Below are 72,089 nucleotides of genomic sequence, written 5' to 3'. Positions count from 1 at the left end.
CGTGTGCACCATTACTGTGGCTCTTGAAGTTGGTAGAAGCGACGATGCTTGCGATGTCATTCCCACGAAGGCGCCAAATGCGTTGCGGGTGAAAACCCCCGATGCCTGCTTCGCCCACGAATGAGCCTGCAAAAATCAAGCGATGAGCACAAGAGAGTCGGTGTGGCTCCGGCCTAGGACTCTCCGATGCTCAAGTCAGGTATCCAATGCAACAGCGTAACTGCGTAGTAAAAGCAAGATCCGGAATGGTGCTCCATACCTGGGTATTTATAGAGTGAGGATGAGATGAGGCGGTTGGGAGAGTCCTAGTATGGTAGGAGTCCTTCTTTTGGAAGGTTCTCTCGCATAGAGCGGAGTGGAGAGCTATTTTCGGGGTCGGACTGTTATTAAGGTAAGAGTCCATGTAGAGTACGATTCCGTGTTGCGCTGGATCGTGGCTTGATCCTTATCCCGTGATTCTCGGGATCTGCGATGTGGCCGGGAGATCCCGGTGGGGGGCGTTATGGCGGCCGGAGGAGGAGGGCTTGGCCTCGGAGGTCGGCCTAGGAGGTCGGGCAAGGGAGGTCGGCAAGTGAGGTTGGTCTCGGCCGTAAGCTCGGCCAGGAGTCTATGGCCGACCTGTATGAGCTCGGCCTCAGCCACCGGATAGCTTGCGTGAGTCTGGTTTTGTCAGGGGACTTATCGTAGATGGGGTCGACCCGGTTTCCTACTCGGCCCAATTCGATTCTCGGACTGAGGTCGAGTCGGCCATGTGGCAGCCTCTGATAGGTGGGGTGTTTTATGCCTCATCAGTAGTCACATAAAAGTGTATGGGTGTTTTATGCCTCATCAGTAGTCACATAAAAGTGTATGGGTGTTTCCATTTATAACACTGTGTCTGCCTCTTGAGATGAGCAGAGTTGGATATTAAAGGGAGAATTGTCTAGATCTACTAGATAACAAAAGGATTTACAAAACTAGTGGGTATAAATTATGTTTTACAATCACAAGGTATGATGTTAAAAAGATTTACCAAATTCCCATAAGTGAAAAAAATTCAAAGAACAACCTAAAATACCCCTAACAACCTTCGTCGTCTCCTCCTTCTCCTTCTTTTTCTTCCTCTAACAAAGCAACACCTTGGCAACCATTCCCTCCCCCTCCCCTGAAACTCCTCCGGGCAACACCACCACCACCGTCAATCACCCCCTCTCTCTACCTTCAAATGAGAGAAGCAAAGGAAAGAGAAGAAATGCAAAGAGCGAGGAAGAGGCATGGAAAAACAGACGCGTGGGTGGAAGAAGGAGAAGTTGAAGCAAAGCGTCTCCTGTTCAAAGAGGCATTCAGATGTTAAACTTTATGACCCAGGAAACTTGGTGGATGAATCCAAATTTCTCTTATTTGGTTCCAGCTTGCCTAACATAGAAAGAGTGAGAGAGAATAAGTACGGAAAATAATACATTAAATTAGAACGGAATAGCATTTTGTTGGTATAAGACGTTCAAGTCACTGATTTTTTCCAATCTAGAATTCTTCTCTATACGAAGATTTTGTAAGGGTATTTATGTAATATCCCTTCATATGTTCTAATATAATCCTACTTGTATTAATGCCCAAGCTGTGAGGGGCAATCTAGTAATTAGTCCATTTGACCTAAACCCTAGTTTCCCTATATATACTAGCTGGAGGCAGTAGTCTGGGTATTCCAAACTAGATACTCAGGGTGTAATGCTTTAAGCAACCTTGTGCTTAAACCCTAAACCCTAACAATCTTAAAGCATTAGAATTTTTGTTTCTCTGCGATCGGCTTTGGATTTTGGATTCACGTTCGGCTTTGTCACAATTCTGGTTTTCTGATCAGCTTTGGAGTTTTACTTGATCGGTTTTTTGGTTATTAGATTCAAGGAACTGATTCACGGTTACGGTTTTCCTTTTCCTCAACGGCACCGATCAAAGCTCCTACGTTATACGGAATCACGGTTCTGTCCACTCCTTGTTTGATCGATTTTGGATTTCACTATTCTGTGAAAGAGACAAAATCATGGTTTTCCTTTTGATTTGATTGTTTGTTAAATAAAAAAATCAAAAGGACAAGTGTTTTAATATTGGCAGAATCATTATTCAAAGCACTTATTTGATTAGAGAAAGTCAAAAGCAACTTTGTGAAGGTTTTTGATTCGTTGGATTTTAAAAAAGAAAAAAAAAGAAAAAAGAAAGGAAGATCCTGTATGAACTCTCTTTTCATTGTTTTGGCTTCAATTCACCTGTCCGTGAGCAGTACAAATTCTCTTTTCATTCTCTTGGCTTCAGTCACCTGTCCGTGACCAGCAGCCATCATCAGCTTCCAACGACCGCATCGGCAGCCATCATCGAATAGTAGCCAACGACCCGTACCAGTAACCAGCACTAGCATGTACGTCACGAGTGTCAACGCCGCTGCATCGTTGCAATTTTTTCCTTCACTACTTGAATTCGAGGTTCTCCATCTCAGGTGTGATTGTTCCTTGGAATATTTATTTTATTTGAATTTTTCCCTTGGACATATAAATAAATCACTTAACAATGGAGAAACATGCTGTTTCAATTGAGATGATCAAATTGAAAAGCTTTAGTGGCTCTGAGTTCAGTTCTTGGAAAAGGAGGACTCAGTTTGGACTAAAGTACCTCAATATTTTCTACACTGTAGTAAATAAATTTTCTGATTGCATGGACCTAACTGAAGCCCAATGGATAAGTGATGAGGACTTTTGCAAAGACTACCTATTGAACTGCCTATTAGATAGGCTGGCAGAGACCGATACTAAATATGAGACAGCAAAAGAGATTTGGAAAAACCTAGAAGCCCAATTCAAAAAGAAGGAGGACTTATCAAAGACTCACTTGGTTGACAAGTTTATGGATTTCAAGTTTCAAGAAGATAAAAAAATACTTCCACAAGTAATAGACTTTGAGAACTTGAGAACAAAACTGAACCAAGAAAATATCCCTATTGTTGATACATTCTTAGTGGGTGTAATTATTTTTAAGTTACCCTCTACCTGGCATTCCTTTAAAACTGAGATGCATAGGAAGAAAACACAAGTGGGGCTAGATGATCTCAAACGGTTCATTAGAATTGAAGATGAGAACAGAGTCAGGAGTAACTTGGAGATGGTGAAACAACAACAGGCATCTGCTAATTTCGTTTCACAACTCAAGAAAAATCCTAGGCAGTCTAAGCCAACTAAGAAAGAACCCCAATAGTTGGAGGCCAAAATGACTAACTTTAAAAAGAAGGGTAAGTGCCGCAACTATGGAAAGTGGGGTCACTATGCATCTGAGTGTAGGAGTCTTAAGAAAGGAAACACTGACACACCACAGAAGAAAGTTCACATGTTGGTGGACAAGACTGAGCCTACTAACTTTGTTGCCATGGTTGGCAAGGATAAGGGGTTGGCCAGTACATCTTCAGATTGGTGGTTAGACTCTGGAGCGACTTGTTATGTTTGCAATAGCAAGAACCTGCTCACTGATGTTGTTCAAGTAGTAGAGACTGTTACTGTTGCAAATGGAGACGTCGTGAAAGTGATACAACAAGGGATAGCAAACCTGGTTCTTTCATCAGGTAAAATACTTATTTTGAAAAATGTTAAAAATTTTTCTGGTTTTGAAAAGAATTTAATTTCAATTGGAATTTTGCTTGATGTTGACATGTCTATTACTTTTAGTAGTGGTAGAGTAACATTGTCTATTAACTCTTTTTATTTTGGATGTGCTTATAATTTGAATGGTATGTTTAGGTTGAGTTTAGCTAATGAGACAATAAATCAGGTTAACCATAATTCACTTGATCCCATAATACTATATTGTAGGTTAGGATATGTAAACTATAGGAAAATGCTCAAACTAGTTAAAACTCATAATTTACCATTAGAAACTTCAATTAGATTTAACAGATGTGAAGTATGTGCTCAAACCAAAATAACTAAAAAATCTTTCAAACCGGTTTCTAGGAGCACTTAACTTCTTGAACTTATACATTCTGACATTTGTGACTTTAAAAGCTTCACAACTAGAGGAGGTCGGAAGTATTTGATAACATTTATAGACGATTTTTCTAGATATTGTCATTTATACCTGTTAAAATCGAAAGATGAAGCATTTGAAAATTTAAAAATTTTCAAGAATAAGATAGAAAATCAGTTGAACTTGAAAATTAAAAGATTTAGAAGTGATAGGGGAGGAGAATACAAATTGACAGATTTCAAGAAATTCTGTGCCTCTGCGGGCATAATTCTTAAGACTACTGCTCCTTACTCACCTCAATCAAATGGCATAGCTAAAAGAAAGAACATGACGTTAAAGAGATGTTAAACTTTATGTTATTGACAGCTGACATGCCCTCTTGCTATTGGGGAGAAGCAGTGTTGACTGCAAATCACATTCTAAATAGACTACCACATTCAAAACTGACTTCAACACCTTATGAACTATGACATAACCATCCCTGTAGATATGATACTCTTAAAGTTTGGGGCTGTATAACTTATGTTAGGATACAAGACCCTAGGAGACCTAAGGTGGGACCTAGAACAAACACTTGTGTGTATCTAGGTTGTGCAGAAGACAGTGCTGCAGATCGATTTTTGGATCTATCAACCAATGTGGTGATAGAATCTAGGGATGCCATATTCTTTAAAGATAAATTCCTCAGAGATAAAGGTCTGAGCTTGCCTGGTTTGACTGAAATGAAAATGAAAATGTATAAGTTTGGATCGTGAGATCCTAAAACTTGTAGTTTTAGTTTCTTTGTCATTAGGATTAATCATTCGAGAAAGAGAAACTCATTAAGAATCTTTTTATCTTCCTTCTTCTTTCCTGCGGGTCAGAAATCAAAGGAGAAAAGGTAAAATGAGAGTTAGGATCTCCCCCCTTACTACTTTCACGCACAGAGAAAGCACAAGAGAGAAGGTCCAATGACTCCCAAGGGCTTAGCGTATTGAGAGGCAATCTAAAGTTCTATTCATCAAACGCGTATAACTTACAATAGGCGATGGTGGGGCACAGGTTTGTAGGGAGGAGGGTGAGGTAGGGGGTTGCAGAGGAGGGGGAGAGGGAGACAGTGGTTGCCTAGGTATTTCTTCGTACGCGGAAGAAGAAGAAGAAGAAGAATGAGAGCGAAAAAGATGTTAGGGGTATTTTAGGTTCTTCCATTAGCTTTTTTTACTAAAATGGGAATTTGGTAAATCTTTTTAAACATGTTACTTTGTAAATCTTTTTGTTATTTAGTAGATCTAAGCAATTTTCCTTCTGCTTATATTGGAGAACCTCCAAAATGTGACTTGTATCTTTGATGTCTTCTCCCGCTCAGCCGCTTATTCTGATTTATTTGGTACAATGTTCTGAAATGTAGAAAATAAAATCAAACTATTTATTAAATGATTTTAATTGGATTTAGGTCCTCTATAGATTTGTAGCGCACCTTCCAATGCCCTGCAGCCCAACACACAGGCGGGATGTTAGGCTACGTGCCCAAACACTGTGGGCAATTGGATGTGCGCTACACTCCCCTGCCGCGCTACAGAGGAGCCCAACGCATTTTAATTTCTCAAATTAATTAATGATTTTGATTAAACATTTATTAAATAGTTCTAATTAAATAGCTTTATTGATTTTAGTTTCAATTTAGCTAGTTGTCGGAGGGAACAATTTTGGGTCCAATTGGGAATGAACCAGTTTTTGTTAGGCTTGAACCACGTCCACGACATCTAGGCTTAAATTCTAACATAAAAAGTAAAATTATATTAAATTAATTCACATAGTGTATTCTACTACAAAACTCTAGAAAATGTATATAGAATGCTATGACTAGCCAGTGACAATCACTACATCTCACATTTTAAGGCATTTGAAATTCAGTGACGATGGAAGGATGGAAGGATCCTCACAGATCTAGATCCTCTACTGCCGAGTTGCCCAGCAGGACCATGTTGCCCAGATATGGGGCTGCACGTAATTACCGTCTTACCCCCACTCGGGTAAGGCGTTTGGGTAGGGGTAAGGCGGACATTGCACTCAACACCGTGTCAAGATAGCACGGTCCTGCCGGGCAGCTCGGCAGTAGAGGATCCAAATTGCGATCTCCTAGCCCAACCTATTGAGAAGAAAATACTTGGCTCCATGCTCCTAGAGTTCTATATAATTAAGGTGATGTGGGACTTTGTGACATTTAGTCCCACATCGATTTGGTCAACGGAGAATGAAAAGGTGAGAGAGCTCTATATAATCAGGTGGTCTATGCCTAATTAAATCACGCAGCCATGTGGTAAGCACAGAGCGAACTATTCTTTCGCCTTTTACTAAAGAATACCATGTGCTTGCCACCTTCAAATGGCATACACCAATTTTTGAAGGGTCTTTTTCTTTTAAGACCCTAAAATTCTATAGTTAAAAGAGTTGTGTTTTTGGTTCTCGAGGTGTTTGATGAAATGGTAATAAGAGTAGAGTTATTTTTAGTTCTCGAGTTTGTGTGATGAAATGGTAATAAGAGTTTGAATCCCAAGTGGTAGACAAGAGGGAAGTTAGCTTATGTCAAAGCTAAAGCTACGAGGTGTTTGATGAAAATGGTAATATAAGAGTTTGGATTCCCCAGTTAGACAAGAGGGAAGTTAGCTCACCGAAGCTAGAGCTGCTAGATTGTAAAGGGTTGTGTTTGTTCTTGGTGTGTTCGATCGGTGTAAGTTCAACATGGACCTTAGATATTAGGGCATCGATCGTCTTTTAAGATGCCCTCATGAGGGCTTGTGTGTGACATGTGGAGATTGAAATGCAGGAGGAAACTACATATAGAAAGCCTTCCTACCTTGTTTCAAAATACATACTGTAGAATATACTTAAATACAAACATAATATCCAAAAATAGAAAATAAAAAGTTGTTATACAAGGCAGAATTTGTAAGACTAATTTGTGATACGGTAATAGATAAGTACCTGTAGTAGCATAACAACCGCAGAAGGACACAAACCAGAAAAAATAATTCCGAGCAACACGCACAACGACAAGCACGAACAGGTTGAGTTGAGTCGTATCAAACAGATACTCTCCTTCAGGTTTTAGATACCCCACCTCTGCAAATAGGGTTGACCTTGCACCTAGCCCTACAAGATGAAATAACTCACTAAATGTATAAGTTTGTAGTACCTAAAACGAGTACAGTAGAATTCCAATGGTTATACTATCACTCTGCTTTATAAGAAAATATAGTAAAGAAAACAGTCACTGGAATGGACAATTGTAGAGATAGAAATCATTTTTTGTTGATGTGTAAAATGTCAGGCAAGTCATGGTATATATAGGGTTCAAATACCCTTTCATGAAGGGGTATATCTATACGTATACATGTAGCCTATATGTACAGCAAGTACTCTTCCACAGGGAAGTGTGTCTATACATATTCCTCCATATACAGGGAGGTATCCATTCATGGGGTTGTGTCTATTCGTATACGTGTACATTATTTACGAATATGGTACACATGGGTGAACCGAGTTTTAGGAAAAACTCAAATGCAAAACTTTCACTATCTAAAAAGAAGGTTTTGCCCACACCATCGGCTCTGCTCGGCTCGGCTCGGCCACCCCTCCAAGGGGCTCACACCCTTAAGAATCCAATCCTATATACATGTCACTCAAGTTACTCTCTCAAAACCAATGTGGGACTATTCTTGAGCTTCAAATTGCCTCTTGCACAAAGTACACAACAAATTCAAACCAAAAAATAGAGAGAAGGTAAAAATACCCTTTCATGAAGGGGTATATCTATATGTATACATGTAGCCTATATGTATAGGAAGTACTCTTCCACGGGGAAGTGTGTCTATACATATTCCTCCATATACAGGGAGGTATCCATTCATGGGGTTGTGTCTATTCGTATACGTGTACATTATATACGAATATGGTACACATGAGTGAACCGAGTTTTAGGAAAAACTCAAATGCAAAACTTTTACTATCTAAAAAGAAGGTTTTGCCACACCATCGGCTCGGCTCGGCTACCCCTCCAAGGGGCTCACACCCTTAAGAATCCAATCCTATATACGTGTCACTCAAGTTACTCTCCCAAAATCAATGTGGGACTATTCTTGAGCTTCAAATTGCCTCTTGCACAAAGTACACAACAAATTCAAACCAAAAAATGGAGAGAAGGTAAAAAGTAGGGAATCTTCAAAAAGCACTTTTTGAAACTTGACCAAAAACCATTATAATAAAATAATATAACAACAAAAGCTCTCACAATAATCTTCATTTTCCTTCTCCAGCCACTCAACCAGATTGGAACGATCAATCCAAACTTCTACGATTATAGAGCCTAGTTCCCTTGCTCTTTGTAGTCCATGGTATACAGCTCATGCCTCGAATTCTTGTGCACTCCCTTCAAAACCTAAGTCCATCACAACACTAACAAATGACTTGCTACAAGAAATGATATATAGATGCTCATCCAGCTTCATTAGTCTCTTTAATATAATTTCCATCACTAATGATAGTGAATCAATCTGAACTGAAAATCTCAAGATAGTTGGATATATTAAATAGGGAGAGGCTAGGATTAATTCTATCCTGGTAAGGCTGAAAAAAGATTTAAATCTGATATCCACTTATCAATGCTTGGTGTGCATAATCATCGATGGATTAGGTTTCGACTTAATTGCAATACTCATGTTCGTAGCTATCCACAAGAAGTAACATATGATAGAGACTACACATTCAAAGAACAAGACTATCTAATAAGATAAAGATTGGACCATGGGAAGTCTGTATGGATAGGGTTTCAAAACGCAAAATCGGGATCCAGATTGAGATTTTCCCCATCCATGATAAAAAGTTAATATGTTTACTCATGGGTTCTGGCACTCAGATGGAACATCCGAAACCATTGTTTGAGGAATTAAAATCAGATTAGAATTGGTTGGATTCGATTCCTGATTCAAAAAAATATGATCATTTTTAAGGTCCAAGTCGAATCAACTTGGCCAATTGTGCTTACTTTTTTTTTTTTGATGAAAGAGGGCATCTATTAAAGAAACTAGGAAGGATACAAGAATTTGAATATATAAGTGGAGGTATCACACCACTTAAACGTCATATTACTAAAATTCCCAGTAAGTTCAGCAAGTTCCAAAAAACTATTTATAACGTTCCAGGGGACTAGGGTTAGGGACTTAGTGCTAAACAGGTCAAAAAGTTTTTTGTTGCAGCACCATAGCTCTTTTAAGATGATATGTTCCGCGGTTGCTATCTTCCACACTTCGATTATACCACATAACTCTGCTTCCATTTCATCCAGGGATGTCAGCCGACCTGCATCTGTTATAATTCTTTGTCCATTAAACAAAAGGGAAAATGTCCATCTGGCTATTCTAAGTTCGAGATCAAAAACTTCTGCGACCAGTAAACTAGGTAATTCCATGTTGATGTCAATTAAAATAGAAGTAAGAGGTGGGAAAGGTGTGTGTTGTGTAGATGTAATAAGCAAATTAGATGATGGTGGACTTAATTGCATATCAGAAATCCAACGGAGCACATTATGGATGACTAATAATGCGCTAGCCTTAGAATCACACATGATTACTTTGTTTCTTACAAACCAGATATAATAACATGTTATTATAAAAACTAAGAAAAACCAACGCAGATTGTTCATGGCTTTTGAGCCAATGAGGGATGCACACAGACAGGTGAGAGTTGGAGCAGTAATATGCTCAGTTCTTAATCCAAGCGGGCCAGAAGCCCAAATTTGCTTAGTCCAATCACAAGATAGAAAAAGATGCCAAAGTGATTTGTTGTTAGAGCCACAGAAAACACATGAAGGCTCGACAGGTATCCATTTTGAAAGAGACTCTCTGACAGGAAGTCCCGCATTTAAGACATGCCAAAAGAAGATTTTAAATCGAGGATGTAAGTTGAGTTTCCAAGAAAATCTCCACCACTGGCTAATCATGGGATTAGGCATGATAGATGTTGTTATCTGTTGTGTAGCCAGTTTGGTGGAGAATTTTCCATTTTTTGAAACAGAACATGCCCACATATCATCAAGATTGGAAATATTAATGTGGAGAATATTTGTAACAGAAGAAAAAGCAAAACTAGATTGTAAGAGAGGCCTATTCCAATTTGTGTCAATCATAAAATCATTAACAAAATTTAAAGTGGAATGCCGTGAAAGGATTTGAGGTAAGTGGTAACCTGTGTCCCCTGGTATCTAAGGATCATACCAGCAAGAAATTGTCTTACCTTTCCCTATGCGTCTTGAGACCATATGCTTAAGGACTGGGAGAGTTTTGGCAATGCTGTTCCAAGTCCACGATCCCTTCTTGGATCCAGTTTTAGGATGGAAAATGAAACGATGGGAAAAATATTTTGCCTTGAGCACTTGTGCCCAGATAGATGACGGTTCAGACAGTAGCCTCCATCCCAATTTAAGAATTAAGGCTTCATTATGGGGTCTCGGATTTTCTAAGGCCAAGGCCTCCATGAGACTTGGGTTGACAAATTTTATTCCAGCCAAATAGATGGAGTTTTTTCCTATCACTGGGGTCATTGTGCCAAAACCGGTTGTAAATGGAATCCAATTCTAAGCATGTTTTTTTAGGAAACAAAAAATATGACATGAGGTAGGATGGTGTGGAGGCCAACACAAACTGGATTGGAATTTTTCGTCCAGCAAAAGAGAGGTAGTTGGCCTTCCAGGTTGATAGTTTGGACTTCACTCTGTCAACCATAGATCGTAGATCTTTATGTTTGGATCTGGAGGGACAAAGTTTTGTACCCAGGTAGGTGGAGGTGGGGGGACATTTCCCCAATTTGCAAGACATTACAGAGTTGGTTTTTCAGAGGGAATGGAACATTTTTGCTAAAAATGACTTCACTCTTGGTGAAATTCATCTCTTGTCCTGTACTGTCCGATAATAAATCAAGAATTGCTTTGATGGTTAAGAAGTCTTCCTCACAAGCCCTGCAGAAGATGAAGGTGTCATCAACAAAGAGGAGGTGTGAAATTTCAGGGGTATTCCGGGCTACCTTAACTCCCCTGAAAAGGTTTAACTCTCTGTAGGCAGTCTGGAGTCTAGAGAAAACTTTCATAGTAAGTAGGAACATGTACGGGCTTAAGGGACAGCCTTGTCTTAGACCACAGGAGGGCTTTAAGAAGTCAAAAGTGCTGCCCTCGATTTTAACGGAGAAGGAAGCAGTGGCAATAAGAAAGTTAACAAGGTTTATCCAGTCGTCATTGAAACCCAAAAAAGAAAGGAGTTTGCAAAGAAGTATCCATTCTACCCTATCATAAGCCTTGGACATGTCTAGTTTAATTGCAGCAAAACCATTCTTCCCTTTCAAGTGGTTCAGGTAACAGAAGACCTCTTGTGCTATTGTAATGTTATCAGAAATCTGCCTACCAGGAATAAATGCTGCTTGGAAGGGAGAAATGAAGGATGGGAGCAAGGGTCTTAACCGATTTGCAAGGATTTTGGCCACAATTTTGTAGGAAACATTGCAGAGGCTGATGGGTCGAAGGTCAGAGGCAGTGGAGGCATTTTCCTTTTTGGGAATCATGCAGAGAAATGTGTGATTGCAGCTTGGAGGTAGGCAGGTAGTGGAAAAGAAAGAGAGTACAAAATGGGTGATGTCATCATGAATCACATCCCAGAACTTTTGGTAGAAGCACGCTTGAAAGCCCTCAGGTCCAGGAGTTTATAGGGGCCAATAGAGAAGACAACCTTTTTAACTTCCAAAACGAAGGGGGTGGTGCAAACAGCAGCAGAGTCAGAGGCAGAAATAACTCTGGGGAAGAAGCATTCAATGAAGGAAGTATCTAGGGGATCAGAAGTACGAAGAATGCTTCCTAGGTGTGAGGAGAAAATGCTAACAATAACCCTAGGGTCACTAATTTTTTGGCCCTCATCATTAAGGATGAAAGGAATGGTCCTCTTTCAAATGCTGGATTTAGAGCTGGAATGGTAAAATTTGGTGTTCCTATCTCCATCATAGATGAAAGAGTGTCTGGATTTTTGGAACCAGAACATCTCTTCAGCAGTGGAAACCCATTTGATTCTGGAAGCAATACATTGGAGATCATCGAAAGAGTGAAGCTTGGAGTCCACATAGAGGAGGACCACAAGGGCGTGTTATTATGGCTAAGGGTGTTAATCGGTCCGGTTCAAGGAATGAAATGTAGAAAATACAACCGAACTATTTATTAAGCGATTTTAATTTCCCAAATTAATCAATGATTCTGATTACACGGTTATTGAGTAGTTCTAATTAAACGGCTTTATCGATTTCAGTTTCAATTTAGTTGCTGATTCGAGTTAACAATTTTGGGCTCAATTGGGAATGAACCTATTTTTGTTAAGCTTGAATCACGACATCTAGGCTTAAATTCAGATGCACCCTTGAAGTTGAAACATTTTTTAATTCTTTGGTACAATAGAGGCAATACTGGGTTCAGAAATTGATGAATTTGTATTCAAATTGATCTAGAGGTGATATGGGACTTTATGACATTTAGTCCCACATCGATTTGGATCGGAGAATGAAAGGGTACGAGAGGTTTATATAATCAGGTGGTCTATGCATAAAAAATTCACGCAGCCGTGTGGTAAGCACAGAGCGAACTATTCTTTCGCCTTTTACTAAAGAATACCGTGTGCTTGCCACTTATAAACGGCATACGCCAATTTTTGGAGGGTCTCTTTCTATTGAGACCCTATAATTCAATAGTTAAAAAATTGTCATTTTTGTCCTTGAGGTGTTTGATGAAATGGCAATTAGTGGTAATGGGGACTTGAGAGATAAAATATCCAAAGTTACAAGAGAATTATCTGGTTTTGTACCCAACTGACTGAGGTTATCGTGTTCATTTTAGTGTTGATGGTGTTCAATAAATAGTTATCCTCCTCAAGTTTCTTGTGGACTTATCAAGTTGTAAGCAAATGGGGAGTTGTGAGACAACTATTTGATCTAAGGGTGTCAATCGGGGTTTGGTTTGTTTTTTCAGTTTTGGTATGAGTGTTAGGAAACCGAAACCAAACCAATAAGTATTTTTTGGCTTTGGTTCGGTTTATGTTATCGGTTCAATTTGATTTGGTTCGATTTGAAAAAGGATATAGACTGGCTTTGGCCTTTGGGTAGGGATTATGTAGGGTTTTTTGGGTTTGAGTCGGTTTTAGTGTTCAATTCGAGTTCGTTCCCAATGGTCGGGGTCTCGGGCAAATCGGTTTATAGCCCAACAAGTCCAAACCGAATGGTGTTCTAACCTGCAAACCGATAAAGCCTCGGTTCAATTTGGATTAGGCCCAATCGGTCTGAATCGAGCCGATTTGAACGATTCAAGTTAGGTTTTGACATCCTTATTTTGATCCATCAAGAGTCACCTTCATAAAATATCCTTATGAATCATTATACCCTTTATTTCAGTTCTTCTATTTCATACCCAATAAAAATCAAAACTGTACCACATCGAACCAATATGGTATCGACATTGAAAATACAATATGATTTTAATATCTACTTTCTATCTACTGTACCGAATCGAATTCATACCAATTGACACCCTTAAATAATCATGATCACCTCATGATGGCTTCTCAGCAAAGGTTTATTCAAAACAAGAAAGAGGCATATTGGTTCTATAGGATCGTCTCTACATTCTATGACATCATAGGAAACCCTCCACACTATACCGAAGAAATAAGGGAAGAAGCCCTAGAGACCTTGGACCTCCATGACCGGAACCTGATAGTGGTAAACATTGGAGGTGGAACAAGGTTCACTACTTGTGGTGTTGTTAAGCATGTAGATGCCAAGAATGTTACCATTCTCGACCAATCTCCTCACCAATTTGCCAAGGCAAAGCAGAAAGAAGCCTTGAAGCATTGCACCATCATTGAAGGTGATGTTGAAGATCTTCCCTGTTGAATACACAGTGCAAATGGCAGTGACTATGTGTTGGTTGTCATTGTTATCAACATAGTGCATGTGTGTTGTTGGTGTCAACACAATGCATCTTGGTATAGTTACATGCAGATGGCAGTGCAGGCAGTGACTGGATTGTGTCATCACCATCCCCAGTAGTTCTTACAGTGTTCACTACCGCAGTGATATCATTACGGGGGTATGGTAGTGTATACAGAGGTCCCAAAGTGTTTGGGAGTCATCCATGGGCATTTTGGTCATTTGACAGTGTTGTGGTATGTTGGCAATGATGTTGGAGCATTCGGGGATTATATGGCAGCATGAGATTGTTCATTGCAGTATTTGGAAGCTTTAAATAGCCTTGGGTGAAGACTAGGTGTATTAAGAATGTTGATTTCATAAGTTTCCGCACTGGCAGCGTGTTCATCGGCATTTTTGGAGGGTATAATGACAGAACTGGGTGAAGCATTCTGCATGAGTATTTTAGTTCGTCGAGTTCTCTTCGAAACACAACTAGAATCGCGCAATTCCGAGTTCAGACGATGAAGTTATAGCGATTCCCATTTGGTCACCTAAAATGAAGGGCATTTTAGTCAATCCGAATTGTTTTGGGGTTTCCTGAGAAAATAGTAAGGATTTTGCTGATGTGGCTAATTTTGATTGGTAGTGCTCATCGTCACGGACACGTGGCAGCAAACGGCACTCAAATCGGAGCTAAAACGAAGAAGTTATGGCTTAGATTCCACTTCGGGCTCCTTGGTTGGATGAAGATGCAGAAGATTCCGATCGAGAAGATAACATTCAACTGAGATTTTAAAATTTGAATGTGCGGTCCAGGTTAATTCAGATCTGTAGACCCTATGCTCCCTGATTGAGTGCAGCGCATGTGTAGAGAAGTGGCTAGAAAGATTCTCTTTGGGAGGATCTCATGAGCCTTGTTAATTCAAGATATAAATGATGAAGACCCAACGGTCTAAGATCTTTCCCGCCTTCACCAACAGATCTAACGGCTTGTAGCGAGCCGTACGAAACAGCCAATAGGAGCGCGAAACGTCACCTGCCACTGTCAGCCTTTGACATTGACTTTACCTCGTGATACTGATCTGACGGATGGGATCTTGATCTGACGTATGAAAAACATATATATTTCAAAATTAAGATCTGACGGACGGTGATAGTTGTGCTAATACACTGGCGCTACATGGAATCAACCGGCGATATCATACTTGCGCGCCCACTTGTACACGGTCCTCAAGATTCCATTTTAAACTCTACGAATGGGCTAACTTCTAAACCCGATATCTCACTCATCCAATGGCCAAATGAGGTGAACTTTTTTTTGATTTTGGGTAATTTTTCGAGATCTATCCATTGGTGTGCTGAGAGAACAGAGAAGAGAAGCAGAGGTCTCCGGAAAAAGGTTGCAGCCCTAAATAAGTGATGTGTGTAGTCATGGCTTGAATCACCTTCTCCATCTCATGTGTTCAGCTTCCCTAGAAACCATTGATAGTCTGAAATCATAGTTTCAGCACCTCCCTTTGTGGTTGTAGCCAAGGAAGAAAGGGGAAAAGAGAAAAAAAAAAAAGAAGGAAGGAAAAAAGGAAGGAAGGAAGAAAGAAAAAAGGGAAAAGAAGAAGAAGGAAAGGGGAATGAGATAAAGCAAAAAGGTTGAAGCTCATCTCACATTCCGTGAAGGTTTAGTGCAAAAAGAAAGAAAGAAAAAGAAAAGGAATGGAAAAGAAGAAAAAAGAAAAGAAAGGAAAGAAAAGGAAAAGAAGAGAAAAAGAAAAGAAAGGGAAGGAAATAGCAGGAAAAAAAGAAAAAGAAGAAGACAGGTGGTTTCCCACACCAGAAACCACTCTAGGACTTGGTGTGAGCACACTTGAAGATTCCGGGTTCTCCATCAAATTGGGAGAAATTGAAAATTTGATGAGCCACGAGTTGCCGGACTCTATCACGGACATCGTGATCGAGAGACGATTGCATGGTTGTGAGATTTTCTACACTTTATTGCACTGTTGTATGTTGATATACTTGTATTTCCATTGCATATGCTAGCTAGGTTATCTTGACATAGACCTATGCTATGTGGATTTCATTGTAGGGCATTTGTATAAGCCCAATTGTTTTTATTGAGTTGTTCGGTTGTATGCGGACACGCGAGTCTTTGGTTACCAGTGGAGTGGTAGAAAAAATCATTGGGGTAACACCCTTGTCTCTATACTTAGGGATAGAAGCGGGTTAGATGTCTGAGTCATAGTTTTGTGACTAAAACATCATCTGCGGTGGGTGCGGCCTCTCGGTTTATCTTTGGGAAAATTAGTGATGAGTAGATCTTGAGGTCAGTGACCATTACTCCGTGCACGTAGGGAAATTGCCGAAGCACGTATTTCTTTGTGTTGTGGATGCTTGTTTGCTTTGGTTAGAAGTGCATTTGCAGGATGGGTGTACACACACAGTAGAGCCTTTAGTGCATTTGGGGTGTGTATACGACTTTGTGGTTTGTATTCGAGATCATCCGGTTGTGATTGAGTCGGTGTGCTTGAGTGAGGATCTCCAACGATTGACATAGCACTCTTGGCGGCACTTTGTTTAGTAGCTCTTGGCAATAGTATTAGTGATTGTGGTTGTATGTGGCGTGTCGGGATTGCTAGTTAGAGTGTGGTTGTGTGCTGTTTGCCTTTTGAGAAGATTATGTGGATGGTTGTGGTGAGTGTTAAAGATCTCAACTGGGTGAATTGGGAGTGAACTGTTGGAGGGAAAGATTTTATACTCCAGCGATTCACCCCCCTCTCGGTGGCCATCATGTTCAACATTCCCTTCCCAACTGATTATGCTGATAGATATGTGTCAGCAAGAAGCATCGAATACTGGCCTGACCCATAGCTTGGTATCACTGAAGCATTTAGGGTTTTGAAACCAGGTGGGAAGGCATGTATGGTTGGACCTGTGTCTCCAACCTATTGGTTCACTCGTTTCAGAGAGAGAGTAAGAGAAAAAGAGTATGTTGTAGTTGCTAATAAAGAGACAGAGAGAGAGAGAGAGAGAGAGAGAGTATGTTGTACTTGACAATAAAGAGAGAGAGTGTGTTATTTATGTAATGGGGTAGGCTATTATTGGTTTTGGAGGGAATAATTAATTAGTATTATTGTGTTTAAATGTTGAAAAATGGAACACTAAGTGGTGTTATGCTTGGGCGTTTACCTGCGCCTAGACACAATCTAGCGCGAAAAGACCGGCATTATTCCTAGTCTTTTCTGCCTTTGCAAGAGGCAGTGTCGAATCTTTTCTCGCTGGGCTATGTCTGGGTACAAGTACACACCCAGACACATCACCGGTTAGCGTTCCTTCTGAAAAATGTATATAGAATGGTAGGACTAACCAGTTTTTTCAATCAGATTAGTAGGTATGATTGGTTTAATAGTATACCAATTTTAATAGGTTCAAAACTGATCTGAATCATTTAATAAACGGTTTCACTTTTCAAAATCAAAACTGAATCGATTAATAAATAATTTAATTAATAGTTCCAATTAATGATTTGATTTTGAAAAATAGTTTCAATTTGCAATATACACCCTTAATTAGAATCGTTATCCCCTTCAATTCGCTGTTCCCTCCAATTCCTCACATGGGGGTGGAAATGACCACCCTACCCCTATCCAAAAACACTGCCCAAGGTGGAGTCCATTCCCCCCCTATTAGAGGAATTGGAGGTACCCGCGAATTCGAGTGATAATTATTCCCCTTAATTATGGCATCCCAGTGGTGGATTCCCTTCACCTAGTTTTTTGTTTTTTGGGGGTGAAGATTCCCTTCACCTATGTTGAAGTAAAACTTTGATTTCACAAAAATGTATCCTAGAAATTGAAAATCAGTTTTTACCAAAAAAAATATATATATTTTTGAAAATTAGTAAGGATGGAAGGATCATCGGTCGGCAGTTTCCCAGTCAGACTTGTTAATAGAAAATACTGCTGGGCCCATGGTACCGATAAGGAAACATAGCTTTATGGCATTTAGTCCCACATCGGTTTGAAACGAAGAATGAAAAGGTGACGGAGCTCTATATAATGAGGCACTTGAAACAATAATAAATCACGCAGCCGTGTGGTAAGCACAGAGCGAACTATTCTTTCGCCTTTTACTAAAGAATACCGTGTGCTTGTCACTTACAAACAGCATACGCCAATTTTTGATGGGTCTCTTTCTCTTGTTTGTGTTTTTGGTTCTCAAGGTGTTAGATGAAATGGTATTAAGAGTTTGAATTCCCTGGTTAGACAAGAGGGAAGTTAGCTCACGAAAGCTAGAGCTGCGAGATTGTAAAAGGTTGGGTAGAGCTGATAGATTGTGATAGATTGTAAGGGGTTGTGTTCATTCTTGGTGCCTTCGGTGTAGGTTCAACATGCATCTTTGATATTAGAATGCCCTCATGAGGGCTTGTGTGTGACTTGAAGAATAAGATAACGAATTTTTTTTTTATGGGGAAAGTTTTTATTCACGGCTGGATATGTGAGAGGGTGGGAGTTTCAGGGCATTAATTAATGGGTGGGGGTTTATGATTGTTTCAACTCTTTGTGAGACGGGACACAACCATGCATGCTTACACAGCTGTGTATGAAAACTTTCACCTATTTTTATTTAAGAAAATCTTTAAATTATGCGCTAATTAGATTCTATTCCTACCCTATTTCAAAAATCAAAATTCATACTTTAAAGAAATACTTAACTACAATCATAATATCCAACCACTCAACCAGATTAGAACAATCAATCCGAAGTTCCAAACTTCTATCATGGTTAGGCTGAAAAAGATTTAAATCTAATATCCACTTCTCAATGCTTTGCATAATCATTGACGGATTAGATTTGGACTTGTTTGCAATACACATATTCGTAGCTACTACCCACATGAAGTAACATGTGACAGAGAAAACAGATAAGAAGTAATACACATCATGTTTAATCCACGGATCAAGTCATACGAACTTTCAATGAGCTAGCTTAAGAATAGACGGAGCATGTATAAATTCCGATCGTAATCCTAATAAGCCTGTTGCCCATATCCTTTTTGACAAAGAATGCGAGATAAGAAGATGTCAAGAAATTTCTCTTTCCAAAGAAAAGAAAACATACTGCCATCAATGTTTAAAATTCAACATAGCTTATCTCTTATAGAAAAACCTTCGTTCAACAACTTCCATAAGAAAATTCAAAATTTAGGATATAAATTAAGTCTCCATAAAATAGTCCACACATTCAATGAACGAGACTATCTAATAAGATAAAGATAGGACCAAGGGAAGTCTGTATGGATAGGGTTTGAAAACACAAAATGGGGATCTAGATTGAGATTTTCCTCACCCACAATAAAAAGTTAATCTGTTTACTCATGGTTTCTGGCACTCAAATGGGACTTCCAGAACCATTGTTTGAGGAATTAAAATCGGATTAGAATTGGTTGGATTTGATTTCTGATTCAAAAAAATATGATCATTTTTAAGGTCCAAGTCGATTCCGGTCAAATTTGTTACGAAAACAACGTCCAGAATGGCGATTTGCAGAAGAAAAACGAAAATAGAAAAGAACACACAACGCACAACACAGAGATTTTACGTGGTTCACTTCCAATCTGGAAGCTACATCCACGGCTGAGCAGTAGAACAAATTTCACTATATCTCTGAAGTATTACAAAACCCTCATCTTACTCTCTCAAAGAGATAAGAACAATAAATAAGAAAACCCTAACCCAGAAAGTACACAAATACCCCCAGTCCAAAAATGCCCAAAAAACCTGGGCCAAACCAAAACATAACACATGGCTCAAAAGGTACTCGTTTCGAAGATCTCGACGAGCCCAATACTTTGGCGTGGAGCCCCACTAGTTATCGGCATTTCGAGATCGTTTCGAGGCCGAGACGGCCCTTCGAAGGTCTCAACCGCACTTTCTGGATCAAATCAGGCTTCACCAACAACAAAATTTGGCCAACATTTGGTAGATTACGCTTACTTGAACCTTACCTCGGATAATGAGAGGAGTTAGTTTGAACATTCACATACAGAGCCACACAGTCACTCCCGATACAACCAGAATGAGTCAGGGCTACGGTAGGCTAGGCTGAGCACAACAGGGTTTGGCCTTGGATTTAATTAATGTGTTTATTTTGTTGCAACTTAAAGAATTAATTCTTTCAATCATGTGACAGTCACTGTGTCTCACATTTTAAGGCATTTGAAATTCAGTAAAGATGTAAGGATCCTCAATTGGCAATATCCTAGCCCAACCTGTTGAGAAGAAAATACTGGGCTCCACTTCTACATAATTAGGGTGATGTGAGACTTTATAACATTTAGTCCCACATCGATTTGGATCGGAGCATGAAAAGGTAAGAGAGCTGTATATAATCAGGTTGTCTATACAATAAAAAGGCAGGCAGCCGTGTGGTAAGCACAAAGCGAACTATTCTTTCGCCTTTTACTAAAGAATACCGTGTGCTTGCCACCTACAAACGGCATACGCCAATTTTTGGAGGGTCTCTTTCTATTGAGACCCTATAATTCTATAATGAAAAGAGTTGTGATTTTTGTTCTTGAAGTGTTTGAAGAAATGGTAATTAGAGTTGGTTTGATGAAATGGTATTTAGAGTAGTTGGTAATGGGACTTAGAAGATTAAATCTCCAACGCTCTACAGGTGTATTGGTTTCTAAGGTGGTACAGGTATGTACCAGAACATAGAACTGACAGTGTTCAATTAATAGTTATCTTTTTTACCAAAAAAAAAATTAATAGTTATCTTTCTCAAGTTTCTTGTGGACTTATCCAGTTCTAGGCAAATGGGGAGTTGTGACAACTACTATTTGATCTAAAGATGTCAATCGGACGGTTTGGTTCGGTTTTTTCAGTTTTGTTGTGAGTTTTAGGAAATCAAAACCAAACCAATAAGTATTTTTCGGTTTCGTTTTGGACTCAGGTTTGGTTTATGTTATCGGTTCAATTCGATTTGGTTTGGTTTGGTTTGAAAAAGGCTATAGACTGGCTTTGGGTAGGGATTATGTAGGGTTTGGATTGGAATCGTTCCCAGCGGTCGGGCCAATCGGTTTAGCCCGAACAAGCCAAAACAAATGGTGTTCTAACCTGCAAACAGATAAAGCCTCAGTTCGGTATGGATTAGGCTCAATCGGTCCGGGCCATGCTAGTTTGAATGATTTGGGTTAGGTTTTGACACCTTTATTTTGATCCATCAAGAGTCAGTTTCATAAAATATCCTTATGAATCACTATACCCTTTATTTCGGTTCTTTTATTTCATACCGAATAAAAATCAAAACCACACTCTATTGAATCAATATGGTATCGACATTGACAATACAATATGTATTTAGTACAATATGATTTTAATATCTACTTTCTATCTACTGTACCGAATCGAAATCATACCAATTGACACCCTTAAATAATGGATGGCTTTTAAGGGATGGAGCCACTGTCAATCACATGTTAAGTCCATTTGAAAGGTGACTGTGACTCACTATTCATCTTTTGATTTGATTTATGGTTTCACTATTCAAGTCATCATTTTTGACAAAATCAATACAAGAAATTCTCCTGAACAACTTGGTCCAAACGCAGAGGATGTGAGTCATTACGAAAATTATCACCTCAAGTGCACCAAAAAGGTACATCTGATAGTGCACATGCACCTTAAAGTGTTTTCGTTTTAAAACACTCCCCAAGTGCATGTGCACCATCAGATGTACCTTTTTGGTGCACTTGAGGGTGTATTGTAATTGAGGGGATAAAGGTCCCTTTCATTATGAGAGAGAGAGAGAGAGAGAGAGAGAGAGAGAGAGAGAGAGAGAGAGAGAGAGAGAGAGAGAGAATGTGTTTTTGTGTGTTTCCTATTTTCTTCTTAGCCTCGTTGTTGCAATAAGATTGCCAAGAAGCTAAACCTGGATGGTAGTACCAGCCGAACATGGAGTAATGGTCATCTAGTACTCTATCAAAATCTCACAAACTATCAATACTTTATCAAAATCTCTACCCAAGCTCCCGTTCCCTCCCTCTCTGGCTCCGGGATCCCCTCCTCGTCCTCACCTTCTCCCTATATAGTATAGCATATAGCCATGGATTCTTGTAACAATGGTGTTCTTTCACTATTCTTTAGTGGGCTGCTGCAACTGCAGTGAAATTTGTTAAGAATGACCCCTCAATTCCAGCGTAGTCCAGATCGTTCATGTTACAGGGAATGGCTGGAGCGACTTGTGATGTTCAAGATGTAGCCAATTTGGAGCTCCATCTAGCCTCAGATGACCTTGGGATAATCGGCACAAGCCCATTAAAACATAAACAAGTCAGCTGAATTAACAACCTTCCATCTTTCTAACCAATTCGGAGTTTGGATAATCAGATTCTCAAGATTCATGTTCATATGAATAAGTTGGGTCGAAAGATTTTATGGGTTGCATTTTTTAAGTTTCAAAATCCAACAGGCTTGGATCCTGTAATCTAAGCATCTATCCTATTCTGATGGAGAACGGCATACCCTGCTCTCACCACCACCGCTATTACCACCTACTATTGGGATCCAACCACCAATGTGGTTACCTGAATGCGCAACGGAATTTGGATCGGGTACTTTAACTTTACATTCAAGTTTGAGATCTCTTCCCATAACAATAATTAACACGGGAAACATAGGTTACTTGAGAACCGCAAGGGTAATTCCTCCTCCAAATAATAGTTCTTCCATACTCGAGCAATGATGGGATTTGACGATGTTCGACTTTTGAATCTCCAAATCAAAGCAAAGCTAACACAGACTTTCACCAACGAACAAGGGTTTCTAAAACCCTAGCCACATATCACCACTCACAAGGAAACAAGAGAGAGGAGAGAGAGAGCACCATGCTGACCAACCGAATACTGCCTCCACAACCATATGCTGATGACCACCACTGCCAAATCCCTGCTACCAACAAATGACAACACTTCTAATAGCATTAACACAAACTATTTGATATGAGAATTTCTGTGGGATTGGGTAATGGGAGAAACTATTTTTCCCATTCCAATTTCCTTTCTGTTTTTCTTCTCTTTCCATATTAAACAACACAACTAAAAACTCTTTTTTTTAAATCAATAAGGAGAGACAGAGAGAGAGAGAGAAACCTGTAGAACTAGTTGGTGCTGCCATAACACTGGTCCTGTTTTGGCCTTCCCCGTGCTACCAACTTGGCAGCGCGGTCAGACAGGCTTCCTTGGTTATGCTGCCAAGTTGGTACTTGGCAGTACAGTCAGCCGCCGGTACTACCAAGCCCGACCAAGTTGAGTCCCAAAATTTTTTTTATTTGAATGGGTTGGAGAAAAACTCGAAAAGAAAACTCCAACCTTCAAACAAATTCCTAACTAGTACCATCTCATAACACTTATGGGAAATAAAAAAAAACATGAAGCATTACATGGTTTCACACCATCTAAAATTTGAACTGAAAAGTCATGGCTCTGATACCAATTGTTGGGATTCAATTGCCAATCTGGTTACCCGAATGCGCAGCGGAATTTAGATCGGGTATTTTATCTTTACATTCAAGTTTGAGATCTCTTCCAATAAAGCTTTCAATCTTCTGATTTCAGTCTACACATAGCCAACATCGCCTGGTTCCACTTACGAAAGATAGATCTGGTATGCCCCAATTTCTGGTGGAGTAATTCATAAGCAGAATCAGTTACAGGGGTAGACCAAGCAGTACAAGCTATTGGACAGTAATCAGGATGGCGGAACCACATTTCTTCAAAGCTAAGAAGAATTCAAAAATACATATTTGACATTTGAGAGAGAGAGAGAGAGAGAGAGAGAGAGAGAGTGAATGGTACTGACTCTTTACATTGTGATTAATAGAGCATGAACTTAACAGGAAAAAGATTACAGATCAGCACACCAACAAGGCGATGAGCAGCCTAGCCTATGGTGCCCAGAAAACAAGACAAAGAGTTTGAGATGGGGTTAAATCACATTCATTGCCAAGGACGCTTTTCCTCTCGGTAATTTGCCAACCAAAGGAAAGCCTAGCTACGGAGTCTTGTGAAGGGTACTAATACCATGAAAAGGTTAAAACCTTAAGCCCGAGGACATATTTATCCGATAAAAAGATCTACCTTTCATATAAGTATTATATTGAAAGATATATCCTTAGATGAGAAATATCACAATAATAAGTATACAGATAGGCTCCCTTCTGCCTTTGCACTCGAGAGCCAATCTACATCTCTACGGTTTGCCCTGTAGTTATGGCTCCAAAAGCACTGCTAGCTAGTCAGGGGGCGTGGCAAGGCGCTTCCTGAGTTTTCTTGACACATGGAATCTGCTGGCCCATATCGATAGATGGAAGAGGTAGATCAAGAGAAGGAGGACGACGAGGAGGGAGATGTAAAAGAATTTCAACTATGAGAAGAAGAGGTAAAGTTTTCAATAATTTTTCACTTAGTTATCATGTTTCCCATACAATGCTAATTTGGAATGCAGCCCCCTTTTTATTCTATTGCCCAAGATTGTTTTCATTTAATATGTTGAGGGTTGCAAGGGTCAGCCAAAGTTATCGTATTTTCATTTCAACGAACAATAAAAAATCCTAGGAAAGTACCTTTGCCCTTAGATCATTTTAGGCCAAGGGAAAAGCATGTCTATATCCCACAATGGAGGTTCTCAAAAATCCTCACCAACATTTTTGTTTCAATATTTTTTTTGGGTGATTAAAATATATTCAACGAAGCCCAGAAACTCTCCCTCCTCCTTCCCCCCCCCCCCCCCAAAAAAAAAAGAAGAGAAAAAATCAGAAAAAAAATGGAGACAACTCCATAAAAAAAAAAAAAAAATCAATGGCCTATCCCTATAGCCGAATCAAGCTGGAAGAGAAATCCGAAGAAAATTTAAGGATAGAGCCAACCCAAAAAATCCATACACTTGAGCTTACCCAAGAGATCCGAGCCGACTCGGAGGATTGGTCAAAGGACCACACCCTATTAACCCTAACCATCACTACTTCTTTTGATACAATTTGAAAAGTTTCCTTTTGGTTTTAACTCCAGTTGAAAGTTAGATTTTCTATTATGAGCGTGTATCTATATATAAGATTTAGTAAGGAAACCCAACTAAGATGGAATGGGGAATGAGAGGGTGTCCTATCATCACTCTAACAAGGAATGGGAACATGTGTGTGTGTGTGTGTGTATGGTTGGAGTGCACATGTGTGTGCCTATGCGTGTTCGAGAGAGAGAGAGAGAGGTATTGACTCTCTACACTCTGATTAATGGAGCATGAACTTAATAGGAAAAAGATTAAATATGGAAACAAACACTAAAGCTTTGGTAGAATGATACAATACAGTTGTATATTTAATATAAAAAAAATTCTTTCAAGTAACAAAAAATAAAGAAGATGGAGGAAGAGGAAGAGGAGGGCGACTAGGAGGGAGAAGGAATAGAATTTTAACTGGGAGACGAAAAGGTAAAGCTTTCAATAATTTTTCACTTAGATATCATGTTTCTCATACAGTGCTAAGCTAGAATTCAGCTCCGTTTTTATTATATTGCCCAAGATATGTCAATATAATATGTTGAGGGTTGCAATTGTCAACCAAAGCTCCTATATTTTCTTTTCTACTACCAATAAAATTTCCTAAGATAGTGCCCTGGCCCTTAGATCATTGTAGGCTAAGGGAAAAAAGTATGTATGTATTGAACAGTGAAAGTTCGCAAAAATCATCATCAAGATTTATCTTCCAATTTTTTTTTTCGGTGATTAAAATATATTCAACAAAGCCCAAAACTATTTGCTCCCAAAGTAGAGGAAAGAATAGGAAAAACAAAAAAAAATACATGGAGAGAGATCCAAAACAAAGTCAATGGCCTATCTTGATGCAGTTAGATGTTGGATTCATTAGGGATTATTTGGGATTAACATACAATATTTAGTTTATTTTATTTTAGGAAGTTGAGTAGATACGTAGCGGATTTTGCTTGGGGTTATTTAGTTTCTATTTCATTTTGTTTATTCTTTTTGCTGGTTTCCAATTTACAATATGTTTCCTCTTCTTGTTGGATTTCTTTTTATTTAAGTACTTGTAACCTTGCCATGAGAACTCAGATTTTAGATTTGGAATTGAATGATAGTTACCTCATTGCTGCCAAGAGCTGTGCGCGCAGATCTCTCTCTCTCTTTCTTTAATTTGTTTTCTCTCATATTCTCTCTTTCCCAGATTTGATTCATTCCATCAAACTTCTGTTCCCTCTATTGCTACCTTCTTTCTTCTATTATACTGTTTATCTTTTCTATTCAGATTTGTGTTCTCATTCTCTGTTGATAACAGTGATCTGAACTTGCTGTTTCGCTTCCCGAACACATGTCGGGTGAGGGTTTGGTGCGCAGATTATCCTAGTTGAGGCAACCTTTATTGTGGGGCCTGATTGCTAAAATCCTTCAATAGGTACATCTTACAGAAGCCCCTTCAAGACTTGCAAGTGTCCAGATTCCAATTTCAGAAGTCTGTATTCCAAATACCACTTGATTCCCAGAATTGCGGATCGATCCAACAGGCCTAAGTGGCAATGAATCTAGAGATGTTGAACTGTTTTAGATGATTTCTAAACGCTGCAACTCGAGTTCTCCTCTCATGTGATACTGTGTCTCCCTTAGTTCCAAAGGTTGAAGATGAATCTTTAATCGTCAGTATATTCTAAACCCGCTTTTGTTTTATTTCCCTTAGTACCCCTGTGTTTCCTATTAATTCAAAGACAGTCCACCCCTTACAATTGCTTCCAAGTTTACCCTTAGTTATTAAACCAAAATCATTTTATGCCCTCTTCTTCTTTTATTCCTTTTGATCCTTTTAGATTTTGCTTGATTACAAGATTGTCATCCTTAAAAATTTAGATTATTTACTATTTTTCCTTTCAACTTTGAATTTGAGTGCCTCTTTACTTCGGTGGGCCTTTAAGAGATCCAAATCGGGTTTTGGAACATCGGATCTACATCAAATTGGTATTAGAGCCGAATTTCTGGCAGTTACTACCCATGATAGGTGGTGACCTCACCAATACTGAGTTGCACCAGTTATAATGAGAATTGGCTAAGAATCAACAAAATAGTGAAGCAAAGTATGACAAGTTCATGGAAGAGACTCAGATCACCGTCGCCGAAATTCTTGCTTTTATGAAGATAACCGAAAAACAAGTTGAAGCAGGCACATCTACATTAGCTCCTCAGTTTCATACTTTACAGATCAAAGATACACCTCAACGACATCAACCAAATATAGTTATACCCCAAGGCATCATTAAACAATTTTCTGATAGGGACTATGGCATCAAAGTTGAGGTTCCATAGTTCAGTGGTGAAAAGGGTCAGAGGAATTTCTTGATTGGCTTACCAAGGTTGAAAAGATCTATGCTTATAAATCCTTTCCGGACAAGAAAAAATGTGAACTCATCCTCACTAAGTTCATTGGATATGCATGTTCATGGTGGGATGATGTACTACACTCGAGGCTTATGAGGAGACTTGTACCTGTTACTATTTGGGAGGTCATGAAGCAGATTCTGAACGAGAAATTCATTGCTCCTAATTATGAGAAGGTATTGTATCACAAATTGCTCAATTTTCAACAAGGTAACAAGGATGTGGATACACACTAAATTTCCACAAAGTATCTTTAAGGTGCCGACTTCAAGAAACAGACGAATAGTGGGTTATGAGATATATCAACAGGCTAAATACTGAGATTCGATTAGAGTTGGCTAACACTGATTTCAGGTCCATTGATGTGGCAGTAGCTTATGGTAAGATAGCTGAAGTATTGTTATCTAAAAAATATGCTCAAGACTCCTTCAACTTATAGATCTCCACTATGGATTGAAGAAAAGAAGCTTGAAACCCATAGAATGGAAGAAAAGAAGGCGGAATTTAATAGAGGCAATGATTGTTTGAAGAACATTGTATGCCGTAATTGTGACAAAAAGGGTCATTATGGCATTAAATGTCCCAATAAGTCTCACCCCATAAATGTAGCAGAGAAACACTCAATAGAGAAGGATGATGATGATGAAAATTTATGCCCTTATCCTTTAGAGGATATTGATCCTAATGACGTTGATGATGAAGTTGAAGCTCACTCCGCTAGTCTTACATCATTCTCAAATGGACTAGTTGATAAAACTCCCCTCTTTAGATAAAAGGGATTATTCTGTATGGTTCCGGTTCCACTGATATTCATACAATTGTTGATACCGGGGTAGAAGCCAATTTTATCTCTGCCGATTTTGTTCGAGCACACAACCATCCACAAAAACTACTTTTCAAGAAAATTTATGTGTGAGGTTTTGGACCTATAGTTCGAGAAGAGGCCATTGCAATAGTTCAAGTACACTTGCAATTTGGGTCATTAAAATCTCAAGTGTCTTGGCTAGTCACCTAGTTAGGATACTGCTACATTCTTCTAGGATGACCTTGGCAACAACATGCTGGTATTCTCTACGATGGTGAACGGAACACCATCAAACTAAAGCACGGACTTATGCTTTTAATGTTGCAACATGCATTGAAGGATATGCCGTAGTGGCAACAATTTTCCCCTCATCCAATTATGGATCACTCTCTCCTCCCTACTCATGGAGTTGCAGTTCGATCATCTAACTTGAGAAATATGCCAGCTTAGCGTCAAAAAAATTACAGAGGCATCTTGGGTTCGCGACCTAACTCGATGGAGTTGAGTTCTTCTAAGACCGGGAGAGTTGATGCAGTTAGGTGTTGGATTCATTAGGGATTAATATGCATGTAATGTTTAGTTTAGTTTATTTTAGGAAGTTGAGTAGATACGTAGGGATTTTTCTTGGGGTTATTTAGTTTCTATTTCAGTTTGTTTCTTCTTTTAGATGGTTTCCAATCTAGACTAGGTTTCCTTTTCATGTTGGGTTTCTTTTTATTTAAGTACATGTAACCATGCCATGAGAACTCAGATTTGAAGTTTGTAATTGAATGATAGTTACCTCATTGCTGCCAAGAGCTGTGTGCGTAGATCTCTCTCTTTAATTTGCTTTTTCTCACATCCTCTCTTTCACAGATCTGATTCATTCTACAAAACTTCTGTTCCCTCTATTGCTACCTTCTTTCTTTTATTATATTGTTTATCTTCTCTATTCCGATTTGTGTTCCCATTCTCTATTGATAATGGTGATCTGAACTTTCTGTTTCGCTTCCTAAACACGTGTCGGGTGAGGGTTTGGTGCGCAGGTTTTCCTATTTGAGACAACCTTGACTGTGGGGGCTGATTTCTAAAACCCTTCAATAGGTACATCTTATAGGAGTAGTCATGGGATCATCTTAGGTTCCCAAGAATTAAAAAGTCTGGGTCAACCCATGGTCTCCCATGATAACCCTAGGGCAATCCTATAGTTGCCCATGGGAACCCTAAATAAAATTCAAGTCTCCCATGGTTGCTCATGGGAACCCTAGTGAATCCCTATTAGAGTTTTGTGTAAAAATTTTACACCAAACCCTGTCTTTTCTTGTTTCATAAAATTATGGTATCCACAAGAATAGAGCTGGTCATCTCCTTTCCATCCCATGGAAAAAGGGATCCATCCCATACCCAAATGCGCAGCGAAAAATAGATCAATTCGGGTTTCTTTCACATCCCATGATTATCAAATAATTAATAAAACTTAATGCATAAAATACACATTAATATTTGCTAACCTGTTGAGCCTCAAGCGTTGCTCCTCCTCCAAATAATGGTTCTTCCTCTAACGAGCCGATCAAGAAAGCCCTAATCTGGATCTCCTTGATGCAGTAAAAGATCCCTAAGCCAAACCAGAATTTCTTCTGCAAAACTTAGATCCAATCTAAAAACTCCGGGTTTCCAAAATCCTAACCTGATCTCACAACTCTAGAGAGCAAGAGAACAAAGGAGAAGAGAGAGTGCCAGGGGACGGATTTTCCAGAGGGGGAGGCAGAAAATTTCGTCCAAGGCTGGAATGCTCTGGCATCCCCCCTTGATGTGTTTAAATAGGTGAGGCTCTAAAATGCCTCTTCATTCCCAGTGACAGTCTGACACTCTCTCTTTTGTTTGACTTAAAACTCTGATGGACTTAAGTGATGGGTTTCTAATTAGTGAAGAAGCAGAATCTAAAAGGGAATAATTATAATTAATTAATTTAAACATTAATGGGCCTTTAATTAATTAGCATCAAGCCCATACTAGTTTAAATAAATTAATTACTAATTAGCAAATCCCAGAAATACCCCTGCATACCAATTTTTGTACTAACCCTCCACTAAACAACATCATCGTCATGGTATCTAGGGCATGTACACGCGTACTACCAAACCCCATTCCTTTGTACATGTCCGTATCAGAGCGTCTGTGTACGTGATCGGAATTCGCAAAACACGATTAAACTCTTTAATCAAATACATGATTATAAATTATAATTTTATGTGAAAATATGGTTTGTAAAAACCATTTATCAGAACGGTACATGATCTTGATTCAATTCCGATCATCCACAGGCTAACTTCCTTGATGTTCCTTAATCAAGCAGTGGAGACCATGTGGAGTGACTCTTTCACCCACATAATATTTACGCATTCCCAGAACATCGGTTTTAGTTTTCTTGAACCGCAGTCATTGGTGAACCAAAGAATACGCTTACATCATGTAGTGACAAGGCCCTCTCAGGTACTGGGTTTCAGTAACACATGTCTATCCAAACCTACATTTGGTAGTAATACATGAGGGAATCGACAAAATAAGATTCTTTGCCAATACACACATCAACATATGTGTACTCGCATTTGTACCCCACCCCAACATCAAACATGCCTTGGCATACCCAATACGACAACCATATGATAAGGGCTGCCCAACCCAAACCCTAGTCATGACTACCAATTTAAATTAATACTTATAAACATACATTGCTCAAAATTTTATATCGCATGTGATCATATTAAACAAAAATGTATGAAATATTTAATACATAATAAATCGAATCGAATCGGATTGAACCTGGTTTGATGGACACACATATATCCAACACATCTTACATAAGACCCTTCAATACCTGCAAGTGCCGCTGATTCTAATTTCAGAAGTCTGTATTCCAAATACCACTCGATACCCAAAAATGTGGTGGTTTCGATTGATCCATCAGGCCTAGGAAAAAATAAATCTAGAGATTTTGTTCTTTGGCTTGCTTGCACCCATTATTTTAGCTATTTCCCACTTGTGTGTATCCACCATACCGCTTATAATTTGCCCTAAGGTATTTGTTGAATTAGTTTATTATTATTTTATTGTGAGACTAACAATGGTGATCTCTTCCTTATAAGAAACCTATAATGGTGCACGGACGTCGTGGCCATGGTCCTAGGGCGCCCACACCTGATCGGGGCTATGATCGAGACATGGCTGGGACTTTCGATGATTTCTACTTTGCTTCTCGGGATTTCGCTTGCTTTGATGCTCTGTGGTTCCGTTACTTTCGTGATTGGATTTATCTTAATTTCTTGGGTTCTCGGACTGGTCATGCTTTTCTAATTTGTTGGGAACGTTTCCAATATCTCGGTGTTGGATCGCTCGATTCTTTGTTCCATTGCCACATCTGCCCCGTCCCGGAGGGAGATGCCTAGTGAGGGTTTTTATTTCTGCTTTTCTCTTTTTTCGGTTTATTCCTTTAACTCTCTGAAATTCCATTTTCGTTCTTGAAAAACTTTAATTTTGTCTCTGCTCTTTGCTTGACCATATGTATCTCTGATTGAATTTTTTTTCTTCATTTGCTCGATTCTTGTTTGTATTATATGAATCTACCTTGTGTGTGAACTGATCTAGTACAAGACTTCATGTACAGAAGCAAGCAGGGAAAGGGGTTGAAGATGCAGGAGGAATCAAGAGAGATGGGTTTCTTTCTTTCTGTATAAATGTCAAAAGCTCTGTTTTTTTTTTTTGCAAATTTCTTCTACGTATCTGCACCGTTTTGCTTGGTTAATGAATGATATTGCTGATTCTCTGGTATTTGTGTTGTTTTGTAGGATTGCTATACAGCTTCAACTAATGTCTCAGAACCAAGGTGTGCTCTACCGTTTTAGGTAGAATGGAGCGTCGTTGTGATAGTATCTGCTGCCAATGTTTATCCCAATCGTTTCTCTCCCCCCTTCTTTTCCTCCTCAGCTTCTTTCCCCTAACACTGTGTTTGCTAAAGATATTGTTGTACAGACTAAGCTTTTACTAAATTTGCACAGCTGGTGTTTGTATTGTTTGAATATTTTTTCTTCATCTGCTTCCATGGTGTTCCCTGCAAGGTACCTACAACTCATCTTCCAAATCGATTTGGGGAAGATGAGTTGCAGGTTTTTTTTCTTCTTTGCAAGGACAATTTTGTCATTTTACCCCATGTTTTTAACACTATTAGTCATGAACTGACGGAATGGGTTTATTTGTTACCATTTGCAAACCTCAGGAGGTACGCAGAATTTTTTAAACTGGGGGATAAAATCATACTTTCGTCAAACTCAAGGGTGGTATGTGTAAATTACTTTTTTTTTTTCTTTGGTACAATAGAGGCAATACTGGGTTCAGAAATTGATGAATTTGTATTCAAATTGATCTAGAGCCTGGTCAAACTCGATCCAATTTGGCTCAAAAAATGAGCATGAACTCAGCTAGAACGGCAACCTTAGATTTAATTTATGGGTTTATTTTGTTTGATATGTGCAACTTAAAGAATTTATTCTTTTAATCATGGACAGTCACTGCGTCTCACATTTTAAGGCATCTGAAATTCAGTAAAGACTAAAGATGGAAGAATCCTCAATTGGCAATCTGCTAGCCCAACCTGTTGAGAAGAAAATACTGGGCTCCAGTTCTATATATATAATTGAGGTGATATGGGACTTTATGACATTTAGTCCCACATCGATTTGGATCGGACAATGAAAAGGTGACAGAGCTTTATATAATCAGGTGCTCTATTCATTAAGACTTCACGCAGCCGTGTGGTAAGCACAGAGCGAATTATTCTTTCGCCTTTTACTAAAGAATACCGTGTGCTTGCCACTTATAAACGGCATACGCCAATTTTTGGAGGGTCTCTTTCCATTGAGACCCTATAATTCTATAGTTAAAAAATTGTGATTTTTTTTCTTGAGGTGTTTGATGAAATGGTAATAAGTGGTAGTGGGACTTGAGAGATAAAATATCCAAGGCTACAAGAGAATTATCCAGTTTTGTACCCAACTGACTGAGGTTATCATGATCAGTTTAGTGTTGATGGTGTTCAATTAATAGTTATCCTACCTTAGTTTCTTGTGGACTTATCAAGTTTTAGGCAAATGTGGAGTTGTGAGAACTATTTGATCTAAGGGTGTCAATCGGACGGTTTGGTTTGTTTTTTTAGTTTCGGTGTGAGTGTTAGGAAACCGAAACCAAACCAATAATTATTTTTTGGTTTTGGTTTGGTTTATGTTATCGGTTCAATTCGATTTGGTTCGATTTGGAAAAGGATATAGACTGGCTTTGGCCTTTGGGTAGGGATTATGTAGGGTTTTTAGGGTTTGGGTAGTTTTTAGTGTTCGATTCGTATTCGTTCCCAATGGTCGGGCCAATCGATTTAACCTGAACAAGCCGAAATCGAATGGCACATGTCCTAACCCGCAAACCGATGAAGCCTCGGTTCAATTTGGATTAGGCCCAATCGGTTTGAGTCGAACCAGTTTGAACGATTCAAGTTAGGTTTTAACATCCTTATTTTGATCCATCAAGAATCAGCTTCATAAAATATTCTTATGAATCATTATATCCTTTATTTCAGTTCTTTAATTTCGTACCGAATAAAAATCAAAACCGTACCTGATAAACCCAAATTCACACCAACCAATCGGAGGCTGCCATGTGTCCCCGCCCAAGGAGGTGGACCATGACAGGACCAGTGAAGGACCAACCACGGGTGCGGACCGCATGATTACCCTCGGTCGCTGATCCGCATGACCACCCTCGGGCGCCGATCCGCATGACCACCCTTGGGCGCCGATCCACATGACCACCCTCGGGTGCCGATCCGCATGACCACCCTAGGGCGCCAATCCACATGACCACCCCCGGGCGCCGATCCGCATGACCACCCTTGGGCTCGGACTACCTACAGGCGTGACCTCGGACAAGCACGGGTGAAGACCGACCTGAGGTACAGATCAGACCCCGGGCGTAGACCCTGATCTAAGATCAAGGTACCACCGCCACCATCAACAAGACATGCACCATCTCAAGGACTCTAGACCACTGCCTATCAGCTGTACAGTCCCAGAAGGACATAAACACCAGGCACCTTATTTGACAACGTATCAGCGTCTATCCGCTAGGTACGTCAGTCCTATAAGGACACTACCTCCTATAGGAGACAACCAATCAAGGAAGAACCCTGCTACCCAGGGACTCTATCAACTACGGGAACTACTCGCCATTGATTGGGACTCTCAACACCGCCACATTCCACTATAAAAGCAGAGGTATTCCACCCCATCAACCCATCTTGAATTCTAACTATTCATCTGTTTGCTTAGAGAGATCTGACTTTAGCATCGGAGAGTCCTAGGCCGGAACTACACCGGTTCTCCTTTGTCACTAAGTTTTGGAGCTCAAGAATTTGATTATTTTAATCTTTACGAGTTAAAGACTATGGGAACTTTTGCTAATCGTAAGTTCAAAGGTTACAGCATTACCCGACCTCCCTTCTTTGAAGGTGAAGGATTCTCCTATTGGAAGAATCGCTTCAAGAACTTTGTGTGTGCCAATAATATTGACGCATGGGAAGTTATAGAGAATGGACCTAATACCATAGACAAGCCCAAAGAAGAATGGACCCCAACTGAGAAAGCTAAGATGCAACTCAACTACGTTGCTATAAGTGATCTCCAATGTGCATTAGGAGAAAAAGAGTATAGTTGGACATACATGTGTGATTCCGCTAAGGAGATGTTTGACAAATTAGTAGTAACCTATGAAGGTACCTCTGAAGTGAAATAATCTAAGATTGATATGTTAGTAAATGAATATGAATAATTTAAAATGAAAAATGATGAAGATATATATGCCATGTTTACTCGATTTACTAACATTGTGAACAAATTGAAAGGATTAGGTAAGGTTTACTCTAATGGTGAGAACGCTCGAAAGATTTTAAGATCCCTCTCAAAGGAATGGAGACCCAAGACTACAGCCATAAGAAAATCAAAAGACATTGATAAGCTAAGCCTAGATGAGCTGTTGGGATCACTCCAAACACATGAGATGGAGCTAAAACAAGACACCAAGGAGGATGAGCCTAAGGAGCCTAAGAAGAAGGTTGTCGTATTCAAAACATATGGCATAAGCGATGATGATGAAGAACTCTCAGATGATGAAATTGCCTATCTATCAAAGAAATTTTCAAAATTCTTGAAGAACAAAGGCAAAACGTAATTAAACAGGAGAAGGCTCTTCAAAGACCAAAAAGGTAAAAATCTTTCTAAGGATAATTCTGATTCTTCTTCAAAAGAAATTGTGTGTTATGAGTGTAGAAAACCTGGACACTTTAGAGGAGACTGCCCTAAGATAAAAAAAATATAAGAAGGCTTACAAAGCTGAACATACATTCGACTCAAGTGATGAAGACGAAGATGATGAAGAATCACAAGAAGAAGAGGAACAAACCAACCTAGCTTTAATGGCTACCGAAGAAGAAAAAGAAACTCAAAATGAGGTAACCCCTACTTCTCTTTCTAAAGATAAAGATTATTTAGAATTGGAAGCGGCTTTTGAAGACTTATACTAAAGTAGTATAGAATTGACCATTACTAAGAAAAATCTCCTAAAGGAGATAAACACCCTCTAAGTCCAAAACACATCTCTAACTTCTCAAGTAGAGAGTTTGGAAGAAGAAAAAGAAAAATTGTGTAAAGCATTAGAGTCTTTCACAAATGGTAAAAAGACCCTTGATATTCTATTCAAAAATACCTCAAAAGCACCCTTCAACAAGGAAGGAGTAGGTTATGATGTGAACAAAATTTCAAATCAAACCAATGAGGCAAGTTCAAGTAAAGTAACAAGTAAGAAAGTAAAAAAGAAGTTTTGTAATTATTGTAAAAAGAAAGGACATTTGATTGAAGAATGTTATGTTAGAAAAAAAACTCCTCAGTTAAACAAATCAAATCCCAAAGGGAAGACTCCAAACCCAAATGGTCCTCAAACTGTTGTATGCAACAATTGCAACAAAAAGGGATACACTATTTGAAAATGCTATCATATGAAGCAACCTTTTCGACCTTCTAGAAGACCATTTAATGGTCAAAATAGACCCTTCAATGGTCAAAAGAGACCCTTCAATGGTCAAAACAGGAGAAATCCACTAAAGGTACAAAGATCACCCAACAACCAAGAGTCATATAGAATGTCTCAAAACCAAAGACCTTGGAATCCTCAACCATATACAAATTGGTATCAGAGCAGGTGATCGCGAGTTCGAGTCTCCTCGGTGCCATGGGTGCTCTATTATTGGGTGTGCATTAGTACCATGGGTGCTCTGTTATTGGGCGTACATTTGGGGGGGGATTGTTGGGAGTGACCCAAAATGCCCTGCCCAGATCCCGGTTCGGGCGAGGAAGCGATGCGCGCTGGCTGGTGTGCAATAAGGAATTAAAGTTGCACCTTCCCTCACAAGGCGTCTTTTGGGGGATTGACAAGCGCTTGGTTCTACAGTACTATACAAGAGGGGGGTCACAGCACCACTGCTCCGGTGCCTAGGATCCAAGGGAGCCAAGTACGCCCTGGCAGAGGTCCATGAGGGGATATGCAGAAGCCACATGGGAGAACGAGCTCTAGCCTACAAAATCCTCCGCCAGGGGCTCTACTGGCCACGGATGCAAGAAGAAGCAATACAGTATGCCAAGACTTGCGAGCAATGTCAATTGTTCACCCCAGTACCCCATCTACCTGCCACCAAATTGACATCAATCCTCAACCCCATCCCCTTTGCCATGTGGGGGGTGGACATCCTAGGCGATTTCACAGCAGCATCCGGGAACCGCAAGTACTTGGTGGTTGCCATAGACTACTTCACCAAATGGGTCGAGGCTAAGCCATTGGCCAAAATAACAGAAAATGAAATGGAGAAGTTCGTCCGTGACGACGTCATCTACAGGTTCGGGGTACCAAGGATACTAGTCTCAGACAATGGGAAGCAGTTTAACTAAGGGTGTTAATGGGTCGGGTTGGGCCGGGTCTGCCTTAAACCCTAACCCAACCCTAGAGGCCTTAACCTAAACCCTGACCTGACCCGACCCTGCCAGGGCCAAGAAACCCTCAACTCGGTCCCAACCTTGCCAAGGTTTTTCCTGACCCGACCTAGCCCTGATTGACCCTGATAAGGTCGGGCAGGGTCGGGTTGGCCCTAATTGACCCTGTCTTGACCCTGACCCTAACCCTGATTTTATCTGTAATCCCATGTGCCTTTAGGGCTTTTTTTGTCTTTTGCTTTTTAATTTTTTTATTAGGCTATATATATATATAAATAAATATTAGACCCAAAAAAAAAAAAATATATATATATATATATATAATATTATATACTTATAATAATACAGGGTCGGGTTAGGCCGGGCCGGGCTAAGCCCTGACCCAACCTAACCCGACCCTGCTAGTGCCAGACTATAACTAAACCCAAACCCGCCCTCAGGGTTGAAAAATCAGGGTCGGGTTTGGACCAGGCTTAGGGCGTGTTCGATCGGGTTCGGGCGAGCCGGGCTTTATTGACACCCCTAAGTTTAACAACCCCAAGTTCAGAGCATTCTGCCAAAACTACAATATTGATTATCGACTTGTCTCGGTAGCCTACCCACAGGCCAATGGTCAGGTGGAGGTGACAAACAGAACATTACTAGAAGGGGTCAAGAAAAGGCTAGAAGGAGCCAAAGGGAAGTGGGTCGAGGAACTACCAAGCGTTCTGTGGGCGTACCGAACCACAGTAAGGACACCCACAGGAGAAAGCCCATTCCACCTAGCGTATGGCACAAAGGCACTGGCATCAGTACATGTCCTCACAATGTCCCGCAGAGTACTGCACTTCAACGAGCGCACCTACGACGATGGACCACGAGTGAACCTGGACTTCTTAGATGAGGTCCGTGAGAAGGCACTCCTAAGGAACGTGACATATCAGCAATGAACAGCTAAGTACTATAACGCCAGAGTAAGAGAAAGGATCTTCCACAAGGGAGACCTAGTCCTAAGGAGGGCCAGTGCATCGTAGCCACGAAAGGAAGGGAAACTGTCAGCTAACGGGGAAGGACCTTACATAGTTTCCAAGCAGATATGTCCAAGGACCTACTGCTTGAAAACTCTAGGGGGCAAGAAGATAGATCGCACCTAGAACACAAAACACCTAAAGAAGTACTACTAGTAAGAGGAGCAGCAGTAGTAGTAGCATAGTCGGCTGTAAGCCATGGTACACAGTAAGTCACATTACAATTACAATTTTCAAGGATAATTTGAAATTTTATATTGGGATACATTTGCCTACTCTACCCGTCGGTTGAACACCTCCAAAGCACTATGGTCTACAGACCACTTCCAAAACTCCATGGTCTACGGACCACCTCCAAAGCATCATGGTCTACGGACCACCAAGGTGCAAGGCCACCCAGGTCCATGGACCACCAAGGCATAACGCTACCAATGTCTCCGGACCACCAAGGCGCAAGGCCACCCAGGTCCACGAACCATCGAGGCGTAATGCCACCAAGGTCTCCGGACCACCGAGGCATAATGCCACCAAGGCGCAAGGCCACCTAAGGCCATGGGCCATCAAGGCGTAATGCCACCAAGGTCTTCGGACCACCGAGGCGTAATGCCACCAAGGGGCAAGGCTACCCAGGTCTCCGGACCACCAAGGTGCAATGCCACCAAGGTCCGTTGACCACCAAGAGGCAATGCCACCAAGATCCGCTGACCACCAAGGCGCAATGCCACCAAGGTCCATTGACCACCAAGGTGCAATGCCACCAAGGTCCATTGACCACCAAGGCACGATGCCACCAAGGTCCGTTGACCACCAAGGCGTAATGCCACCAAAGTCTCCGGACCACCAAGGTGCAAGGCCACTAGGGTCCACGGACCAACAAAGATCGAGAACTATCAAGGCGCAAGGCCATCAGGGTTGAACGACTACCAAAGCCAGTCGGCCATATACGAGTGACGAAGAGCAATACACAAAGGAGCGCGGATCCAACCACAGAAATCCAGAAAGAAGACTATAGGAGAAGGAAACCTCATCTGCTCGGTGGGAGAAGGCACGATCGACTCCCCAGGGGCGCGAAGGACAATCTCAGAAGGTATGTGGTACAATTGACAAAATGACACCAAGTCCGATGCGGTCAAGATGCTCGAGAACCGTCCCATCCTACTATTGGGATCCTTGACCGGCGGTACCACCCCAGCATCATCTCTAGGAGGACTACCATCTGGGCCAGGACTATTAACGGCATCCTCCCCATCACTAGAAGTAGGTCTGGGAGGAGGCAATGGAGGGAGAGTGTCTACAGAAGACGTCATGGACAATGGCAAGGAAGGCTACTTACTTGAGTAGTAGTCCCCCAACGTCAAGCCACCGACCCAAGAGAGTGGAAAGCAAGCTGCAACGACTAACAAGCAAACCTAGGAGGAAAGGTACCAAAAAAAAAAATATATTTTTTCCATGGCCAAGGGCTGTAGATGACAGGCCATGGACATGGGCAAGGCTTGAGGTTCGAGGTCAAGGTCTAAGGATGAGGTTCGAGGTTTGAAGTCGAGGTCCGAGGTCGAAGTTCGCGAGGGGTCGAAGTCAAGGTTTGAATAAAGACGTGTCTATGGCCAAAGAAGACCAAATTGACTCAATACGGAAAAAAAAAAAAAGGGCCAAGAGGCCACGACCAAGAGACCACGGCCAAAAGACCACGGTCAAGAGGCCATGGCCAAAGGGCCATGGGGGCCATCAATGGGCATCGACTCTTAAGAGAGACAACAAAGAGAGTGAAAAAAAAAAATAAGGGGCTAAGGGTCCATGCCCAAAAGGCATGGGCGTCGACTCTTAGAGAGAGAAGGGAGAGAAGAAAGAGAGTGATGAAAAAAAAAAAAAAAAAGCGCCAAGGGTCCACGCCTAAAAGGCATGGGCGTCAACTCTTGGAGAGGGAAGGGAGAGAAGACAGAGAGTGAAGAAAAAAAAATTAAAATCTATCAATGGGCGGCGCCCAAGAGAAAAAGAAGAAAAGAGAGAGAAGAGAGAAAAAGTAGGAGAGAGAAAAGAAGAAAAAGAAGAAGAAGAAGAGAGAGAGATGAGAGAAAAAGTAGGACAAAGAAAAGAAGAAAAAGTAAGAGAGAAGAAAGCAAAAAAAAAAAAGGGAGTCTTTGGCCATGGCCAAGGATCGCAGTCGATAGGAGCCAATGGGGGCGGACAGTTGAGCGGTGCTAATGGGCGCAGACAATTGAGCAGTGCCAACGGGCGGGGACGAGCACGGTGCCAACGGGCGCGGACAGTCGAGCGGCACCAACGGGCGTAGATGAGCACAAATAGGCTGAGGTACGAGCAAAGAATGTGAGACCGAGGCACGGGCGACACGGATGCAAGGGGCCGACAAGCTCGTGATCAAGACCACGGATGTGATCAAGACCAAGAGTAAGAAACACTAAGTAGGCCAAGGCTGGGCAAGCCACTAGGAAGGCCAAGGGCTAATAGTCAAGAAAGAAAGAAACTAGAAGAGAGCAAGGGAGACAAAGCTTCAAAACAAAAATGGAGAAGTTACTCTCTTGAACACTCCGTTCCAAGAGAGTGGGGGGCAAATTTTAAGCCCAAATTCATAACAACCAATCGGAGGCTGCCACATGTCCCAGCCCAAGGAGGTGGACCATGACAGGACCAGTGAAGGACCAACCACAGGCGCGGACCGCATGGCCCTTCACGGGCGCGGATAACATGACTACCCTCGGGTGCCAATCCGCATGACCACCCTCGGGCGCCGATCCACAAGACCATCATCGGGCACGGATGGCCTACAGGCATGACCTCGGACAAGCACGGGCGAAGACCGACCTAAGGTACAGATCAGACCCCAGGCGTAGACCCTGATCTAAGATCAAGGTACTACCACCACCATCAATAAGACATACACCATCTCAAGGACTCTAGACCACCGCCTATCAGCTGTACAGTCCTAGACGGACATAAAACCAGGCACCTTATCTGATAACGTATCAGCATCTATCTGCTAGGTACGTCAGTCCTACAAGGACACTACCTCCTGTAGGAGACAACCAATCAAGGAAGAACCCTGCTACCCAGGGACTATCAACTATGAGAACTACTCACCATCGACTGGGACTCCACACTGCCACACTCCACTATAAAAGCAGAGGTATTCCACCCCATCAACCCATCTTGAATTCTAACTTTTCATCTGTTTACTCCGAGAGATCTAACTTTGGCATCGAAGAGTCCTAGGCTGGAACCACATTGGTTCTCCTTTGTCACCTTGGTCTTTTTGCAGGTTACGGCACTCGAGGGACCACCGAATGATTTCCTGACGCAACAGTACCATATCAAATCAATATAGTATCGACATTGAAAATACAATATGATTTTAATATCTGCTTTCTATCTACTGTACCGAATCAAATTCATACCAATTGACACCCTTAAATAATGCATGATCCGCATGAGAAGTGACTGTCTGACTTATCATTTTAATTTCCTTGGTTTTTTCACCCACGCACTGAAGCCAGAGCCACAAAGAGATCTAATATAAAGGGGATCTTCATGTATCTCATAGATAGAGACGTGAAAGTAACCCTCTTAACCTTTCATGGGGTCCCCCTCCTAAATTGATGTGGAGGACAACACAACATGGTTGTATGACTTTTATGACTAGAAATGGAAAATTCCAAGGATCACATCAACTTTCCTTCCTCGTTAATTCATGTTTCAATGAAATATCATACCTGCTCGAAACATATAGTTCACATCACATACTTAGATTTGAAAGCTGATCTCCCTGACGTGAAGACCAATGCATATGTGCATCTCTCTAGTCTCTACTACCATATAATATAAATGGTTGTGGGTTTCAACTATTCTCATCATATCCTTTTGTTATTAGGTTTCTTTCTTGATCACCTCATCAGATGATGGCTTCTTAGTGGAGGTTTATTCAAAACAAGAAAGAGGCATATTGGTTCTATAGGATCGTCTCTATATTTTATGACATCATAGGAAACCCTCCACACTATACCGAAGAAATGAGGGAAGAAGCCCTAGAGACCTTGGACCTCCATGACCGGAACCTGATAGTGGTAGACGTTGGAGGTGGAACAGGGTTCACTACTTGTGGTGTTGTTAAGCATGTAGATGCCAAGAATGTTACCATTCTCGACCAATCTCCTCACCAACTTGCAAAGGCAAAGCAGAAAGAAGCCTTGAAGCATTGCACCATCATTGAAGGTGTTGCTGAAGATCTTCCCTTCCCAACTGATTATGCTGATAGATATGTGTCAGCAGGAAGCATCGAATACTGGCCTGACCCATAGCTTGGTATCACTGAAGCATTTAGGGTTTTGAAACCAGGTGGGAAGGCATGTATGATTGGACCTGTGTATCCAACCTATTGGTTGACTTGTTTCATTGCGGATCTGTGGATGCTCTTCCCTAATGAGGAAGAGTATATGGAATGGTGATAAACCCAAAATCATATTGACCAATCGGGAGCCACCACGTGTCCCAATCCAGGGGGTGGGCTGTCCCAGGCCTGGAGGACGACCAGCTCAGACATGAATCGTAAACATGGTCACCAGGCGCGACTTCACAAGCGTGACCTCAGGGGTGCGACCTCACAGGCGCAGCCTCGGGGGCGCGGCCTCACCAAGCATGACCTCACAGGTGCGGCCTCACCAGGCATGGCCTCACCAGGCGTGGCCTCACCAGGAGTGGCCTTGTGGGCATGGACCTCAGGTACGGAGCGGACTCAGATGTAGACCTAATCTAAAACTAGACTACTACCGCGGCCATCTACAAGATATACACCGCCTCAAGGACTCTAGGCCATCACCTACGAGTCACGTCATCCTGACGGACTCAAACACTAAAGATCATATCACCACCCGCAAGTGTCTATCTACTAAGGACATCAGCGTTACAACACTACCTCCCTTAGGGAGACCACCAACCAAGGAAGAGCCCATCTACCCAGGGACTCTATCAACTGTGAGGACTATTTACCATCAACTGGGACTCTACACACCGCCATGCTCCACTATAAAAGGGAAGGTATGCTAACCCCCTCGAGGGATTTTGAATTCTATTCATTCATCTGCTTGCTCAGAGAGATCTAACTTAGGCATCGGAGAGTCCTAGGCCGGAACCTCATCGGTTCTCCTTTGTCACCCAGGGACCCTTGAACAATTTTCTGATGCAACAGATTGGTATCGTCTGTGGGAATGAAGCTAGCCATCGTACCTACTAGCTAGTTTCCCTAATTAAGGAATGGCACCACGAGGCAAGTAGACCGCTCCCTCCACCAATAATGCTACGAGGGAGGGGAACGGATCACCTCCTCTAGAGAGCTCGCGTCACAGAGTCACTAACCATGTCTCTCAGGAGAGGGAGGTCCCACATAACCAACAGGTTGAGGTAGTCAACCTCAACCCCGAAGCAGCCATGGAAGCCACCATGGAGCCAGTATCTGATCCTAATGCACCAGCGACTGTGGGTCAGATCAATGACTTGTAGTGGCAGATTCTCCATGACCAGTGACTCTTTCGAGACTACCTGAGGTAGCGCACGACATCCCACCATCATAGGGCATTGCCACGACCAAGGACGGAACCTATCCCTCGATAAGAGCAAAACCCTAGGAGGTCACTGTTAGGGACATACAAATGGCCCTATACACTCCAAGTCATCTCCATGATGACATAGATGTTTTGATGATAACAAATAAGATCACCCTCAGACTAATGCTTGTGTTTAAGTTATTTAGATTTGAAGCATAGTACCAAGTGAGGGGGAGCGTATACAAATGCATATACACAGGAAGAACATACATAGGATGAATATCTCAAAGACATGGAAGTCAAACTTTGATGACTAAAGGCTTTAAGCATTCTTGAAGATTGAAGATTTGAAGACTTTGTAATTAAACTTATGTAATAGTTAAAGTCACAATTAATGTAATGCACACACACACGCATACATCCATTTAGAATGTCCTTAGGTGGTAATTTGACCCCTTAGACATTTGACTTTTTGGTGTTGGAACCCTCCCAAACCAACCCCTTTTTAATACTGGACTATTTACACTGAAAATGCCCAATCCAGCATACCGAATTTCCATCCAGCATACCGAATTAATGGGAATCTCAGGAAAATGGTCACAGTGACTCACCTAAGCAAGCTGGATAAGGATCCAGCATACCGGATCCTGCCCTGCCTGCACTTTGCCCTGATCCGGCATACCGGATGGCTATCCAACATACCGGATCATTATATTACTGAATCTTATTTTACCGTTATTCCTCTATTTAAAAAAGAAATTAGATGATCCGGCATACCGGATTAGAATCCAGCATGCCGGATTATATATGGCTTGTGGAATCCGATCCTTACTTAGATTCCTAATTAATTCAAGCCTCTTAGCCTATAAATACCCACTTGTTTAAGGTTCTAATCACCACTACTAATCACAATCAAGAGCCTCCATAAACAAGTCAATCTTAAGTGAGAATTCAAGTACCAATCCAAGGCATTCAATCTCACTTAGCTCCCTTCATTCATACTTGCACTCAAGCTTCTTAGTGTGAAAGGTAGCAAAGCTTCACTAAGGTTGAGGTAACTTTAATCTTAGTATTTATTTATATTTTATATGTTATTTTGAGTCCTCTTGCATGGAATCAAGAGTAGGATGAGTCCTCTTGCTCAATAATTAAGATTAGTTGTTGTTGAGTTCTTTTGCTCATTTCTTAAGAGTTGTACGAGTCCTCTTGCTCTTACTCAAGATTTGACATAGTGAAATTCTCTCTAAGGTGAGAGGAGTAAATGTAGGCAAAAGTTGGCCAAACCATTATAAATCTCTTGTGTCATTTTTTATACATTGCTTGTCTTTACTTTGGTGATTTATTTTAATTTTCGCATGAGTTGTTATAATTCCATAGCTTCACCTATTCACCTCCCCTCTAGGTGAATCCACATTTGGTATCAGAGCGGGAGCTCAAGACCGTGATTATTTTTAATCCAACAAAGAGTATTAAGATCATGGGATTCTCTGTCAATCGTAAGGTTGAAGGATATAATATTACCCGACCTCCCTTCTTTGAAGGTAAAGGATTCTCCTATTGGAAGAATCGTTTCAAGAACTTCGTGTGTGCCAATAACATTGACACATGGGAAGTAATTGAAAATAGACAAAATACCATAGACAAGCCCAAAGAAGAGTGGACCCCAGCTGAAAAAGCTAAGATGCAACTCAATTTTATTGCTATAAGTTATATTCAATATGCTCTAGGAGAAAAGGAGTACAATAAAACCTGCATGTGTGACTTCGCTAAGGAGATGTTTCATAAGCTTATTGTTACCTATGAAGGTACTTCTGAAGTCAAACAATCTAAGATTGATATGCTAGTAAATGAGTATAAGCTATTTAAAATGAAAAATGATGAAGACACATATGCTATGTTTACTCGATTTACTAACATTGTGAACAAGCTGAAAGGTTTAGAAAAAGTTTACTCCAATGGTGAAAATGTGCGAAAGATTTTAAGATCCCTCTTAAAATAATGGAGACCCAAGACTACAGCAACAAAAGAATCAAAGGACATCGACAAGCTAAGTCTAGATGAACTGTTGGGATCACTCCAAACTCATGAGATGGAGCTCAAACAAGGCACCAAGGAGGATGAGCTTAAAGAACTAAAGAAGAAAGTTATTGCATTCAAAACCTATGATATCAGCGACGATGATGAAGAACTCTTGGATGATGAGATTGTCTATCTATCTAAGAAATTTTCAAGATTCTTGAAAAACAAGGACAAAACTTTATTCAATTAGAGAAGATTTTCCAAGGACCAAAAAGGTAAGAGTGTTTCTAAGGATAACATTGACACTTCTTTAAAAGATATTGTATGTTATGAATGTAGGAAACCAGAACATTTTAGAGGAGATTGCCCTAAAATGAAGAAATACAAGAAGGCCTACAAAGCTGAACACACCTTTGACTCAAGTGATGAAGAGGATGAGGATGAAGGGTCATAGGAAGAAGAACAACAAACAAATTTGGTACTCATAGCTACTGAAGATGAAGAAACCCAAAATGAGGTAACTCCCACTTCCCCTTCTCATAAAGATAAGGACTTTTTAGAATTGGAAGAAGCATTTGAAGACCTTTACCAAAGTAGCATGGAATTAGCTACTACAAGAAAAAATCTCTTAAAAGAGATAAACACCCTCAAAGACCAAAACATAACTTTAACTTCTCAAGTAAATATCTTGGAAGAAGAAAAAGAGAAATTGTGTAAAGCCTTAGAGTCCTTTATAAATGGTTAAAAGACTCTTAATATCTTACTTGGAAATGTCTCCAAAGCATCCTTCAATAAGGAAGGAGTAGGCTATGATATGACCAAAGGTTCAAATCACACCAAAGAGGCAAGTTCAAGTAAAATAACAAGTAAGAAAGTAAAAAAGAAATTTTACAACTATTATAGAAAGAAATGACACTCAATTGAGGAATGTTACGCTAGAAAGAAAACTCCTCAATTTAGCAAACCAAATCCTAAAGGGAAGACTCCGTATAACCCTCAAATTGTTGTATGTAATAATTACAACAAAAAGAGACACACTATTTAGGAATTTCATCATATGAATCAACCCTTCCACCATCCTAGAAGACCTTATAATGGTCAAAATAGGAAAAGTCATTCAAATGTATCAAAATCAACTAGAACTCCAACTAAGGTGTAAAGATCACCCAATAACCAAGGTTCATATAGAATACCTCAAAACCAAAGGCCTTGGAACCCCTTATCATACACAAGTTGGTATGGAAACCAAAAGGTAAATGGTCATCAAATGGTGTGGAGACCAAGAGGAATGTATAATACTAACAATGATGGACCCAACACTCAATGGGGACCAAAGTTTTATTAAACATTCTTGTCTTGTAGGTGCACTTGAGCAATATGGAATGGTATATTGATAGTGGTTGCTCGAAGCACATGACTTCCAACCCAAAGCTGTTTTTGAAACTCAAGAAATAAAAAGGAAGATGGGTATCCTTCAGAGACAACATCAAAGGAAGAATCATTGAAAATGGATCGATAAAATTTGGAGGTACTGTAATCTCTAACGTCAACCTAGTTGATAACCTTAAGTACAACTTGTTTAGTATAAGTCAACTATGTAATAATGGCTATTTTGTTAACTTTAATGCCTCCAAGTGTGAGATTAAAAATTCTAATGATAACATGATTCTTGAGGGTTGTAGGAAGAATAATGTTTATATTTGTACATTTAATGTAAACTCTCATGATGCTTGTCTTATATCTAAGTTTGATGATGCAATCTTATGACATAGAAAATTGAGACATATTAATTCTAAGATAATTAGATCCCTTTCCTCTAAGAACTTGGTGAGAAACTTACCTAAGTTGAATTTTGATAAGCAACACACTTATGAAGCATGTCAAAGAAGTAAACTTATAAAAGCTTCTCATAAGGCCATTAATTCAGTTGCTACCTCAAGATCTCTACAATTACTTCACTTAGACTTGTTTGGACCTATTCAAACCACAAGTTTAGGAGGTAAGAAGTACACATTTGTTATTGTAGATGATTACTTCTGATTCACATGGACCCTCTTTCTCAAGCATAAAAATTATGCATTTGAGGAGTTTGTAGCTCTTTGCAAGAGAATACAAAATCAAAAGGGTTACTTGATCACTTCTATAAAAAGTGACCATGGAGGTGAATTTGATAACATAGAGGAATTTGGTGAGTTTTGTCAAAAATAAGGTATAACACATAATTTCTCGGCTCCTAGAACATCACAATCTAATGGGGTGGTTGAAAGAAAAAATAGAACTATCCAAGAAATGGCTAGGACAATGCTCAATGAGTATTCCTTGCCTAAGTATTTTTGGGCCGAAGCTGTTCACACGGCTTATTATGTGTTAAACCGGATTTTGATAAGACCTATCTTGTTAAAGACCCCTTATGAACTGTTTCATAACAAATTGCCTAAAGTTAATTATTTCAAGGTATTTGGTTATGCTTGTTTCATTCTTAATACTAAAGATAACTTAGGAAAGTTTGAAGAAAAAACTGATGATGGTATATTCCTAGGCTACTCCACAAATAGTAGAGCATATAGAGTGTTTAATAAAAGAACACTAGTTGCGGAAGAGTCTATGAATGCTAGATTTGATGAATCTATGACAAAAGAAAAGTATAAAGACCTAGAAGAAGATGATGAAGATGAAGTACTTGAAATTAGGAAAAGAGTTGAAAAAGTTACTTTAGATGAACCTAATGATCAAGTATATTAACTTCCTAAAGAGATTAGAACTGTTAAAGACCACACCCTTGACCTAGTCATTGGAAACCTAGATAAAGGTATAAAAACCAGGAGTAAAATCCAAAATGTTTGTTCCAATGTGGCCTTCATTGCTACCATTGAACCCAAGAACATTAAAGAAGCACTTTTGGATAGTAATTGAATAATTGCTATGCAAGAAGAGCTTAACCAATTTGAAAGGAATCAAGTTTGGGACTTAGTACCAAGACCCTCTAACTCCAAGATTATTAGAACTAGATGGGTTTTCAAAAATAAACTTGATGAAGATGGTAACATAATGAGAAACAAGGCTAGACTGGTTACCCAAGGCTATAACCAACAGGAACGCATTGACTTCGATGAGACCTATGCTCCTGTAGCCAGACTTGAATAAATTAGAATGTTGCTTGCATTTGCTTGTCATAAGAATTTCAGGTTACGTCAAATGGAAGTGAAGAGTACATTTTTAAATGGCTTCATCAATGAAGAAGTACACGTCATCCAACCACCTGGATTCGAAGATCCAAAGTTTTCAGACCATGTATACAAGCTGAAGAAAACCTTGTATGACTTGAAACAAGCTCCAAGAGCATGGTACGACAGGCTAGGTAAGTTTCTGATTGATGATGGTTTTACAATGGGTAAGATAGATACAACTCTCTTTGTGAAACATAAGAATAAAGACTTAATTCTTGTTCAAATTTATGTAGATGACATCATATTTGGATCTACAAATGAATCTCTCTATCTTGAGTTTAGTAAGAGTATGAGTAGTGAATTTGAGATGAGTCTTATGGGAGAATTGAACTTCTTTTTAGGACTTCAAATAAAACAAACTCCTAATGGAATTTTTATCAGTCAAACTAAATATCTTAAGGAATTATTAAAGAAGTTTGACATCAATGGACAGAAGTCATCCAGTACTCCAATGAGTATATCTGTAACTCTGTCTAAGGATGAGGATGGAACCCCAGTTGACCCTACCAAATATAGAAGTATGATAGGTAGTTTACTTTACCTAACGGCTAGTAGACCAAACATAATGTTTAGTGTCTGTGCTTATGCTAGGTTCCAAGCCAAACCTATGCAATCCCATTTGAGTACTGTAAAGAGGATCTTCAAGTACTTAAAAGGAACTCTAAGCATTGGCCTATGTTACCCTATGGACAATGACTTTGACCTTATGAGCTTCTCTGACGCTGACTTTGTCGGTTGTCATGTTGATTGTAAGAGTACAAGTGGATGTTGTCACTTCTTAGGATCATGTTTGGTTTCGTGGTTTAGTAAAAAGCAAAACTCAGTTGTTCTATCTACCACCGAAGCTAAATACATCACCGCGGGACGATGTTGTGCACAAGTGCTTTGGATGAGGCAAACACTCCAAGATTACAGAGTTAAGTTTGACACTTCCTCTATCCAATGTGATAACACAAGTACAATTAACCATAGCAAAAATCTGATTTTACACTCTCGAGCTAAGCATATTGATATTCGTCATCACTTTCTACGTGATACAGCTTAAAGAGGTGTAATTCGACTTGACTCTATTGAGATCGAGAAGCAACTTGCGGACATCTTCACAAAACCCTTAAGTGAAGAAAGATTCTACTCTCTTAGATGAGAACTTGGCTTATGTGACCCATTTGAATAACTGAAAATGATTTCAAAACTTGCTATTTTCTCTGTTTTTGCCTGAAACGGTATACCGGATCACAAAACGGTATACCGGATTAGCATATCTGGAAGTTTTTTACCGTTAATGCTTGAAATGGTATACCGGATCATCAATCGGTATACAGGATCATTGATTTTTTTTTGACCGTTTTATAGCTGTTACAGTTGAATTCAGGCCTATATAAAGCTCTCATTTTGTCATTTTCTGAATCATTGTTCACTCCACCTTTACTCTCTAGTCTCATTCTATCTTAATACATAAATTTTCTTTCTCTCTCTCTCTCCTTCGAACCTCTTTTTCAATATGAGTAGAAGAGGCAAGGATGTTATACCCAAAAGGCAACAACCATCCAAAAGGGGAAGAACCAGAAGCTCCTTGAGACAACCATATGCTCCAGGGGAAGATCGTCTCTTTCGATCTCCAGAATGTCATGCTAATTGGCCCCTCTATCTTGCTCAAAAAATCGAAGAAGGCTGTGAAGTCAACATCTTTTCCTTCAATAGTATTCGACTTGAGGATATGTTTAAAGATATTGGTTGGGAACCCCTTCTCAACATGACTGAACCTTGCTACCCTCATTTGGTCAAATACTTTTATACCAATCTCAACTTCAACGGAGCGGATGATTCTTTGAAACTCCACTCTTATGTGAAAAGTGTTCACATAGAACTTTCCATTGCCCATTTTGCTCGTCATCTTGGACTCTCTTGCGATGGACCTTGCATCTTTTGGACTCCAAAAAGCACTATCTTTAAAGACTTCATCAACCATAAAGAAGTTTACTCCTCCATCTTGAAGCAATATGACCCTCAGGCGGCAACCGTGGTAATTGGAAGACTTCGCCTTATTCCCCATGTCATTTCCTATATTATTCAACACAATTTTATTTCTCGGGGAGGCGATAGAAATAAGTGTCTCACCTCTCAAGCCTACCTCACTTATTGTGTATATACCAATACACCCACTTGTCTTCCATACTTCATTATGAGGTATATGGAATCTTGTGCTCACCCCCAAAAGCATACCAATCTTTCTTATGGTCGGCTTCTCACTCATATATTTTGAGCCTTTGACATTGATCTTGATCGTGAGGAAGAATCCACCTTGTCTTTTCAACACATCACTCGTAATAGCTTTCACACAATTGCTATTCCTGCTCCCTCCGATGTGTTTGTTGAAGAAGAAGAAGACTTGGATGCAAATGTGCCTCCTCCTCGTCAAGCACAAGAAGGCATTCTGGCATCCTTACAAAAATGGGTGTCAAGCATCGATGATTACATGGACGAAGCAAATACTCATATCATGGAACTTGAATTTCGTCAACAGCGAATTCAAGAGGATGTGACATCTCTCCGCAATGATGTGAGGACCGGATTTGACTCTTTAAATGTGCGCCAAGATAAAATCCTCAATGCCATTCATTCACTTGCTTTCAATCTTGGTCATCTCTCTCTTGATATGCCGAGAGCCACTCCTCAAGGAGTTCAACCACCTTTTCCCGGGGCCTCAAGCTCTATTCCACCCCTTCCACCCTTTGATCCTAATGCACGATGTAAAATGCCCCTCTTTTTGACAATGACAAAGGGGGAGAAGTATTGGACTTGGATTAAATTGTAATGGAACTATTATGCTTATTTGATTTGGTGTAATCCATATGTTTTGATATGAATGATGAAATTGTTCTTGCCTTTATAATTATTTTATTTTTGCTCCATTTTGTTTTACTTGGATTATTTGTCATTATCAAAAAGGGGGAGATTGTTAGGGACATGCAAATGGCCCTATACACTCCAAGTCATCTCCATGATGACATAGATGTTTTGATGATAACAAATAAGATCACCCTCGGACTAATGCTTATGTTTAAGTTATTTAGATTTGAAGCATAGTACCAAGTGAGGGGGAGTGTATACAAATGCATATACATAGGAAGAACATACACAGGATGAATATCTCAAAGACAAGGAAGTCAAACTTTGATGACTAAAGGCTTTAAGCATTCTTGAAGATTGAAGATTTGAAGACTTTGTAATTAAACTTGTGTAATAGTTAAAGTCACAATTGATATAATGCACACACGCACGCATACATCCATTTAGAATGTCCTTAGGTGGTAATTTGACCCCTTAGACATTTGACTTTTTGGTGTTGGAACCCTTCCAAACCAACCCCTTTTTAATACTGGACTATTTACACTGAAAATGCCCAATCCGGTATACCGGATTCCCATCCAGCATACCGGATTAATGGGAATCTCAGGAAAATGGTCACAGTGACTCACCTAAGCAAGCTGGATAAGGATCCAGCATACCGGATCCTGCCCTGCCTGCACTTTGCCCTGATCCGGCATACCGGATGGCTATCTAGCATACCGGATTAGTGTATTACTGAATCTTATTTGACCGTTATTCCTCTGTTTAAAAAGAAAATTAGGTGATCTAGCATACCGGATTAGAATCCAGCATACTGGATTATATATGGCTTGTGGAATCCGATCCTTACGTAGATTCCTAATTAATTCAAGCCTCTTAGCCTATAAATACCTACTTGTTTAAGGCTCTAATCACCACTACTAATCACAATCAAGAGCCTCCATAAACAAGTCAATCTCAAGTGAGAATTCGAGTACCAATCCAAGGCATTCAATCTCACTTAGCTCCCTTCATTCATACTTGCACTCAAGCTTCATAGTGTGAAAGGTAGCAAAGCTTCACTAAGGTTGAGGTAACTTTAATCTTAGTATTTATTTACATTTTATATGTTATTTTGAGTCCTCTTGCTCGGAATCAAGAGTAGGATGAGTCCTCTTGCTCAATAATCAAGATTAGTTGTTGTTGAGCTCTCTTGCTCATTTCTCAAGAGTTGTACGAGTCCTCTTGCTCTTACTCAAGATTTGACATAGTGAAATTCTCTTTAAGATGAGAGGAGTGGACGTAGGCAAGCTTGGCTGAACCACTATAAATCTCTTGTGTCATTTTTTATACATTGCTTGTCTTTACTTTGGTGATTTATTTTAATTTTTGCATAAGTTGTTATAATTCCCTAGCTTCACCTATTCACCCCCCTCTAGGTGAATTCACAGTCACCTCCCAGGCCAGGGGGAACGGTTAGAGAGGCTCCCAGGGCGTTCGAGTCCCACTCACCAGCAAAGGGATCCTTCCCAACCTCCCCGAAGAATAGCGAACCTTCCAGTATGATCAGACTGTGGGAGAACACCATCACATCGATCCATGGTACCCAACCCAAAAGGGTCCATCAGGAGGTCGGTGTTCCAAGGTCGACTAGGAGGGAGTCATATACCAGGGCGAGCCAGACCTATTGAAAAGAAAGCCCCTCACGTTCACATCAAGGTTCATCGCGACGTGACCCTTCACCATCCCGTTAACATTCAAGGCTGGAGGAGACTTCAAGGAGAGGACAAGAACGAGGTCGCAGTGAACGACCAGCCAGACGTGAGGGACAATCACGGGATGAGAAGCTAGATAAGAGACTCCAAGATTTGGATAAGCTGGAAGGATTAAAGAAACAGACCAAGGGTGAGACACACTTGAAACCAGGGCACATCCCTTCTCAGAAGAGATCATATCAGCCTCACTCCCATCCAGGTTCAAGTTACCCACCTTCAAACTCTACAGTGGAACCATAGACCCTAATGATCACATCAACTACTTCAATGGGATGATGACCTTATATGGGGGATCGGACGTGGTCTCCTGCATCCCTCAAGGGTGCAGCTACATCATGGTTCTCCAGACTACAATCGAGGTCGATAGGTTTGTTCGCAGAATTATGCAAGCAGTTCATCACCCGCTTCTAGAGCAGTGTCAAGCAGTAGAAGACCACGGTCAACCTACTGAACATGTTACAGAACCCCGGGGATTCCCCCAGGGAGTACGTCAATAGTTTCACCAAGGAGTCCCAGGAGGTCTGAGACTTAGACGACCAGACCCAGCATGCAGCCTTGGTTGGGGGTATCAGGGACCTGGACTTGATCAAAGACCTGGCATGTCATGAGACCAGGATCATGAAGGAGCTTCTGGAGCAGTGTAATGAGTTTGCCAACATGGCCGAGGTACTGCAGGCTAGGAAGCAGGTGATCGAGGCCAAGCCTCAAGACAACAAGAGGTCAGCGCTAGATGACCGTAAAGAAAGTAAGAGGTCGAGGACCGAACGTCGACAGGAAAAGGACGATCGCCCGTTAGGGAGGACTGACCGTCGCTCAGAGAGAAGTTAGAGAGCAAGCTGCCCCGAGTTCATGCCTCTAAACACCACCATGTCCCAGATCCTTATGCAAATCCAAGACCGTGACCTAATCCGTTGGCCGCGACCCATGCTAGCAGGACCTGAGAAGCAAAATCCTAACAAGTACTGTCTCTTCCACATGGATAACGGGCATGACACAGAAGAGTGTTACCAATTGGAGAGAGAGATAAAACAACTTGTAAGAGCAAGGAGCTTGAACAAATACATAAAAGGAAGGCGTGATGACCGAGGAGACCAAGGTCGTGATTGAGAAAGAGAAGAACCAAGAAGGGAAGAAAGGAAGGTGGATCAAGATAGGGAGAGAGACCACACAGAAGAGAGGAGAGATGTACCTGAACTAAGCGACACCAAGGGAACCCCCATCCTCACCATACTCGGAGGACCAGGGCAAGAATCTATCAGGAAGGCCAAAGCCCATGTCAGGTTCGTGGGAGTAGTAGAGAAGCCAAACAAGGTAGCAAAGACCGAGACGGTGATCTCCTTCCCGAATGTAGACCTGGAAGGTGTAAGCTTTCCACATGAGGATGCCTTAGTAGTGCAGGTGGAGGTAGCCAATCGACCGGTACACAGGGTGCTGATAGATACAGGGGCGTCCGAGGAAGTGCCCTCATTGGAAGCCTACCGCCAATTCGGGTTAGGGGACGATCAACTCAAACCAGAGCCAACTTACCTCCATGGGTTCTTAGGCGCCACCGCCTCCATTTGAGGTACTATAGAGCTGCCTATTATCTTTGGAGAGCATCCATGACAGGTGACCATCATGGTGAACTTTATGGTTGTTAGGTCCATGGTGTCATTCAACAGCCTCTTAGGGCGACCATCTTTGATAGCCCTTAGAGGGGTTGTATCACCACTCCACTTAAAGATGAAGTTCCCCACTGACAACAGAGTAGGCAAGGTCCAAGGCGATCAGAAGAAGGCCAGAGAATGCTATACCACCTTTATCAAGAAAAATAATGGCAACACCCAAGGAATGACACTGTGCATAGAGAACTTGGTCAGCGACCAGAGAGATGAACTGATAAAAAAGAGAGGAAGGCCGGTGGAAGACCTCATACCATGGCCGCTTAGCAAGGATGACCCTTCCAAGGTCGTACAGGTTGGCTCATTGTTGAATGATGAATAGAAAGAGGAACTGGGACATCTCCTCCAAGCCAACATGCTTTGCATGGTCAACCGCTGACATGCCTGGCATACCCAGATCCATAGCAGAGCATAGGCTGCATGTAGACCCAATCAGGAAGCCCGTCCAATAGAAGCAGTAGAATTTTGCCCTTGATCGACAAGCAGCTATCAAAGAAGAGGTCGAGAAGTTGAGCCGATCGAGGTTCATCAGAGAAGAGAAGTTCCCTATCTGGTTCACCAATGTAGTCATGGTATCCAAGCCCAATGGAAAGTGGAGAATGTGCGTCGACTACACTAACTTGAACAAGGCATGCCCGAAGGATGAGTACCCACTCCCTAGGATCGACCTATTGATCGATGCAACTGCCAGCCATGAGATGCTGAGCTTTATGGACGCCTACTCTGGGTACAATCAGATCCTCAAGTATGAGGATGATGAGTCCTACACTGTATTCTGAACTAAAAGGAGAACTACTACTATCGTGTCATATCATTCGGACTGAAGAACGCAGGAGCCACCTACCAGAGGATGGTCAATAAGATGTTCAAGGAATAGATCGGACACAATATGGAGTTGTACGTAGACGACATGCTTGTGAAGTTCGTCCAAGCCCACCAACACCTGACTGACCTAGAGGAAGCATTCACGGTACTGAGAAAGAACCAGATGAGGCTAAACCCTGCAAAGTGCGCCTTCAGTGTAACATCAAGGAAATTCCTAGGGTTCATGGTCTCAGTACGTGGAATAGAGGCCAACCCATCCAAGATCAAGGTCATCCAAGAGATGGCACCACCTCGGACGGTCAGGGAAGTACAGAGGTTGAATGGAAGGGTCGTAGCCCTTTCAAGGTTTGTGTTGCGATCAGGAGACAAGTGCCTGTTGTTCTTCAAGATGTTGAAGAACCTCCGAAGTCTAAAGGACTTTGCATGGACGGAGCAGTATCAGAAGGCATTTGAGGAACTGAAGGAGTACCTGGAGAGTCCACCACTGCTTGGGCGACCAGAACCCAATGAAGAACTGCAGATCTACCTAGCCACCACCCCAGTCGCAGTAAGCGTCGTACTATTAAGGGAAGAGGGTAAGATACAGAGACCCATTTACTATGTCAGTCATGTCCTGATGGACGTAGAGACCAGGTACACAAGGATCGAGAAGGTAGCATATGCATTGGTGATCGCGGCTAGGAAGCTACGACCCTACTTCCAAGCCCACACTGACATAGTACTCACCGACCTACCCCTTAAAAAGGTGTTGCACAAGCCCGACGTCTCCAGACAGTTGATTGCCTGGGCGGTTGAGTTGAGTGAGCATGACATCAGGTTCCAACCATGAACTGCTATCAAAGGCCAAGCTTTGGCAGACTTCATCGTCGAATGCACCCTATCTAAGATCGAGCCAGAAGCAGAAGAACCAAAGGAGCATGATCGAAGATCGTGGGAGATGTACGTGGATGGTTCGAGTAACGCAGTAGGAAGCGGGGCTGGCTTCATACTCACCAGCCCCTAAGGATTCTGAATCCAGTATGCTCTCCGATTTACCTTCCCAGAATCCAATAATGAAGCAGAGTACGAGGCATTACTGGCTAGAGTCTGGGTGGCCAGAGCCATCCAAGTCACACACCTGTCCATCCAGAGTGACTCCCAGCTTGTAGTGAACCAGGCAAATGGAGAGTATGGGGTGAAGGTCGAGCGAATGGCATCATACCTAGCACGTGCTCGAGCATTGATCGGGGAGTTCATAAAGTTTGAGATGGTTTGGGTTCCCAAGATCGAGAATGCCACCACTAATGCCCTGTCCAGGCTAGCCAATGATGAGCACTGAAACCTGGCCAGTGCCATCTACATTGAAGTACTACATAAGCCAACATATCAGGAGAAGCAGGTCAATGAGATTGAAGAGGGGCCTAGCTGGATGGACCCTATACTCAACTACATACAGAATGACGTCTTACCAGAAGATAAGGTCGAAGCAAGGAAGAGAAGGATGAGAGCTGCAAAGTACACCGTCCTGGACGGAGAGGGGGGTCACAGCACCACTACTTCGGTGCCTAGGACCCAAGGGAGCCCAGTATGCCCTGACAGAGGCTCATGAGGGGATATGGGGAAGCCACATGGGAGGATGAGCTCTAGCCTGCAAAGTCCTCTGTTAGGGGTTCTATTGGCCACGGATGCAAGAGGAAGCAATATAATATGTCAAGGCTTGCGAGTAATGTCAATTGTTTGCCCCAGTACCCCATCTACCGGCTACCAAATTGACATCGATCCTCAACCCCATTCCCTTTTCCATGTGGGGGGTCGACATCCTAGGCGATTTCACGACAGCATCAGGGAACCGTAAGTACTTGGTGGTTGCCATAGACTACTTCACCAAATGGGTCAAGGCTAAACTACTAGCTAAAATAACAAAGAATGAAATGGAGAAGTTCATCCATGACGACGTCATCTATAGGTTCGGGGTACCAAGGATACTAATCTCAGACAATGGGAAACAGTTCAACAACCCCAAGTTCAGAGCCTTTTGTCAAAGCTACAACATTGACTATCGGCTTGTTTCGGTAGCCTACCCATAGGCCAATGGTCAGGTGGAGGTGACAAACCGAATGCTATTAGAGGGCATCAAGAAAAGGCTAGAAGGACCCAAAGGGAAGTGGGTCGAGGAACTACCAAGCGTCCTATGGGTGTATCGAACCACAGTAAGGACACCACAGGAGAAAGCCCATTTCACCTAACATACGGTACAGAGGCACTGGCACCAGTAAAGGTCATTGCCATGTCCCACAGGGTACTACACTTCAACGAGCGCACCTTCAACGATGAATTACGAGCGAACCTGGACTTCCTTGATGAGGTACGTGAGAAAGCACTCCTGAGGAACGTGGCATATAAATAGCGAACGACCAAGTACTATAATGCTAGAGTAAGAGAAAGGCTATTCTACTAGGGAGACCTAGTCCTAACGAGAGAATGTGTATCGTAGTCATGAAAGGAAGGGAAGCTATCTATCAATTGGGAATGACCTTATATAGTTTTCAAGCAGATACGTCCAGGGACCTACCGCTTAAAAACTCCGGGGGGCAAGAAGGTAGAACGTACCTAGAACTCAGAACACCTGAAGAAGTACTACCAGTAAAAGTAGTAGCAGTAGTACCAGCACCAGTATCACCAGTAATAACAGTAGCAGTAGTAGTAGTAGCAGTAACAGAGATAGACGTCAGCTATGGTACAGTATAGTACAACTTTTAAGGATAATTTGAAATTTTATTCAAGAAGATTTGAAGTAAACAGTTGACTTGGGATATACTCGTCTACTCCTACTACACAAATCACTTCCACCACACCAAGGTCCATAGACCACCAAGGTCCGTAGACCACCAAGGTCCGTAGACAACCAAGGCGCAATGCCACTAAGGTCCATAGACTACCAAGGTCCATAGACCATCGAGGTCCGGCGACCACCAAGGCACAATGCCACCAAGGTCCGTAGACCACTAAGGTGCAAGGCCATCAAGGTCCGTAGATCAGCAAGGTCCGTGGATCACCAAGGTCCGTAGATCACTAAGGTCCGTAGACCACCAAGGCCCGTAGACCACCAAGGTCCATAGACGTCCAAGAACCATCAAAGCAATATAAAGATGATAGACCATACACATCGATCACAAGGAATAGTGCTCAAAGAAGATAAGAATGTAACTACACATAACAAGTGAAGAAGGTCACAGTAATTACAACTCAAAGATTCGAAATCTACAAGTTCAACATAATAGATATCCAAAAAGTAAAGAAGCCTCTGTTGGGGGAGTCACATCCTCCTCGGGAGGAGAAGCCATCTCAGCCTCAGGCGGTCGTGCCACCCCCTCCTCTGCAGGAACACTACCCTCATCAAGCCGAGTAACACCCTCCTCAGGCACCACAGTGGTCTCCCCCGTGGGGACATCGGTGGCCGCAGCAACAACTGAGGTCAACGCCATAACTCCTGCGAACCGAGAGAAGTCATAACCAGGGGTCTCCTCAAGAACATAGGCGGCTAAGTCCTGGATCCCCACATCATATATCCCCTGGTTCTCCTCGTAGAACAGGTCCATGAGCTCTGAAGACTTCTGATACTCTGCCACGGCTCGCCTGCCAGCCTCAACTAACTCCACCTCATGACTCTGTTCCAATGCACGGATCCTGGCTGAACTCTTAGCCTCTATAGCCACGCTCCGGGAAGACATAATCCTGAGCTCATCAGCCATCCTCCTCTCCCAAACGATGGCCTCCTCTCGAGCGACTCGATGCTCCTGGAGTTCCCTCTCCATGCTACACAACCTCTGAGTTTGTTGGTTCTCCTAGAATGCTTTTTGCTTGAGACGGAGTATTGCCTCGGTAGCGCGATGTTGGACCTATGAACAACAAGAACATCAGAAGCCCATCACACAAGGACATTGAAAACAAAAAATAGAGAGGTATGACTTACCGAAGCCATGTCCTGATAAAGAGAGTGCACCAGAACCGAGTCACTCATCCCCTGTAGGGCCAAACGCTTAGCCGAAAGCCTCCCCAGGTCCAACCACTCCTGAGGTACACTAGGATAGGTCAAGATCGCACCCTCCTGGAGCTCCCAGGGAAGCACCAAAGGAGATGGAGTTGGCAAATTGGCAGTTACACCAGAAGAAGAAGCCACCCCCTGCACTATAGTTGATGGGGGAGTAGAAGGCCTTGGTGCAGCAGCAGCGGAATTTGATCGCAGGAGCCTAACCCGCACGGAGGTCCTCGTAGTACTGGATGTGTCGGGACCCCCCTTATGCTTGGCACCGACAGCCACAATAAAAGAAGGTCTAGGGATCGCGGGAGCACCCGCACCTGCCGCACCAATAGATGAACCACCTTGAGCAGCTCTCCTCCGTAGGTTCCCGCGAAAGATGCCAATATCTGGTCTCAGGTCCACTGCATAGCCACACCAAACAAATACAATGGACTAGGTCAACGGCGAATACACCAAGAGAAAGATACAAGCATAAAGATCGAGTACAGAGGTCAATAATCTTACCAGGACTCAGCTTCCAAAGGTACAGGAAGGCCTCCAAGTCCAGTTCTTGGACGTTGAATGGATCATGTCCCAGACATCGCTTGAGGGAGTCGCCCTCGAAATCACTCAACTCAAGACCACGATTGACCCTCTTGAGGTTAATAACCTCCTAGGTAGTCCCTCCAATACTTTACTGAACTAGTGATCCCCTCTTGAGGTCAATCCCTCCAATACTTTACTGAACTAGTGATCCCCTCGAGGAGCTCGAACTTGGTACAGGGTCCCTTGAGGACGCGATGAGCAAAGTGGTAAGATCCACCATCCCCCTTCTTCAACATGTAAAAGTACGAGAATAGGGGAACGGTGGCGGCACGCCCCATCCGAGCAAAGAACACATAAACACCCAAAATAACCCTCTAGGAGTTGGACAACACCTGCCCGAGGGTGAGATGCCAGTGGTCTAACACCAACTCGAAAAAATGGGAAACAGGAAAGCGAAGGCCATGGAAGAAGAAAATACGATAAAGACAGATCTCCTCCGCTCGATGAGAAAAGGCACGATCATCGGGCTCGGGGATATGAAGTATGATCTCAGAAGGAATATGGAACTCCTAGTGAAGGGAGGCCAAATCTGAGGGGGTCATGACACTAAGAATATGACCCGACCTACTAGCAGGGTTAGCGGTAGAAGGTGCCACCCCAGAAAGGCTAGGACCTCTGCTAAGGCTAGGGTCGTTGGAAGGTCCCTCTTCCCCATCACTAGCAGTAGGGGGAGCCAGTGAAGACGGAGTACCCACAGAGGAAGGTGACCCCGAAGGAGGCTCCTCAGAGGACCCGACCATGACCGTGGCAGGGTCGGAATCACTAGAAGACAACATGAACAACAATGGAATAGGTTACTTACTCAGAGAGTGATCTCCCAAAGACAAGTAGCTAGCGCTGGAAAGGAAAAGACAAGCTGCAACAATCAACCAGCAAATCCATGAGAAAAAGAAAAAAAAATTATGACAGAGAAGAAGGCTTCCACACCTCAGGTAGGCGTGGACTCAACACCAGGCGTGGTCTCGAATGGGCACGACCTCAAGCGTGGGGGCGAACAGGCACGACCTCGGGTTTGATGAAATTGTATTAAAAGAGTTGTGATTTTTGTTCTTGAGGTGTTTGATGAAATGTTAATTAGAGTTGGTTTGTTGAAATGGTATTTAGAGTAGTTGGTAATTGGTAATGGGACTTTGGAGATTATATCTCCAACGCTACAGGTGTATTGGTTTCTAAGGTGGTACAGGTATGTACCAAAACATACTAAATTATCCGGTTTTGTACCAAACTGACTGTGTTCAATTAAGAGTTATCTTTCCCAAGTTTCTTGTGGACTTATCAAGTTCTAGGCAAGTGGGAAGTTGTGAGAAAACTATTTGATCTAAAGATGTCAATCAGACGGTTTAGTTCGATTTGTTGAGTTTTGGTGTGAGTTTTAGGAAATCGAAACCAAACCAATAAGTATTTTTCGATTTCATTTTGGACTCAGGTTTGGTTTATGTTATCGGTTCAATTCGATTTGGTTTGGTTTGAAAAAGGCTATAGACTGGCTTTGGGTAGGGATTATGTAGGGTTTGGATTGGTTTTAGTGTTCGGTTTGGAATCGTTCCTAGTGGTCGGGCCAATCGGTTTAGCCCGAACAAGCCAAAACGATTGGTGTTCTAACCCTCAAATCGATAAAGCCTCAGTTCGGTTTGGATTAGGCTCAATCGGTCAGGGCCATGCCAGTTTGAATGATTCGGGTTAGGTTTTGACACCCTTATTTTGATCCATCAAGAGTCTGCTTCATAAAATATCCTTTTCGGTTCTTTTGTTTCATATCGAATAAAAATCAAAACCGTACTATATCGAATCAATATGGTATCGACATTGAAAATACAATATGTATTTAGTACAATATGATTTTAATATCTACTTTCTATCGACTGTACCAAATCGAAATCATACCAATTGACAACCTTAAATAATGGATGGAGACCCTGTCCTCATTCACATGTTAAAGTCCATTTGAGAGCTGACTGTCTGACTCACTATTCATCTTTTGACTTGATTTGTGGTTTCACCATTCAAGTCATCATTTTTGACAAAGTCGATACAAGAAATTCTCCTGAACAACTTGGTCCAAACGCAGAGGATGTGAGTGCTTTCATTAGGAAAATTATCACCTCAAGTGCACCAAAAAGGTACATCTGACGGTGCACATGCACCTTAAAGTGTTTTTGTTTTAAAACACTCCCCAAGTGCATGTGCCCCGTCAGATGTACCTTTTTGGTGCACTTGAGGGTGTATTGTAATTGAGGGGATAAAGGTCCCTTTCATTATGAGAGAGAGAGAGAGAGAGAGAGAATATGTTTTTGTGCGTTTCCTATTTTGTTGTTAGCCTCGTTGTTGCAATAAGATTGCCAAGAAGCTAAACCTGAATGGTAGTACCAGCCGAACATGGAGTAATGGTCATCTAGTACTCTACCAAAATCTCACAAACTAACAATACTTTATCAAAATCTCTACCCTAGCTCCCGTTCCCTCCCTCTCTGGCTCCGGGATCCCCTCCTCGTCCTCACCTTCTCCCTATATAGTATAGCATATAGCCATGGATTCTTGTAATAATGATGTTCTTTCAGTATTGTTTAGTGGGGTGCTGCAACTGCAGTGAAATTTGTTAAGAATGACCCCTCAATTCCAGCGTAGTCCAAATTGTTCATGGTACAGGGAATGGCTGGAGCGACTTGTGATGTTCAAGATGTAGCCAATTTGGTGCTCCATCTAGCCTCAGATGAACCTGGGATAATTGGCACAAGCCCATTAAAACATAAACAAGTCAGCTGAATTAATAACCTTCCATCTTTCTAACCAGTTTAGAGTTTGGATCATCAGATTCTCAAGATTCATGTTCATATGAATAAGTTGGGTCGAAAGAATTTATAGGTTGCATTTTTTAAGTTTCAAAATCCAACGGGCTTGGATCCTGTAATCTAAGCATCTATCCTATTCTGATGGAGAACAGCATACCCTGCTCTCACCATCACTGCTATTACCACCTACTGTTAGGATCCAACCACCAATGTGGTTACTAGAATGCACAATGGAATTTGGATCGGGTACTTTAACTTTACATTCAAGTTTGAGATCTCTTCTCATAACAATAATTAATACGGAAAACATAGGTTACCTGAGAACCGCAAGGGTAGTTCCTCCTCCAAATAATAGTTCTTCCATACTCGAGCAATGATGGGATTTGAAGATGTTCGACTCTTGAATCTCCAAATCAAAGCAAAGCCAACATAGACTTTCACCAATGAACAAGGGTTTCTAAAATCCTAGCCACATATCACCACTCACAAGGAAACAAGAGAGAGGAGAGAGAGAGAGAGCACCATGCTGACCAACCGAATACTGCCTCCACAACTATATGCTGATGACCACCACTGCCAAATCCTTGTTACCAACAAATGGCAACACTTCTAATAGCACTAACACAAACTATTTGATATGAGAATTTCTATGGGATTGGGTAATGGGAGAAACTATTTTTCCCATTCCCAATTTCCTCTTTGTTTTTCTTCTCTTTACGTATTAAACAACACAACTAAAAACTCTATTTTTTTTTTAAAATCAAGAAAAAGAGAGAGAGAGAGAGACAAACCTGTAGAACCAGTCGGTGCTGCCGCAATGCTGGTCCTGTTTTGGCCTTCCCAGTGCTACCAACTTGGCAGCGCGGTCAGACAGGCTTCCTTGGTTATGCTGCCAAGTTGGTACTTGGCAGTAAGGTCAGCCGCCGGTACTGCCAAGCCCGACCAAGTTGAGTCCCAAATTTTTTTTATTTGAAAGGGTTGGAGAAAAACTAGAAAAGAAAACTCCAACCTTCAAAAAAATTGCATTCCTAATTAGTACCATCTCATAACACTTATGGGAAATAAAAAAAACTTGATGCATTACATAGTTTCACACCATCTAAAATTTGAACTGGAAAATCATGGCTCTGATACCAATTGTTGGGATTCAACCACCAATCTGGTTTCCCGAATACGCAACGGAATTTGGATCTGGTATTTTACCTTTGCATTCAAGTTTGAGATCTCTTCCAATAAAGCCTTCAATCTTCTGATTTTAGTCTGTTCATAGTCAACATCGCCTGGTTCCACTTACGAAAGATAGATTTGGTATGCCCCAATTTTGATCTAGTGGAGCAATTCATAAGCAGAACCAATTGCAGGGGTAGACCAAACAGTAGAAGCTATTGGGCGGTAATCAAGATGGCGGAACCACATGGCTTCAAAACTAAGAAGAATTCAAAAATACATATTTGGCATTTGTGAGAGAGAGAGAGAGTGAATGGTACTGACTCTCTACATTGTGATTAATAGAGCATGAACTTAACAGGAAAAAGATTATAGATCAGCACACCAAGGCGATGAGCAGCCTAGCCTATGGTGCCCAGAAAGCAAGACAAAGAGTTTGAGATGGGGTTAAATCACATTCATTGCCAATGACGCTTTTCCTCTCGATATGTTGCCTACCAAAGGAAAGCCTGGCTACGGAGTCTTGTGAAAGATACTGATACCATGAAAAGGTTAAAACCTTGAGCCCGAGGACATAGTTATCCGATAAAAAGACCTACCTGTCATATAACTATTGTATTGACAGGTATATAGATAGGCTCCCTTCTACCTTTGCACTCGAGAGCCAAACTCCATCTCTATGGTTTGCCCTGTAGTTATGGCCCCAAAAGCACTGCTAGTTAATCAAGGGGCGTTAGTGAGGCGCTTTCTGAGTTTTATTTACACATGGAATCTAATGGCCCATATCGATAGATGGAAGAGGTAGATGAAGAGAAGGAGGACGACGAAGAGGGAGATGTAAAAGAATTTCAACTATGAGAAGAAGAGGTAAAGTTTTCAATAATTTTTCACTTAGTTATCATGTTTCCCATATAGTGCTAATTTGGAATTCAGCCCCCTTTTTATTCGATTGCCCAAGATTGTTTTCATTTAATATGTTGAGAGTTGCAAGGGTCAGCCAAAGTTATCGCATTTTCATTTTATCGAACAATAAAATTTCCTAGGAAAGTACCTTTGCCCTTAGATCATTTTAGGCTCAGGGAAAAGCATGTCTATATCCCACAATGGAAGTTCTCAAAAATCCTCACCAACGTTTTTGTTTGAATAATTTTTTTGGGTGATTAAAATATATTCAACGAAGCCCAGAAACTCTCCCTCCCCCCCCCAAACAAAAGAAGAGAAAAAATCAGAAAAATTTGGAGACAGCTCCATAAAAAAAAAATCAATGGCCTATCCCTACAGCCGAATCAAGCTGGAAGAGAAATCCGAAGAAAATACAAGGATAGAGCCAACCCAAAAAATCCATACACTTGAGCTTACCCAAGAGATCCGAGCCGACTGGGAGGATTGGTCAAAGGACCACACCTTATTAACCCTAACCATCACTACTTCTTTTGATACAATTTTGAAAAGTTTCCTTTTGGTTTTAACTCCAGTTGGAAGTTAGATTTTCTATTATGAGCGTGTATCTATATATAAGATTTAGTAAGGAAACCCAACTAAGATGGAATGGGGAATGAGAGGGTGTCCTATATTTTCTCTTTCCCAGATCTGATTCATTCCTTCGAACTTCTATTATACTGTTTATCTTTTCTATTCCGATTTGTCTTCTCATTCTTTGTTGATAATAGTGATCTGAACTTGTTGTTTTGCTTCCCGAACACGTGTCGGGTGAGGGTTTGGTGCGCAAATTGTCCTAGTTGAGGCAACCTTTATTGTGGGGGCTGATTGCTGAAATCCTTCAGTAGGTACATCTTACATAAGCCCCTTCAAGACTTGCAAGTGTCCAGATTCCAATTTCAGAAGTCTGTATTCCAAATACCACTTGATTCCCAGAATTGTGGATCGATCCAACAGGCCTAGGTGACAATGAATCTAGAGATTTTGAACTATTTTAGATGATTTCTAAATGATGCAACTCGAGTTCTCCTCTCGTGTGATACTGTGTCTCCCTTGCTTCCAAAGGTTGAAGATGAATCTTTAATCGTGAGTATATTTTAAACCCGCTTTTGATTTATTTCCCTTAGTACCCCTGTGTTTCCTATTAATTCAAAGACAGTCCACCCCTTACCATTGCTTCCAAGTTTACCCATAGTTATTAAACCAAAATCATTTTGTGCCCCTTCTTCTTTTATTCCTTTTGATCCTTTTAGATTCTGCTTGATTACAAGATTGTCATCCTTCCTTAAAACTTTAGATTATTTACTATTTTTCCTTTCAACTTTGAATTTGAGTGCCTCTTTACTTCGGTGGGCCTTTAAGAGATCCAAATCGGGTTTTGGAACATCGGATCTACATCAAATTGGTATTAGAGCCGAATTTCTAGCAGTTACTACCCATGATAGGTGGTGACATCACCAATATCAAGTTGCACAAGTTATAATGAGAATTCGCTAAGAATCAACAAAATAGTGAAGCAAAGTATGACAAGTTCATGGAAGGGACTCAGATCACCGTCGCCGAAATTCTTGCTTTTATGAAGATAACTGAAAAACAAGTTGAAGCAGGCACATCTACATTGGCTCCTCAGTTTCATACTTTACAGATCGAAGATACACCTCAACGACATCAACCAGATATAGCTATACCCCAAGGCATCATTAAACAGTTTCCTGATAGGGACTATGGCATCAAAGTTGAGGTTCCATAGTTCAGTGGTGAAAAGGGGTCAGAGGAATTTCTTGATTGGCTTACCAAGGTTGAAAAGATCTATGCTTATAAATCCTTTCCGGACAAGAAAAAAGTGTGAACTCATCCTCACTAAGTTCATTGGATATGCATGTTCATGGTGGGATGATGTACTATACTCGAGGCTTATGAGGAGACTTGGACCTGTTACTAATTGGGAGGTCATGAAGCAGATTCTAAACAAGAAATTCATTGCTCCTAATTATGAGAAGGTATTGTTTCACAAATTGCTCAATTTTCAACAAGGTAACAAGGATGTGGATACACACTAAATTTCCACAAAGTATCTTTAAGGTGCCGACTTCAAGAAACAGACGAATAGTGGGTTATGAGATATATCAATAGGCTAAATACTGAGATTCGATTAGAGTTGGCTAACACTGATTTCAGATCCATTGATGTGGCAGTAGCTTATGGTAAGATAGCTGAAGTATTGTTATCTGAAAAATGTGCTCAAGACTCCTTCAGCTTATAGACCTCCACTATGGATTGAAGAAAAGAAGCTTGAAACCCGTAGAATGGAAGAAAAGAAGGCAAAATTTAACCGAGGCAATGATTGTTTGAAGAACATTGTATGCCGTAATTGTGACAAAAAGGGTCATTATGGCATTAAATGTCCCAATAAGTCTCACTCCATAAATGTAGCAGAGAAACACTCAATAGAGAAGGATGATGATGATGAAAATTTATACCCTTATTGATGAGCACATTTATGTGTGAAATCTTAGGGCATAAAGCATACATTTTACTACATTGGATAGAGTTACTTTGGTGCTTTCTTGTGTTTTTCAAGTTTTAGGTGAATTCTTGTGAAAATGGAGCAAAAGATGCTAAGAATAGCCGGAAGCGCCCAGGAATCGAGAAAATCAAGTTTGGATTGAGCACTAAAAGAATCACGCTAATCAATCAAATTTGAATATAATTACAGTGGGTCCCTTAGCATAATTTTGAGGTGTTAATAGTATGGATGCGTAGTCCATCGAGTCAGCTTCGCAACGGTTTAAATGGCACTTGATTCCGAGTTGAAACGAAGAAGTTACGGCCGTTTCCGTGGATAGGGGTTTATTTGTAATTATTGATAGTCGGCCTGGGACAAAGTAAAGCATAATTTTGAATTCTAGGGGCCTTAGCATAATTATCAAAAGTTATCTTTCTGTCAGCCGAAAGATTCTATTTGGAAGGCTCTGGAGCAGTCCAACTTCAACTTGAGATATCTTGGGCTCTCGAACTCCAAATTGGACGAAATTTGGGTCTATTTTGGGTGATTTTTCGTAAGAAATACAACAGTGAGGACCATATAAGCATCCCATGCTCTACGTTTTTTGAAGGATAGATTTGACATTTCATTAATTGTGAGTGGAATCCTAGTCATCACCCTTGCTCTCTCTCTCCTCCAACTTTCCAAGGGCACTTTTGGGATTTGACTATAGATAGATTTAATTTGAAAAATATTCTCTCATCTATGGAAGGTTGAAAAGTCAAAGATGCCTTGATCTCATTGCTTGGAGAAGACACCTACAAAGAAAAGGAAGCACAAGTTAGAATTAGAAAGTTACTTTTTAATAAATAGAAGGTTTATGTATCTAGGATTCTTTTCTCTCCCTCTTTCTATTTTTTTTCTTTTTTTTTTGGGATTCAAGGCAATTTAAAGGAAGAAGGAGAAGAGAATATTCTCTTTTCTTAGGGAATATTTCTCCTACCACTTCCCTCTTCTCTCTTCTCTCTTCCCCCTATAAATACCCCTTACCCTTTGGGTTGTAACAAGTTAGTTCTAGTTCAATTTTTAAGTTAGTTTTAGTTTAGTTTTAATTCAGTTTTTGATTCAATTTATTAGTAAAATTTCTTCTTCTCTTCTTCTAGTTTTTGGCTTTCTAAGTTCTAGTTTGATTTCATGCTTTCAATTCCATGGTTGTAATGCTTTTGATTCATGTTTTAATTTTATGTCTTCAATATGATTGTAATAATTCTAATTTAGTTTCAAGTTTTCTAGTCTAAGTTCCTAAGTTGATGACAAGACTTGGAGACTTAGAAGAGGAGCCATACAAGGTTTGTTCAATTATTCAAGCTCTTCAACTACATTCATGTAAGCACATCCAGGTTTTACTCTCTAAACTCTTAAACTCGTTCTCCCTCTCTTTTATCTAATTCTCTCTTCTTCCATCTCATTCTTCTTCTTCTTCTCCCGCTATTTCTTTTAATTTTTTATGTGGTTGTGGTGTGTGGCTGCAATTTATCCCTTCCAATCCGTGTTAGTTTGATAAGTTAGATGGATATGTGTTAGGACGTCAATTTAATTCATGCCAATTTAATTCGTTAGATGCTTGTGAGTTAGGATGTGTTAATTTGTTAGTTTAATTAGTTTAATTTAACACTTTAATTTGGTTCACTTTGCATTACTTTAAAGTTAGTAAAATAGGGTGGCGTATATCTCCTCGTGTTTGACCCGTAGCTACGATTGACCCGTACGCTTGCGGTATTATTTTTAAACTCAAACAAGTTTTTGGCGCCATTGCCGGGGAGATTATTATCCACTTTATTTTTTTGATTTTTAAGTAATTCGAAGTGCTTAGTTTCTTCTATTTATCCTCTTCTTTTTCGAAAAAATAAATAAAATTTGAAAGCCTCATCTTGTTTCTTTTTTGTTTCAAGAGTGTGCACTCAATCTAAAGTTTTTTATATGCTCAAACCCAAACTCTTTTGGTGTCCCTCATAGGATTAAGTTACCTATGACGCTACATCTTGACTTGGTTGGGTGGATTGGCATGTGACTTATCTTTGGAGGTGACCACTTTTGATAACAAGAAAGCAACATAGTGAGCGCTTGTGTTTTTAGTGATTTTTTCTTGTCCTTTTATTTTTCTTTAAATCCAACCAAAAAAAAAAAAAAAAAAAAAAAAAAAAAGGGAGACCTCAATTTGGGATAGATGGTTAGTTTAGAATAATGGGAGATATACTTTCAGTTATGACTTTGGGGGAAAGATGGAATTATGCTAAGGCAATCATGACTTTGGGAGAAATGTTTAAACAGGCTAGGGAAGCCAAAAGTAGTGAGATAGAGAACAATTTTGCACCACCCCAGTACAATTTTGCTCTCCAACCCAACTATGGGCTTTCGGGAAATTTTGATTGGTCAAATCCCCAGGCTATCCATGTTATGGAAGGATGCCCTAATCTTTATGGGGGTAACTTTGGTGATGAGAATATGAGTCATCTATTTCAGTACAATTCTTTTAGCACTTACAATCAGGGGTGGAGTGATCATCCCGATTTCTCGTGGGATCAATGGAATAACCAAGCTGGACCACCCGATTTCCAATGTCATGGTCAGTTTGATCCTCCAATGCCCAACCCTCCAATGCATTCCACAAGAATGAATGAGCTAGAAAGGACTATGGATAGAATGGAGAAGCAACTCTCTCAACTGATCACCATGTTACAGGAAGAGGAAATGGGTACATTATCTAGTCAGCCTGAACCTAGTCTATGTTACCAGATTCCTGTTTCAAATGAACCACCCCATCCCCAGTTTAATGATGTTGAAAGTCCACCTCCCGAGTTTGAGGTTAACGAGAGTCAATCCCAACATGATGATTTTCATGATGATTTATTTGTTGAGATTGAGTCTCCTAAATATGTTAGTGAAGCGGAGTTTGATGAGCTACCTAGGGACGTCCAACTTTTGCCTGAAATTTTTGATCTTAGTGAGCCTAGTGTTTCCACTGATTTAGAATCAGATTTTTATGATAGCATAGAAATTCGATCTCCCCCTCTCTCTTTGGATAACCCAGATGATTGTCATTTTGAGGATTCAATTGTCCCACATGTTGATTTGTCCAAACCTCCTAGGTTTAATGATTTTATTGAGGAGGACAATGTTAGTCCTAATGCTCTTTAAGCATTTTATCGCGATCCTTATTTGGAAAACCAAGTTATGCAAAGGGCGGATAGTTGTATTGCTAGGATTGATTTGAGTAAACCTCCAATTTTTTATGACTATTGTGATGAGGTTACTGACATTCATGATCTTTTTGATGATTACTGTGATCCATATTTGGTTGGTTTTTCTAAACATGACATGTGTTCTACATTGCAAATGGGAGAGAAGGGGAAGATTTATGGCATGAGTTTTAATGCCTTCATTTTCCACTGTCCCATGAGGACCGATTTTTCTATTGGATATTTCTCAGTTGTGCTTAACTTCTATATTATTTCTCGCTTTACTAAAATTCATGATCGAGTGTTTTCTGGTTCTGAAGCTCTTTTTACACTTACTGGCCATGGATTGAGATTTCTGTTGATGCTCCTAGTACCTGTTGTAGAGCTCATGACTCTTCATAATCCTCTTTGTTGATTATATCTGGTAAGCCCCCTCATCTCCTCCCTTATCCTTATTCTTTATTTTCTGCATGCATTGAGAACACTGCATGAATTAAGTGTTGGGGGGTGTGTTGGGCTTAATTGGTGAATTTTGATTGTGGCGGTAGTTTGATGTTGTGCATACGTTTCTTTGATTGCAAAATGAGAGAAAGAGGGAATTATGTGCCCCAGCATGCGAAATAATAAAAAAATCCCTTTTCAAAGACGGTAGTTGGTTTGTATCCAGTGAGAGAGATTGAATTGGAAAATATGAGCATTATTTCATTTAATGGTTAGAT

General features: G+C 41.0%; 5 non-coding genes and 1 pseudogene across 5 annotated transcripts; all 6 read left to right on the top strand.

Annotated features, from left to right (window-relative positions):
- Positions 1 to 6,274: 6,274 nt before the first annotated feature.
- On the top strand, positions 6,275 to 6,392 carry LOC122646930. The gene has a single exon (XR_006330732.1). It is a non-coding gene; the product is annotated as a U5 spliceosomal RNA (small nuclear RNA).
- A 6,215-nt stretch (positions 6,393 to 12,607) lies between these two features.
- LOC122646925 lies at positions 12,608 to 12,725 on the top strand. Its single transcript, XR_006330727.1, has one exon. It is a non-coding gene; the product is annotated as a U5 spliceosomal RNA (small nuclear RNA).
- A 5,311-nt stretch (positions 12,726 to 18,036) lies between these two features.
- On the top strand, positions 18,037 to 18,152 carry LOC122646931. Its single transcript, XR_006330733.1, has one exon. It is a non-coding gene; the product is annotated as a U5 spliceosomal RNA (small nuclear RNA).
- Positions 18,153 to 20,368: 2,216 nt separating this feature from the next.
- On the top strand, positions 20,369 to 20,486 carry LOC122646929. The gene has a single exon (XR_006330731.1). It is a non-coding gene; the product is annotated as a U5 spliceosomal RNA (small nuclear RNA).
- A 12,486-nt stretch (positions 20,487 to 32,972) lies between these two features.
- LOC122646928 lies at positions 32,973 to 33,090 on the top strand. Its single transcript, XR_006330730.1, has one exon. It is a non-coding gene; the product is annotated as a U5 spliceosomal RNA (small nuclear RNA).
- An 8,824-nt stretch (positions 33,091 to 41,914) lies between these two features.
- Positions 41,915 to 42,714, top strand: LOC122644822 (annotated as a pseudogene).
- The last annotated feature ends 29,375 nt before the right edge of the window (positions 42,715 to 72,089 follow it).

The sequence above is a fragment of the Telopea speciosissima genome, chromosome 11 (genome assembly GCF_018873765.1).
Source record: "Telopea speciosissima isolate NSW1024214 ecotype Mountain lineage chromosome 11, Tspe_v1, whole genome shotgun sequence".
NCBI classification, from domain to species: domain Eukaryota; kingdom Viridiplantae; phylum Streptophyta; class Magnoliopsida; order Proteales; family Proteaceae; genus Telopea; species Telopea speciosissima.
Note: the sequence above shows the minus strand (reverse complement) of the source record. Positions and strands in the feature narration are given on the sequence as shown.